The sequence below is a fragment of the Prunus mume genome, linkage group LG1, assembly GCF_029339155.1.
Source record: "Prunus mume cultivar Tortuosa linkage group LG1, ASM2933915v1, whole genome shotgun sequence".
Lineage (NCBI taxonomy): Eukaryota > Viridiplantae > Streptophyta > Magnoliopsida > Rosales > Rosaceae > Prunus > Prunus mume.
This window is the reverse complement of record NC_142698.1, coordinates 29,576,543-29,640,970: the sequence shown is the minus strand read 5'-3', so window position 1 is coordinate 29,640,970 and position 64,428 is coordinate 29,576,543. Positions and strand designations below refer to the sequence as shown.

The 64,428-nt window shown below is 36.2% G+C and overlaps 6 protein-coding genes and 1 pseudogene across 9 annotated transcripts; 6 read left to right on the top strand and 1 right to left on the bottom strand.

The window, feature by feature from the left end:
- Nucleotides 1-7,417: 7,417 nt before the first annotated feature.
- On the top strand, nucleotides 7,418-8,387 carry LOC103327666 (chitinase 2 pseudogene; annotated as a pseudogene).
- A 444-nt stretch (nucleotides 8,388-8,831) lies between these two features.
- LOC103326717 (putative ribosome biogenesis protein RLP24) lies at nucleotides 8,832-11,097 on the bottom strand. Of its 2 annotated transcripts, none has more exons than XM_089043939.1 (4): nucleotides 10,923-11,097; nucleotides 10,531-10,633; nucleotides 9,577-9,690; nucleotides 8,832-9,473 (listed from the first exon to the last, which is right to left on the bottom strand). In XM_089043939.1, the coding sequence occupies exons 2-4, from the start codon at nucleotides 10,609-10,611 to the stop codon at nucleotides 9,309-9,311; spliced, it is 360 nt and encodes a 119-aa protein (XP_088900065.1). In that variant the 5' UTR covers nucleotides 10,612-10,633; nucleotides 10,923-11,097; the 3' UTR covers nucleotides 8,832-9,308. The 2 variants fall into 2 exon arrangements, with proteins under 2 accessions (XP_088900065.1, XP_088900064.1); XM_089043938.1 differs by having other exon boundaries at nucleotides 10,531-10,639; nucleotides 10,923-11,094.
- Nucleotides 11,098-20,082: 8,985 nt separating this feature from the next.
- On the top strand, nucleotides 20,083-29,336 carry NAT12 (nucleobase-ascorbate transporter 12). Of its 2 annotated transcripts, XM_008228942.3 has the most exons (10): nucleotides 20,083-20,905; nucleotides 21,208-21,305; nucleotides 21,414-21,584; nucleotides 23,468-23,568; nucleotides 24,400-24,535; nucleotides 24,676-24,726; nucleotides 25,016-25,303; nucleotides 25,990-26,224; nucleotides 27,851-28,137; nucleotides 28,580-29,336. In XM_008228942.3, the coding sequence occupies exons 1-10, from the start codon at nucleotides 20,380-20,382 to the stop codon at nucleotides 28,799-28,801; spliced, it is 2,115 nt and encodes a 704-aa protein (XP_008227164.1). In that variant the 5' UTR covers nucleotides 20,083-20,379; the 3' UTR covers nucleotides 28,802-29,336. The 2 variants fall into 2 exon arrangements, with proteins under 2 accessions (XP_008227164.1, XP_088902554.1); XM_089046428.1 differs by lacking the exon at nucleotides 24,676-24,726 and having other exon boundaries at nucleotides 20,085-20,905.
- Nucleotides 29,337-30,222: 886 nt separating this feature from the next.
- Nucleotides 30,223-31,137, top strand: LOC103327658 (agamous-like MADS-box protein AGL62). The gene has a single exon (XM_008230016.2). The coding sequence runs from the start codon at nucleotides 30,343-30,345 to the stop codon at nucleotides 30,991-30,993; it is 651 nt and encodes a 216-aa protein (XP_008228238.2). The 5' UTR covers nucleotides 30,223-30,342; the 3' UTR covers nucleotides 30,994-31,137.
- A 965-nt stretch (nucleotides 31,138-32,102) lies between these two features.
- On the top strand, nucleotides 32,103-32,842 carry LOC103327653 (agamous-like MADS-box protein AGL62). Its single transcript, XM_008230001.2, has one exon. The coding sequence runs from the start codon at nucleotides 32,324-32,326 to the stop codon at nucleotides 32,840-32,842; it is 519 nt and encodes a 172-aa protein (XP_008228223.2). The 5' UTR covers nucleotides 32,103-32,323.
- Nucleotides 32,843-53,553: 20,711 nt separating this feature from the next.
- On the top strand, nucleotides 53,554-55,375 carry LOC103326692 (arogenate dehydratase 3-like). The gene has a single exon (XM_008228931.3). The coding sequence runs from the start codon at nucleotides 53,804-53,806 to the stop codon at nucleotides 55,103-55,105; it is 1,302 nt and encodes a 433-aa protein (XP_008227153.2). The 5' UTR covers nucleotides 53,554-53,803; the 3' UTR covers nucleotides 55,106-55,375.
- A 6,468-nt stretch (nucleotides 55,376-61,843) lies between these two features.
- PSK3 (PHYTOSULFOKINE 3 PRECURSOR) lies at nucleotides 61,844-62,890 on the top strand. 2 transcript variants are annotated; one of them, XM_089046280.1, is made up of 3 exons: nucleotides 61,844-62,254; nucleotides 62,435-62,514; nucleotides 62,624-62,890. In XM_089046280.1, the coding sequence occupies exons 1-3, from the start codon at nucleotides 62,155-62,157 to the stop codon at nucleotides 62,729-62,731; spliced, it is 288 nt and encodes a 95-aa protein (XP_088902406.1). In that variant the 5' UTR covers nucleotides 61,844-62,154; the 3' UTR covers nucleotides 62,732-62,890. The 2 variants fall into 2 exon arrangements, with proteins under 2 accessions (XP_088902406.1, XP_008227142.2); XM_008228920.2 differs by having other exon boundaries at nucleotides 61,861-62,254; nucleotides 62,621-62,890.
- Nucleotides 62,891-64,428: the final 1,538 nt, after the last annotated feature.

Genomic DNA, 64,428 nt, shown 5'->3' with positions numbered 1-64,428 from the left:
AAAATATATCGGTTATGGGACAATACGCCGTGATCAGCCGTTTGGATGCAAGGGGCAAACGTGCATGCCTTCACGATCCCACTCTTATAACAGAGGTTGTGAGAAGGAGAATGAGTGCAGAGGTGGTGGTCGTAAACTAAAATGAGCCTTCCGAAGCACAACATATAACCAAGAAGGGGAGACACCAAGAAATGGCGCTTAAAACACTAAAGGGATGCCCATTCTTTTACATAAATATATTTATTATACTACTCCTCATCTAGCCATATTGTGAACATGATGTAATAAAGAACAACATTAATTAATCAATTTACTAAAGAGTTCAACGTGTTGGCAATCTTTTTAAATAATTGATTTAAGTTTTTGTTTTCGGTTTTGGTCACCATATATAAACATTAAATTACATTTACTTACTCATACTCAGACGTCTTAAGGTAAAAGAATAAATCTATTTGAGGAAGATGTGTGAGATTTTCAAATGACCAATTTTATGCAAGTAAATCTTACTTCTCTATGAGAAAAGTGGTTTGCGATTTTGTTGACGAATATGGTAAATTTATGAATCTTTTAAACTGATAAAATACCAAAGTTACAACCTTTTCGTAGGTCTAAATCTCGTTTAATCCCGACAACATGTATCATTTGAACATGTCCAATAACGCAGTTTTTTATTATTATTGTATATTATGTGGGTACAAATACGCATCTTTGAATTGTTTTCTCTTGATGGCATTGATAACACGATATTTTTATTTAATATTTTTTTGTCCAACCCATTGGGGAAAAGGGGTTTGCGCAAATATTCCTTAGATGTCTGGGGTTCGAACATCTACCCACAAGGGTGGATGTGGAAGAGCTCAACGACCTGAGCTATACCCTACTAGAAAACATGAGATTTACATTTAGCATATATTAATTTATAGAGCTTGATATTTCCATCGGAAGGATCGATCAGTTGCTTTGAATATGTTGTAAGATTAAAGAAAAAGTCTCCTTGTGAACTCATAGTGCTACACTGTAATGAAATGAGTATTATTCCATGTCTTCTCTATCTGTCTATGATCATGTAAATTTTTGGTTTGTTCCCTAGTAGCTCAAATGAGAATCAAGATCATACCAAGGCTATAAATATCATTATTTCGCTTATCCAAGTCTCAACCAAATATTATGTGTGGTTTATGTTGAATTTCAGTCAAAGGTGCCGAGTCCAGTGCTTGTTAACTTTGGATCCTCAAATGAATACTATCATCACTAACTGCAAGTTCAAGTACGAAAGGCACCTACACATACTGCGTAGTATTATGTTACCCATATGTATATTTAGTCAAACTTTTGTTATTGTAAAATTTTGAAAACCTTGAAGGGGAACTTGATATTAAAACGTTTGTCAAAATTTTATTGTTTTTAATTTTTAATTCTTTTGACCAAATTCCTCTTTATTTATTGTGGGGTTATAATATCTTAATTTTCAGCTAGTATTTTTATATTCAATGCTATAATTTTCTGTTTAATGGGATTAGATGTCTGTAAAAGGCTATTCCTCCTTCACATTTGACACGCAATTTGAGTTTGATTCTCTGTACTTCTATTCTACTACTTGCATATATATTCTATAATTTTCTACTATTATTTTTGGATAAATTGAGTGTCTTAGAGGCATATATCTGACTTTGGACGTATGTGCTCATAACACACCTTGAGTGTTCACATTTAGGATAGTATCTTGGATTCTTGTGGTCCGTCAATACAGAACCCTTAGTATAGGCTAGCAAGGCAGCCATGTAGGGACTCTCCTGCACTTGCTCCTTCACTCGGACCCACGACAAAGAACATCTACCCGATGCACACCGCTGAGCCTCCTCGTGGTCCCATGGCTATAGCAACTCCGCAGCCGCATAGCTACGACGTCGGATCTAGCAACTGCCACCTACTCGGCCTCACGGCGTATTTGATGCTCTTCACCACGACTGTGGTTTCGCTCTCCGTCCCAAAGATCGACGTACTCTCCCATGTACAGTTCGACAAGCAAACGCAGTCTTAGAGTTGCCTAACTAGCTCAAAAAGTGGACGACCAAAACAACTTGGTTGGATAACTCCTCAACCAAATTGATATGGTCCGAGACCTTGGCCTTGGACCGCAAGATGAAGAGAGAATGATGGACGAACGCACCTGCAAGCAGTTCGAAAGGTCCCATGCAGGTCGAGCAAGAGCATGCTGACAAGGAGAAGGACAAAGCGTGCTCAGCCCATTTGGCATGTCGCAAGCATGCACGAGAGGTTGGTCCCACGATCCGATGTTCACGCTTGCATGGGCCTGCAAAGAAGCATTTACGTAAGACTAGGCCCCTGGGGAGATCAGCCTCATGATCATCCCCATGAAGTACGAGAAGAAAGACGTCCACATGCTCGATCTTAAGGAGCCAACTCATGACAACAAGCTATAGAGGGTCCCTCGCAAGCTCAGTCTACCAACACATCGCGCAAGCTGAACAATCAAAGAGATCTGCTCCGTAGAGACAACAAAGAGGTAAACGAACAACACCCGCATCATAGAGGACACCGACTTGAACCGCAAGCTATATGGGCAGAAGATGTCGAGAAGCTTTTGAATGACTAACTTTGAGACTTGAAGATTGAGGAGATTTCAAAAATGCTCTATGCAAGAAGGTGGACCAAGTGAACTCCTCACCATTCACCATTGAGATCGAGCATGAGGCTCCACCAATCCTTATTTCACACACTTCAAAGGGGATTATGATCCTGAAAGCCATCTAAAGCACTTCAAAAGTGTTATGATTCTGTACAAGGCCGAAAAGGTGTTGATGTGCAAGGTGTTTGCAATGACCTTATGAGGAGTAGCAGCCATACATTCACAACTTCCTACCAAGGACGACGATCAAAAAAAAAAAGCCGACCACTTGTTCAACTAGCACAATAAGCATGATGAGTCCCTCCGAGATTACATAAAAATATTCAAGGCGGAGAAAGCCAACATTGTGGGATACGATGACCGAATCGCATCCTTTGCCTTTAAAAGGGTTTACCGACTGAGCACGACCTACATCGGGAGCTGACTATCGCTCCCAACTAGACTCTGCAGAGGTATTCCCGATGTGGAACGCTACGCGCTCGGGACGACGATCAAATCGTCACAAAAAGTCTGCTAAGCAAGCCGAATAACCACCCAATGAGGTAGGTCAGAGAGGCAATAAGCCCAACAGTAGGAACTATTGAGGAAAGCACAAAGCACCATCCCAAGGTGGTGCACCAGCAGATGAAAGCTATATGAAGTTCACCATCCCGATACATCAAATTTTGGCCAAAGTGAAGGATAAGCCCTGGTTGAAGAGACCACCACCTTTGAGAGAGTTCCTGACAAGAGAAGTACCAACAAGTATTGTGCCTTCCATGGAACACATGGGCATGACACAGCTAATTGCCGATCTTGGAAGATGTACCTTGAAAAGATCGTAAGAGAAGGCCCCTGCACTGAGTTCGTGGCAAAGAAAGCCATCCAGCAAATTGAGGGTCGCGATGTCGTCAAGGAGCCCCTACAGAAGGTCATAAGATTATCACGATCTTGACTCACTCAGGAATCTAGGTGACCAACAAGGAAAAAGATGAAGATTATCTGTTATCTCCCAAGTCTTAACCAACTGCCCAGTAATTGAAGACGTTCCTGTGATTGACTTCTCGAAGAAAGATTTAAGTGGGCTTGATATGCCACACAATGACGCCCTCGTCATAAGCATCTAAATCATGCAAGCCATGAATGACCAAGTTCATGTAGACAAGGACACCGCAACTAATATCCTATAACTTTCGGTGGTCCAGTAGATATGAATAAAAGCCAAGATCAACAAGTTAACTACGTTGCTGACCGGCTTCAATGGAGCAACCACAATCACTATAGGAACGTTAGAGCTCGATGTCTACTCCCCACCAGTGATCACCGCTCAGATGTTCATAATCATTGACGAAGTCTCCCCATACAATGGCATTCTAGGCAAACCATAGTTTGGCAAGATCAACGTCATTACCTCTGCCACGCACCAAAAAATCCACTACTCGATCTCTAGGGGAGGTGTCAGCCAGATCAACAACAATCAAGCGATTGTGAGAAAATGCTCAGCTCAAGGGCTGAAGAAAGGCAAGCAAGCGTAGTTCATCCTTGTAAATCATGCAAATCTTAAGGGAGCAGAACAAGCGGGGAAGAAGCGATCTCGTTCATGACAATGAGTAGACCAAAGCGAAAGGGACTGGCTATTCCCCAATAGCAATTAAAGAATCATGACCTAGATAGGGGAATCCTCCTGGAGGTCTCCTCCGAAGAATGATGGAAGCTTGAAGAGGATGTCCAACAGCAATCAGCTCGCGCCTAAGCCTAGAATGGTGGAGCTTACAACCTTCCTCCAGAACAACAAAGACGTGTTTGCTTGGTCACCATCTAACATGCTAGGCATGGATCCACAGATCATCTGTCATCACTTTCATGTTAACCCAGCTATCAGACAGTAGCACGAAAAGACGAAACTTCGCTTCTAAGCGAGTTGCCATCATCAAAGCCAAGATTGACAAGCTCCTAACTACCGGCTTCATTGAAGAAGTCTCATACTCAAAATGGTTGGCCAATATTGTTTTAGTAGCAAAGATAGACCAAGGCAAATGGAGAGTGTGCGTGGACTACACCGACCTTAACAAGGCTTGTCCAAAAGACAACTTTCTTTTGCTAAGAATTGATCAGCTTGTAGATTCAACATTCGGTAATCAACTGCTAAGCTTCATGGACTTTTACTCCAGGTACAATCAAATCATAATGCATGAGGATGATAAAGCAAAGACTTTCTTTCATAATTGAAATAGACACGTATTGTTATAAAGGCATGCCTTTTAGGCTGAAGAACATCTAAGCAACACACCGAAGGCTCATGAACAAGATTTTCAAAGAGCAGATCAGCAAGACTATGAATGTCTACATAGACGACATGCTAGTCAAAGCTCTCCGACTAGCAGATCACATCAAGAATCTTACCGAGACATTCAGTTGCTCCAAAAGTATTACAACAAAGAAGATACAAAGTCTACCAAGTAGAGCAGCAGCTCTCCACCGATTCCTTTCGAGATCCACTGAGAAGTGCATGTCATTCTTTAAAGCCTTGAAGAAATGATAAAGAGACAAGTAGGATGAAGAGTGTGAAGTAACTTTCCAAAACTTGATAACCTACCTCACTTCACCTCTCATGCTCTCAAAACCCATACCAGGCAAATATTTGTTCATCTGCCTGGTGGTGTCCAACTCAGCAGTCAGCTCAACTCTCATCCGAGAAGAAGTTGAAGTCACAACATCTAGTATTCTACAAGTCAAAAGCCCTCCTCGATGCAGAGACTCGTTATCCAAAAATGGAGAGGCTCATGTTTTTCCTTGTAGTTTTCGCAAGAAATTTAAGAACCCTACTACCAAGCTCACCGAATTATCGTCATGACATAATTTCCTTTGAGATCGATCGTTCATAGTCCTGACGCTTCTTAACGACTCATGAAGTGGGCTATCGAATTAAGTCAATATAACCTCCTCTATCGATCAAAGACTGCCCAAAGACCTGTGGCAGTTGCACGTAGATGGAGCGTCATCACAAGGGAGCTAAAGCATGTCGTTATAATCACCCTAGACGGAATCCTTGTTAGGAGCAAGTCCATCACACTGGGTTTTCCAACCCCAAACAACGAAGCAGAGTATACTCAATGGCATGTAAAGGAGCTGTCATCAGGCTAGCCATCTACTTAGATTCCTAACTAATCACCAATCACGCATCAAATGAGTACATAGCGAAGCACCCAAGGATGATCCAGTACCTAGACAAAGTCCAAGAGATTTTGAAGGCATTCCCTACCTTCACTATCCAACAAATTCCCCGAGCATAACACACACATGTAGAGTCTGGAATAAGCGCTAGATACCGAGTTAAGATGTTCAATTCCAGTCGAGCACCTTGATTAACCAAGTATCGAAAGAAGCAGAGCTATCAAACCTGATGCAGATCGATGATGATCCCAACTGGTAAGACCCCATCATCGACTACTTCGTAAATGAAAATTTGCCAAGGGAGAAGTCCAAGGCTAAAAAAATCAAACAAAAACTGCAAGATACTACATGAATGACAACAAGCTTGTTTGAAGGTCATACTCCGATTCTCATCTCACTTGCATCAAGTACCCTCAAACTCTTGAAGTGCTCTACAAAATCAACGATAGTGAGTACGGCAACCATTCTGGGGGCATATCACTCGCTCATAAAGCTCTAAGCATAGGCTACTTTTGGCTTACTATGCGACACGACTCCACAGAGTATGTCAAAAGATGTGATCGATGCCAACGATACAAGCCAATTCCTAGCCTGCCTACCGAAGTGTACCATTCACAGAACAGCTCATGATCATTCATGCAATGAGCCATTGAATTTAGTGGGTCCCATGCCGCCAGCACCTGCCAAGAAAGACATGATGATTGTCGCCACATACTACTTTACTACGTGGATCGATGCCGAAGCTTTATCCTCTACTAAAGAAGCAGACGTGGAGCGATTTGTCTAAAAGAACATTATGTGTTGGTTCGGCGGCCACGATCGGTCACCAATAACGGATCACAGTTCATTGGCAAGTAAATTGCTGCATTCTTCGCAAAGTATGGCATCAAACAACACATGTCAAATCCTAGATATCCACAAGGCAATGGCCAAGTAGAGCATCTAACAAGATCGTGCTGGATTGTCTGAAGAAGAGACTAGAAGGAGCCAAAGGAAAATGGGTCAATGAATTGCCTTGAGTCCTATAGGCTTATCGCACCACCAAAAGAAGATCAACTGGTGAAACCTCATTTTCCCTCACCTACGAATCTTTGATTCCTAAGTCAATTAGATGATCTTTATGAAGATACGAAAATAACATAGAAGGTTAGAGTTTTCTCTACAATATACGGTAGGAGAGAACCGAGTGGCCGGAGCTGTGTAGTGGTGGTCGGAGTAGTGAGAGAGAGAGAGGGGGGGTTTCTTAGGTAAAAATCAGATTACCTCATATGTGTCAAGTAGCCATGTATTTATAGTGCTCCTTGTAAGCTAGGGTTTGAGAAATAATCCTTATTTAATTAGGATTATTCTTACCCAAAAATAAGATATTAGAATTAATCAAGGAGATTCAGTGCAAATCTCATCCCTAATTTTGGGATATATTCTCATCTTAAATCAATTATAATTTCCCTAAATAATTAGGGTAAATAATTGACCTAGGAAATTTATCTTTTCCACGTGTCACCCGCTCATTGATCGCCAAAATATATGCTCCCACAGAAACTACATCGTTGAAGTGGGTTTTGTTAAAAATAAAATTGGAGTCTAGTTGACTACCCCACTAGTTATATATTAGCAATGGCACTTCCAAAGCTTAAGCTCATCTTCACCCTTTTCTTCCTTCAAGCCCTCCTCACATCTACCACATCAATCCAAGCAGCCCCAGCACACTCAGATCTCTTTAGAGAATACATAGGAGCTGAATTCATCAATGTCAAGTTTTCTGGTGTCCCCATAAACCCAAATGTTGAATTCCACTTCATTCTCTCTTTTTCCATAGACTATGACACCTCAGGCTCTTTCCCCCACCAATAGAAAATTCAATGTCTTTTGGCACTCCGATAACATTAGCCCTTCCCAAGTTTCCTCCATCAAAAATCAGCATTCAAATGTCAAAGTGGCCTTGAGCCTAGGAGGGGACTGTGTGAATTGTGGCTCTGCTTACTTAAAGCCTTCCTCAATTGACCCGTGGGTTTCTAATGCTGTTTCTTCACTCACAAGCATCATCCAACAGTATAATTTGGATGGAATTGACATTGATTACGAGCATTTTAGAGCAGACCCGATACCTTTTTCTGTGTGCATTGGAAGGCTTATAACAACCCTCAAGAACACTGGAGTGATCTCATTTGCTTCCATTGCTCCATTTGATGATGACCAAGTTCCGAGCCACTACCTGGCTTTGTGGAAAAGCTATGGCCATTTGATAGACTACGTGAATTTCCAGTTTTACGCATATGATCAGGGCACCACCGTGGCTGAGTCCATCGATAATTTTCAAGACGCAAAGCTCCAACAAATTACAATGGTGGGAAGATCTTGGCAAGCTTTATCAGTGATGGGAGTGGTGGATTGTCCCCTGAGAATGGTTTTTTCACTGCCTGTCACCGGCTCAAGAGTGAGCAAAAACTTCGTGGAACCTTTGTTTGGTCTGCAGATGACTCCAAGAAAATCAGTTTCCGCTATGAAAAGCAATCACAAGCTCTCTTGACAAAATAACTCAGAATTTAGTAAAAATCGGGAATTTAAGAGAATAAATTGACAATTTCCCCTGCTTGGTTTTTAGGTTTTAGACAACTTAAAAAGCGCCGAATTTAATAAATGACGCTTCTTTTAGAAAAAAATTGTAAAAATTGGGACATCAAATTCCTAAGTTTAATTTCCACCAAAATAGACGTCATTTCACAATTTTTATAGTGTCATTTACAAAATTCAACATACATAAATCCGAACACTGAAATCTTCAATTGCTAAAAATTTAAATTATGAAAATTTAAATTCTGTCATTTTAGAATTCTATGTAATTTTCAATTCCTTCATCCAAATGGAGGGTTTGCGTTCCCTTAGTAGTATATATTTATCTTGTAAATGAATATGATTAAGAAGTAGGCTCTGGAATTGGATTCCTAAGTACTATAATGCACTAAGAACGAGTTGCTTCTTTATGCTCTTTATTTATGCCTTTAAGTAGATTTAAAATCTTTAAAGGTTTTACGGAATTCAAAAACTCCTCTATGAAATATTTTGTTAACAATGTTTACACCAGATTAGTGACCCAAAAAGCAAAAATAAAATCAGCAGCTACGAGTAGATGAAAAGGAAAACAGGATAAACACTTCAATCTACTTGTTGGAACTGTGGGCACAGGAAGACACACAAAACCACAAGTGCAACCATCTAAAACCCCCAAATAGTAAAATGGAGAAAACCGACATCTTGAACAATATAATTACTCCATCATGGCAACAGTTTTCTCGGGTTGCTGTTGTGAAACCTTGACTTTGATCGGTAAGGTGAGTGATGGATCATGTTGAAGTGCAGTTGGCGCTTTGACCAAGCTGATGCTCTGTTCCAACTCTTTTACTGCCTCTCTGTTCTCCTTGGCTTTCTTGTCCCTTCATCCTGCTCAAGTTTTTCACAAATTTGTTAAAATGAAGAAAACCAAAAACATGTTGTACTATTTCTACTATAGGTTAAAATTAAGAGGAAAGTACCTCTTCTCATGGTGTCTTTCCTCTCTGACAATTCTGACTTTGTCGATCTTCTTAATGGCCTTGAGGGTGTTTTCTGTGAGATTTCTGTCATATCTCTCAGGCCTATTTCTCTTTCTCTCAAACTCAAAAGTTGAGTCCTACAAAAAAATGCAAAGAGTAAATAAGACTTGCAGGATATTAACCCAGCTTTTCAACAGTCCCAATATAAAGTGTGAATAATAAAATCACCAGGTTGTTTACCTGTGTCATATCCTTTCCACGCAAACGCCTATAGGCCTTAGTCCATTTTACTTTGCGAGGATTCCTCTTCATTTTAAAGTTCTTGTGGCATTTGGATCTACAGAATCGAAAAATCTACAAGAGGAATGGCTTTCAGGTAATTATGCCAAACATAAAAGGAAATGTGAAGGTGAGCTAAGTCCATAGTGGCACTTAGACATTGCTCACTCACTATAGAATCCCAAACAAAAATGAATAGCCATCATCCATTTCACAGTCAAACCATAGGGAGTAAAAACATGCAAGCTATATGTGGATGAATTTGGATTAAATGATCAAGAAATTAGCTCAAACTGAGTACCTCAATCAAAAACATAAAAACAAAAACAAGAGGCCCAAGCTGATGCCAAACAAATCGACTCATCCTGGCATCAATTTCATATATATGCACATAAATAGCATCCCTATCAACCCAACCAACGTAAATCAGGCAGCGATTGATTGTAGGACTGGAAAACCCAGGTTCAGCTGCAATCAATAAAATTTTCAAACTTCTTAAATTTGGTTGTCAAAGGTAAAGTTTGAAAATGCATCACCACATAGCAATGACATGGTCCACGTGTTTTGTTCTTTTTATCAGAAACAAAGAATTCTATTAAAGAACCAGAAAGCATATAGGTGAACAAGAGATCCACCAAATATACAACCAACAAAATCATACAACTAAGACACCCCTTACCACAATTCACTTGAACATCTAAAACTCTACGATACTACTGCCTTCCGATCAAAATATATTAAATAAAAGGTAAACTCCCTAAAGTCTGAAGACGTAGATGTCCAAAACCGAATACAATCCCCATAACTCAACTATCTCATCAACCTTAACATTACATGGTTTATGTTTGAAAATTCTATTACACAAGAGTACAACAACTTTTGTTTTCCTCAGTAGAGAGTATATAAAAACTTTACCTTTGCATCATTACGAACAAACTGAATCCCATGTCCAGGATATACTGTAGAGGAGCAAAACCAGCATTTTTCCAACCTCATTGTGTCCTTTGACTATATATAACTATTTCTGAGAGAAAAAAAGAAATAAGTACACTACCATTAAAAATTAGCAGAGGAATGAAATTCATTACTAAACCCTAAATGGACTTCTTTAGATTTTTATCCGAATCCATACATCAATTATGTCCTAAATGATTATAAGGATTCTGCTAAGTAGTATCACGAATCAAAGTTGCCTAATTCGCTCACCCCCTACGAATTTCGATCTGGATCGAGCGTACCCAATCGCGGTACGGTATCGATCTTGAACGAAAAATTTAACGTCTCAGTTCCAGAGGAGAGAACAGTACCTGATAGACGACGTCGCTGCTACAGAACAGTACCTGACCGCCGACAGCAGACAAGCAATCGAGGGCACCCGAGGGAGAGTGCTAGAGCTGATGAGCACCCGTTTGATTCTTGGTCATTACTAAAACCCTAGGGGAAGGAAAATATTTGATTTTTAGTCTCCCAAAATCAACTCCAGCGGTGACACCCAGCCGGGCAAGGCCCAAGGCAAGCTAGCCCAAGTTGCTGCCTAATGAAGAAATTTTTTTATAAAATTTTTATAAAAAAATTCTGAAAAATTATCAAAAAAATTCAAAAAAAATATTATATATACCCAGCACATTTTTATTTATTAATCTCATTATATATAAATAAAATTAATTCTATGTGAATAGTAATTGTTATTGAGTTGCCATGACAATGGATGGAAAAACACAAAAATAATTGATATAGGGACACTATTCAAGTGAACAGTAACCGCCCTTACTTGCTATTATCCTTTGTCATGGCAAATAGGCAGAAGTGCGGGAATGTACTAGAGGTTGGGTGGGTGGGTGAGTGTCAATATAATAAAAATACTACTTCTGGTTTCAAGAATTCAATTTCGTTATCATGGACCTTATGGCCCAAGGAAATTGTGGTTACCAACACTTGGATATAATTAAAGGTTGAGGAACTAGTTTAAATATCAATATGTCATTTTTTATTTTTATTTTTTTTACTATAGTAAAATACTATTTTGGTTATTAAAACATTTTTTTTTTAAGAAGAGTTTAATATCATAGATGAAAAATATGAACAAAAAACTCATCTGCATCTAAGACCGTCGTCTCCGACGCCAGTCATCTTTCTCATTCATGCCTAGTGAATAAGAAAACATGAACCTTTCATTAAAATACAATATAGTTGTAGAAATCCAAGTCTAGGTTCATGAACTGGAAAAAAAAAATACCCAAAATTTATTTGTAAAAAATTGAAGTTTTCCCAAACTGGGTTCATGAATCATTCAAATCTAACATTTATAAACATAAATTTGGTCACAAAGGCAAAGAACAACAGAAAAATGTGGGTCCTTGAAATTCAATCACATTAAAGTGTGAAGGGATGGCTTGATGGCTCAGAATTTGGTTCCTTCTGCTACGCCGAAGTTGAAGGTAGTTGTGAACGACAATGGAGGAAGAACATGTTCTTGGTTTTCTGAGAGAAAGGGTGTTTTGGTTGGCGTGGTTTTTTTCTTTTTTAAAATTTTTGTTTTTGTTTACGTTAAATTAATATTGTTTACAGTAAAAATAATAAAATAATGACATATTGATTTATAAATCAATTTTTTCTTAACCCTTAGTTAGATCCAAGGGTGAGTGACCAAAACTTCCTTGGACCCTAGGGTCTAGGAGAATGGGACTGTTCAATAATTGGTATAATGAAAGTCATGGTTCTTTCAATACATTTAACGATAAAATACATAACTTATTGAATAAATAAAAAATCATTTATTCATAAAATAAATAAGTTCATAATTAAAATTTCCATCCAGAAACATAAATTAAAGTTTATTGTTGAAACTTCAAACCAAACAAAACAGGAAATTGAAAATACTTAAAATAAAAATAACAACTTTAGCCAACTGGTTGTTTCCCCTTCGCTTTTGCACTAGTCCTTGTGGTTGAGATCTCTCCAAGAGGAAAGTGACTGGGCATAGAGGACGGTGAGGATGATGCTTGGTTGTGAACACCTACATAATCGCCCTCCAACCCTTATCATCTCATTTCCTCCAATTTTTGAGCAGAGTCATCTAAAAAAGAGGATTTTAGATTAATATCTCATTTCTTGATAGGCCCATCTTTGTAGCTCTCACTGAAACTTGATTGGAGACGGATATTAGAATGGATATAAACGAATTGATCATCTATTGCAAAATTCAACTAGTTTCTCTTCACATTATGGATGTAAGAATATGTATTCCAAATTCTTTCTACCGATGAACTTGATGTCAGTTGAGCCAACACCTTTATCATTTGTATAAAATATATATATAAATAAATTATTTTAGATTAAAAAATAATAATTAAAAATATTAAAATTAAATTTATACCTTTTTAGTGACCTTTGCTAATTATGATGTTTCTGCATCATATGTTGACCACCAATCAATGAGATCCATAACCACAACATCTGTTTGAGCCTCTAGTGAACCATAAAAACCTTATCATTGATGGAAGCTAGCAAATTGTCCTCGTAGCAAACGAGCCACCGCTTGAGTTTCTGATATCCTATCAAAGGCTTTCACAACATTTATCATCACTTCTATGTCTCCATTAGGGCTTTTTTCTAGCCACACCCAATGGTGCTATTCGACTTAAATAAACTCTATCATGAAACCTCAGTGTTAAGGCAAATGCAAGACAATGCATGGGAATATTCATCTTTTCCCACATATGAAGCACAATTTCTTCAACCTTAGGAAAATATATGTCATATATTCCACTTGCCATAATATCTTTTATTTTGCCAAGTATATTATTCATTCTTTCATAAATTTCATCCATCTTTTGATCATCACCATCATCAAATTTTACCACCAGATAAATTGGCCTTATGAAATCTAATATTGCCTCAACATGTTCCCAAAAATTATCATCTTGCATGGTATTTTGAACTATAGTAGCTAAATTCATTTTGCCTTTCATCTAAATTTTTCAACAAATCTTTCCATGCTCTTTGAATAACAGTAGTTTGTAAAGGTTCTCTACAACCAACCAGCCTCTTTAACAAGATAAAATGTGACGCAAATATTGTTATAGCTACTTTTAGTAACGCCAAATGTGACACTCTTAAAAATTGTCAAAGCATGTGTGTAGTTTACAAAACAGATTGACAATTGACTTTCCAGATTTATAAATATTTGTAAGCCACCCAAATTTTTATGCAAGATTTTTAAAATGAGATTTAAGGTATGAACAACATATGGAGACCAAAAAATAGTCAAACAAAGTAGGGTAAATTTTCAGATATACTCATATATGTATTCTTCCCCAATATGGAGGTATTTATAAGGAAGTACAAAGTTGTATACCCTAAATACAATAGGAAATAAATATAAATTATAATATAAAATAAATCTCAATTATAATACAACTAGACAAATAGGTAAGTAACCAAAATTCTAACATAGTAAGGAACCAAAATTCTAACTAAATAAGGACTCGCCAACATTATCCCCAAAGATGTTTCGCATGCTCAAATTGACAAGCGAGTCATAGAACACCATACTCAACATTAACCAACTATAGAGAATGTCACAATTATAGAGAAGGTCTTATTGTAAACCATGAGTGAAACAACTGACAAGCCAAATCAAAGTTCGCAGTAGAAACACAAGAGAAAACTTTAACAAATAAGGCACATAGCAGAACATATAAAAGTAGAACACAAAAACTTTTTGAGCACGACAATAGGTAAGGCAAAACACATAAACCCTATAAGCACAATAGTAGGTAAGATAGAACACATAAACCCTATAAGCACGACAGAAGGGTCCATTAAATTTGAATCCCAAGAATAGGTTGGTGGATGATTCAATATGAACCATCACAATAGGGGTATGAGAAGCAGTATGTGAAGTATAACTAGAAGCAGGTGAAGAAATAAAGGCATCAACTTTCGACATGGTGATGGATGGCGGGGTGGCGGCAGCGGTGACAATAGCAAGGTAGGTGGCATCGACGATGGTAAGGTAGACGGCGGCTGTAGGCTAGGATTATAGACTAGGTATATAGTGCATCAAAAATAGGTAGTGTTTAGGTTAGGGTTTTTTATGTTGTAGAGACGGATCGAAATACATCAACATCATCAACAATGACAAAGGAGAATTCCTCCTAATTCAGTGAAAAAAATTTTCTTCATTCCCCCTCTCCCCTGTAGAGAAATGGGTCGTTGGAGTGAAGAAATAGGCTATATTTTGATGGGAATACATCAAGGTAATGGGGGATACATCAATAAACATATCATTTTCACTCCCCCTCCCCCTTTGAAGAAGGAGGGAAGGAGAGCACCTTAAATTGCAAGGAGAACACAAGCACATGTCACAAGAGAACAAGGCTCTGATACAAAGTCAAACAAAGTAAGGCAAATTTTCAGTTATTTCATATATATCTCATATATTTATTCTTCTCCAATATAGAGGTATTTATAAGAAAGTACAAAGATGTATTAACTCTAAATAAAATAGAAAATAAATCTCAATTATAATACGACTAGACAAATGGGTAAGTAACCAAAATTCTAATATAGTAAAGAACCAAAATCCTAACTAAGTAAGGACTCGCCAACAAAAATATGCTCGTTTACCTTTCCAATCTCTCTTCTAGATGCGACATAATTACTTGCACTATCAGTTACTACTTGAAGAACATTATAGGGTCCTACTTCTTCAATCCCCAACATATCATATGTTGGGGTTCGATGGTCAAAATTTAGAGGGACAATTGGCTCCCTCCTGAAAATATTTTGCGCACCATCCCATTGTTTCATGTGGTGGGTCATATCCCCACAATGGTCCATGAAATGATCAACCTAGGATACTAGAAGCTTGTGTTTGGATAGGATATCTAGAATTTATGGATCTTTATGTTGTCGTCTTCATTCATTCCATCCCTCTCACGAATTCCAAGTCTGGGAGACCGTCTTATCTGGCCTTGGACTAAGGATGGATCTTTTTCTATGTGCAGTGGATACCATTAGAAATAATCATGAGGGCTACGCTTACTTCCCCTTCACTCCTCCCACCAAATTGACAAGTCTGTTTGGAAAGCTATACGAAATTTGAAAGTGGTGCCAAAATTAATATTTTCCTTTGGCGTCTTCCTCCTTTGTCTCTGTATGTGTTCTGCTCTAATTTGGAGGAAACTATGTAAACCATGTCCATCCTCCTTTGTCCATGAATGTACGTCACGGAGAAGTGTATGTGTATGGTTTGGATCCCCAGGGATCTAGAAGAGAGTCCCCGGCTCTAAGCTTTGAGACCCGGATCCTCTTCTAAGGGAGAGAAGAAGTCCCCTTTTCACATGATACTACTCCCTATTTATAAGGAGGTGAAAGTGGGAGGTTTGCATAGAATTTCGTGTGGGATTTTGCATCCTTGGTGGTGACACATTTGATAGCTGGTTTCTTGGTTGGTCCATGTGTTCATTATGTTTGGTTTGGATCCCCTCTCATTACAAGTCGATGTGAACCGTATATCCTTCTTTGTCTGGTTTCTTGGTTGGTTCACATGTCCACGAAAAACTAGGCGTATGGAGATTTGAAGCACATTGAGTTCATTTGTTTGGAGATTTGGAAAGAAAGATGCTCTGCCATTTTTTATGGAAGAAGCCCTTGCCCTATTGATGTGCTCAGGCGATCCGCCTCTCCTTGTTTTGAGCTCTTTTCATGGGTCCATTGGACCTTCTTGCCCCTCAAATACTACTAAGTTGTCTCGCACTTGGCATGCCCCTATGGATGATGCTTGGCATCGGTCTTCCTTGGAAGGAGATGTGGGATGTATCATCTGTAATTCTGAAAATGTATTTGTTTGCGGTTCTAGCACGTTCATTTCCTGGTCCACATCCATTGAATTTGAAGCCGAAGCTATCCTGGGAGGCTTGCTTCTTGCCCATAAGGGTGGCCATAGGAATGTGATAGTTGAAAGTGATTCTCAAGTGGTTATCAACTAGATTAAGCAATGTGACTATTATGCGGATTGGAGAATTTTCCTATTATCCCAGAGATTAGGAAGCTTGCTACTTCCTTTCTCTTGATTAGATGAGAGTGGGTTTCTTGTCTCCAAAATCAAGTTGCTTATGTTTTTGCAGCCTTTACCAACTTAAGGGTGCGATCTTATCAATGGGCAAACTATAGCCTCCTCCCTCTTTGGTGCAGATTCTGGCACGTGACGGCCTTTCCTTGACCCCCAAACTTCGGTCCTAGAATTCAATAGTGTAGATATTTTATTTCAGATGTAGTGTTGGTGCTAGTCCTTTGCTTTCTCTTATCTTTCTCCTAGGTGGTGTCTATGGCCACCATGTGAAGCTTGCTTATGTTTTTAAGTTTTTTCTCATGTTTTATGTCTTTGCTTGGTTGTTTTCCCCTTAATAAAGTATCTTTCAAACAAAAATAAAAACTAGTTCCACCAAGAAAAAATATTGAGACCAATATTCCTTATTTTGATTTGGAGAGAGAAAAAAAAAAGGATGATGGCAATCAACACGAGGCTAAGGAGCAAATGATTGCAAATAATCAATGTATGTTTTTCATTTTAGAAATTAATAATCTTTTAAGATATTATTTTCCTAGTAAGATTTATGCCTTCCATACGAAATTTAAAGCTTCAATATATTGTTATTAGTTCAGGTTTAGGAATATCAGAATTTCCTACATTTAATAAGACTTTAGGTTTACTATTTAACAACCTTATGGAGTTGTATTTTCAACTTATTCTATTATCAAAAATGTGTTATAGGACATACTTTTTGTCCTCTCTTCCCCTCTTTTTCCTTTCCTCTCCACCTCCTCCGTTCCTATCCTCTTTGGTTCCCCCTCTCACATTGTCTTCATCTCTGTTCCGTTGGCTCGTTTTTGGCATAATTCTACAATAGATCTCACGAGAATCTATTATTTTTCGATGTATCCACACTATTTGCATAAGAGGAAAGTTGATTGGTGTGCATCTTTCTACACTATTAACATTGTACCATCTTTTTTAGCTTTGTGACAACGAAGGTTACAATTCGGCATCGTTTAGTTTCTTTATTTTTGGAATAAGTTGCAATAACTATCTTTGAGTTTTCTTATGTAGTTTTCACCTCTTCTTTGTGAGAGTTTTTCACCTCTCTTTTGTGAGAGTTTTATTTGTATTATTTTGATTTGGTTATTTCAAGCTTTGTCTCTTTTTTATTCTTCTAACTGTGCAATCTTTAGTTGGGATGTCTATGCCAGAGTTTCTTCGGTCTTGCGAGAACGTTAGTAGAGGCACACCATATTATCTTAATTTTGATGTTAGTTTTCTCCGTTATTGTAATGAACCTTTATAAGCGGCTTTTTTGGTTGAATTAGGAATGCAAACTCCAAAATTTCTATAAAAGTAAACTGTAGTGATAAATTGCATCAACTAGGATGAAAACATGAATTGGTCTTGTTTAGTGATGAATGATGATGAAAGAGTATCATGGATGAGTTCCGAGAAATTGTTGCGGGATTGTTTTTCAATGGTAAAGGACGAGGATTTATGGCCAATTTGGAATTGTTGTCATTTAAAAAAAAGAACTTATTCTATTGTGCTTTGAAAATAATAAGATGTAATGTTAAAGCTATAAGCAGTATTTTTAAAGTGATGTTAGTATAAAAAGCAGTGTCAAAACCGTTTGGTAAATTTTAATATAAAACTGTTGTAATTGTGAGTAATGACTAAAATGAATATGATGTTGTTGGTAAATTTTAATATAAAATTATTGTAACTATTAATAATGACTAAAACATACATGATGTTGAAAGTGTTATGTGCTAAGCATGTGGTGGTGGTTGTGGTGGTGGTAAAAGTGGAGGTGAAGGTGATGTTAGTGACGGAGATGGAGGTAAGGTGGTGGTGGTGATGAAAGGTGGAGGTGACGGTGGTCATGGTAGACGATGTCATTTTTAAAAATTAATAATGGTATCATATGGAATTAAAAAAATTCATTAAAGGCTATTCTATATTTCTTGTGAAACAGCTTTCAAAAGTCAATAAAAGTTGTTGTGGGGAGATCATTGTTTTTAAAATAATTAACATATTTTATTTTTACCAAACATCTTAAAATGTTGAACTTTAAAGTGAAGCTGATTTTTCGTATATATATATATACAGAGAGCGATTGAGGATCCTCAAATAAGCATTTGAGGACACCCCTTATAGGGCCCACCCATTGTATTTCACTAATCCAAACCGTCTATTTTGTAGATACACATTCAAAGATCATCTCTACAAAAAATCACTTGAATCCGATATCATTTGACCATTCAATTGAGTTATTGAAATTTTAGTACTTTCTTGAAGCACCGTGTTCATTGATTTTGTATGACACAATTGGATGTTGAAACGATTTCCGATTTGTCTAATTTTTTGTAAGGATGATCTATGAATGAAGACCTAAAAGATAAATGGTTTGGATCATTGGAAAAAATTATAGGGTACTGGGTGTCCCTCAAATAAAATTATTTGAGGATCTCAATAGAATATATATATATATATATATATATATAAAATCAATCCCAAACGGGGAGCCTTAGATTGCTTTTATCTAGATGTTTGTGCTTAAAGGGATTTTCTTGAAGCTGATCTCATCAATCGTATACAAACCAAATAATCAATCTTTTTGTAACCAAAATTATCAACTTTACCATCTTAAAAGTTTCAAATACTTATAAAGCCAACATTGTAACCACCATGCTCACTTTTAAATCTCTAACATTCAACATTCCATGAAAGTGACAAATTAATAATTTAATTGTACCCAAAAAAAAAAAAAAACCTAACAATTTAAGAGTCCTTGTATTAACTTTTTTTTTTTAAAACAAACTTTAGTACTTAGTTTTCGAAAAAAATGAAAAGTGAAAATTAAATAGTTATCAAACATACTTAAAGGTTGACATCAATATGTAAGGTGGAATATCATAGTAAATGATGATAGCAAGTAACAATTTAAGCAGTTTACATCTAAAATCAAACTATAGTTATTTTGATTTGACTCGGTCCGAAATTATACAATATTATTATTACTAGCCTTTTGCTTTATATATATAGATAGATTATTATTTTCTATTGAAAGTGGTAATAATATATTAAACTCACACACACTACACGGATCTAGGATTGAACTCAGGACTTTGCTTGAGGAAATAAATACTATAAACCACTATACTAGTAAGTCTTTTGCTATATATAGATTATTATTATTTATTGAACAATTACACAATATTAAAACTGAACAAAACTGCTTGAAAATGGTTCAATTTGGCCCGTCTGAAGGATTGAACGGTTTTTTGGGCAACCATAATTTAATTAGAATAATGTTGTTCTTAAAAAAGACAAAAGAAAATCCAAAATATTTGTCAAATCACATCCTTCAAATTCAGGAAACAAAATTATTAAGACAGAAAAGAAATAATAAAAACGCGGTTTTAGCTTCTCCACCACTCTCTTAGTTCTCTCTCTCTCTCTCTCTCTCTCTCTCTCTCTCACTTCACTCTCTTCGCCCCTTTGCACACACTTTAACACTTAAGCGTCAAACCCTTCATCTCTCTCTCTCTCTCTCTCTCTCTCTCTGGGTTTTATTGGCGTTGTACTTTGTGCTTTGCTCCAAAAGCCCTAAACTTGGAGTACATTTTCAGATCTGCGCTGACATTTCATTCAATTCAAGCTATGCGCCACTAGTTTTACTTCCCTTGACTGAACAAACCCATTTCCCTAAAATGTCAAACTCCGACCCGAAAACCCGACCTCGTCCGGGTCCATGGCCTCCCGCTCCGGACACCTCCGCAATGCCCCCTTCTTCTTGGGCTAAGAAAACCGGCTTCCGCCCCAAGTTCTCTGGCGAGACCAATGCCAGTGATTCCGGTCAGATATCGCTGCCGCCGCCCAGGCCCCGAGAGCCTGAAGCCCAGCCTGATCTCGAAGCTGGACGGGCCCGGCCTCAACCGGCTCCGAATGGCGTGCCCGAGGGCGAGGTGGCTGCACCGGCTCCAGCGGCACCTTCGGATAAGGACCAGACGGTGAAGAGGAGGAAGGACTCTAATGAAGGGTCGAAGGTTGCGGCCAATGGGCCCAGTGGGCCCAATGGGCAGGCCGCTGCTGGGCCCACGGAGCCCAATTCACAGCCGCGGAGGCCTGCGAGGAATGAAGAAGTGGTTGATGTTTTGCCACACGGTGTTGATGATGATGGGAATGTGGCTAGGCACTCGCATATGAAGTATGAGCTCAGAGATACACCTGGTCTTGGTGAGTGTCTTTTCTCCCGATTGTTTATTGCCAGTTTTTACATGTGGTATAGTACATATGTGTGTTGTGTTTTTATTGAACTCAATTGATAATTTTTAAGCTGGGGGTGTTTGTACTCTTGTAAGTTGTAGAATTCGATTGGTTTTGTGGATAATTCAAAATGGGTTATGTTTTTTGTGATTGTTTGGAGGTTTAGTTGTGTATTTGTCATGAAGTATTGTGAAAGTACAATTTTTGCTTTTTAAAAGTTATGTTTTTTCATGTGATTGATATGGTTTGTGTTTGTTGGTACAATGTTTCAGTTCCCATTGGTCTCTACGGGTTCCAGCATTATCTTTCCATGTTGGGTTCGATAATTCTAATTCCACTCGTCATAGTTCCGGCAATGGGTGGGACTTATGTGAGTAGTTATAAACATATACTTTTTTTTTTTTTTTAATGTTATACATTTGTTTACTGGATGGTACAATGTTGGATCGTTTGATTTGACTGGATTTAGTTTATGTAGGAGGATACTGGAAATGTTGTATCTACAGTGCTTTTTGTTTCGGGAGTGACCACTCTCTTGCAGACATCGTTTGGATCAAGATTGCCCTTGGTACAGGGTCCTTCATTTGTTTACCTAGCTCCCGCTTTGGCGATAATCAACTCCCCAGAATTTCGAGGACTCAATGGAAATGTATGCTTCTGTTCTTGATTTTGTTTAGTTTGATGGAAAGCTTAGTGCCTGTCCTTTTTTGCATTTATCACCCTAATAGTTGAGCTTTCAGTCAAAGAGAAAGTGGATAGTTATAGTGTTGTCTTTTCATGGATGTAATTTAGTAGAATCCTTTCAGTAGAGTACACCTTAATGATGCAAGGGATAAATTTTATTTTGTTGTTTGTTTTCAAATATACAGTGAAACTATTTCTTTATCCTACTTGCGAAGATGAAAGACATTCAGTGATTAGAAATCTATCTTTCAGTGGATCATATCAGTTATAACTTATATCTTCCTAATTTTTTCCTCTATTTCTTTTTAAATTCCTTTTGCCCATAAACTGTACATTAAGATGCACACACATTTGTGTATGCTTGGATGAGTTATTACTCTCTTTCTTTCTCTCTCTACAAGGTGTCCTCTTAGCCTATAAGACTTGACTAGCAATCTCTAAGAAATAAAATTAGCCACAACAAAATTACATAAAAATAACAGACAACAATGATAAAACTCTAAGACACTATAACTTTACAATCAGATAGTAAACAGAGAAAATAGTCCTATGCCCAAATCGGTCTCTTTTCCACAAATTATCAACGTCCTGCCCCCTCATCAACTATCCTTCTATTTCTTTCCACCCAAACTACCCCAAAACCAGCCATCACGCCACACCTCCCCAATACATTCCCTTCTTCTTTCCACCAAAAAAACAGAAACCTCTCCTGTAAAAACCAGCGCATGAGACTGGAATCACCCAACTTATGCCATCCTCCCTAAACAACATCGGCCACAAAGAGAATGCAATTGGATAGTGAAGAAGCAAATGGTCCAAGCCTTCAAAATCTGTTTCACACATAGCACACCAATGAGGAGATAGACAAGAAAAAAAATCGTCTCCTCTGAACCATGTCAAAAAGCATGGAAGCTACCATGAGCGATTATCCAAGCTAGCACCCTACAGTACCTTAGGCGGTACTTGAGCCTTCTGAGTTACATGAGAGGGAATAAGCAAAGAAAGAGAAGAGTTGTCCATTAGCGCTTTTGCAGGAGAATTACACCTGACCACTCCAATCTGAAGATTCTCCTTTTCCCCCTACAAGGGACCAACTGAACAATTTCTAGGTAAGACAGTATCAAAGTTAACTCCCCCTCATTCTTATCATTTAGGTCTCTCTCTCTCTCTCTCTCTCTCTCTCTCTATATATATATATATATATATATATATATATATATAACACAAACAAGAAAAGAACCTCTTAAGATTTCTTAGTTAGCCAGTGCCAAAGAGTGGGTTGTCTATGCATTTAACCATAATTGTGTACTTAAAGAAAGGTATTTTCAGATACACATCAGGTTTTGGGTTTAACTGAATCAACTCAGAAACTCATGATGCATAATTGCTTTGAATAATCTCAATCCTGAAATATAGGTTCTGCTACATTTTGGAAGGAAATCTCAACATTACACAGCAAATGTTTGGAAATTAGTCAAGCCTCCTATCAATATATTTAAATTTTCATGTTATTCAATGCTTGCCCTCAAACTGCAATTTAGCACTAAACTAGAGGTTCTTTTGACATACAAGCATGATGCATTCTAGCTCTCAATAAATCTCTTTACCAAATTGGAGGTTCTGATTATTAATGAAATAACAACATTACAAAGTAATGTTTGGAAGTGAGTCATGCTTCCAATGTATATATTTCACTTCTCATGATATTTAATCCCTGCTCTTATTTATTTTTTCATGTATTTGTTTTACTAGTTTCATTCATCTTTTACATGTTGTCTGAAATAGATTTGTCATTTCACTACTGTTGAATTCTTAGTAATATCTGCTGGTAATCCTTTGTCATGGCAGAATTTTAAGCATATCATGAAGGAGCTACAGGGGGCTATAATAATAGGTTCAGCTTTTCAAGCAATACTTGGATATAGTGGACTAATGTCAATATTTTTGAGGTATGATTCCAGCATTTTTAAGCCCCAATCACCCATATATATTATAAATATAATAGTTTAAGTTTTTTGCTACTTGGAAACAATCAAAATGCGTAATATTTAATAGTTTACTTTGAAATACTTGCCATGTACTGGGGTTGCCTAATCAGAGCTTGAGTGGAAAAGTATGTTTAAGTTTCTTCATTTGGTATAGAGGGAATTGATTAATGGTTTCAGTTGTTTGTTGGTGTTTATGCTGATAGTTGGCATCCTTACCATGTCTTAACAAAAAAATTATATATCACTCATGTAGCGATCTTCAGTAGATAGGAGCTGCTCCTATTTAAGTGATGTCTGAGGCTTGTAATAGCTACCTCTCGATTCTGGCCCGATAGGTATGGATTCCTCCATGAGTTTGAAAAAATTGTTGAAGTATACATTTTTGAAGTTTGAAGAAAAAAGCAGCATAAGATGCTTCCTTGAAACCACCGGTTAGATTTATAAGTCTCAAGTTTTTTTAGACTATGGGCATTTGGGATTTGACCCATTTGACATGGCTTAGTTGGTAGATGAGTCAGTTTCCTTTCATTTTCTGGGTAGTCTCGAAGAGTCAGTTTTCGTTCTTGTGTGTTTGAGGGCTTTTTTTATTTATAACTTTAATGATATATGGCCATTGAAGAAAGAAATCTCAGTAGAACATGTTTGAGTTCGTTATTATGCATGCTATACCACACAATTCATAGGGCCTTCGCATATTGGTTTTTTAGATTTTTGTGCAACACTCACAATAATTGGGTCTTGTATGGCAAAATCATTAACTCAACCTCAGTTCATTTGCCTTTTACTTTTCAGGTTGATCAATCCAGTGGTTGTGTCACCCACAATTGCTGCTGTTGGACTTTCTTTCTACAGCTATGGTTTCCCGTTAGTTGGTACTTGTCTTGAGATTGGTGCGGTGCAGATATTGTTGGTCGTTATCTTTTCTCTTGTAAGTTTAGTTATGCTACCTTTTATTTGTATTTGGTCATATAGGTTCAATATGATTTTATTGCTGCTGAACAAGTGAACAGTTTTTTTTTCCTCTGTTGTGTCAAAACACTTAATTCATTATTGTTGTACTTTCTGCAGTACCTACGGAAGGTATCTATTTTTGGTCATCGTGTATTTCTAATATATGCGGTGAGTTAGAAAGATTCAGATTTATATTGTATTAATACTTTTTACCACTATTGATCTCAGCATATATTTTATAAGGGCAGTGGTTTTCACACTCCCCTTTTCTCCCTGTGTACCCCTCCCTTTTCCTTTGTAGCCTTAGGATTGAATAAACCAAAGGAGAATCATGGGACACAAACAAGGGGAGGAGGAGTACAGAAGAGGAAAATGGGATTGTGAAATTCAATACTCTTTTATAATTGTATGCATGCCTTCTGTAAACTAATGTGGTAGAATCTATCTAAATTATCAGGTTCCTTTGGGTCTGGCAATCTCATGGTCGGCTGCTTTCCTACTAACTGAAGCCGGAGCATATAGCTACAAAGGTTGTGATATAAATGTACCTGCATCAAACATAATTTCTGAACATTGCAGAAAGCATGTTTCGAGGATGAAGCACTGTCGAGTTGATACCTCTCATGCTCTAAGATCTTCCCCGTGGTTTAGGTTTCCCTATCCATTACAATGGGGTACTCCTGTATTCCACTGGAAAATGGCCTTTATCATGTGTGTGGTTTCCATTATCTCATCAGTGGATTCGGTTAGTTTTCTGTCATTTGTTATGCATTATACTTTTTTTTGGATATAAACTTTTCTTGGAGTTCATACTTTTCTTAAAGCTTTAACTTTATATTCTCTTTTCTTTTCTAGCCCACTGTTAAGTACATGTTGGACTCGTAAGTTTAATGAACGTGGCAATAATATTTATATGTGAGGTCCTAAAAAATTTATATTTGGTGTGAGATGAATGCTTGATTGCCTGAATGGAAGGTTTGGACATACATCCTAATTCTAGACTAATTCTTGATCATTTTTCATCTTCATTAGTCTAGCGTTCTAACATTGGTCCCATAGAACTTTTGAGATTGAAGAGATTGCAAATTGTAACAATGTAGTTGGTAGGAATGTAAGCTAACAGCAACTCCGTAATAGTCGCTTTTTTTTAGGTGAATAACTATTGTTCCATGTTCTGAATTTTCCTCTTAGAAAAGCATGAATCTGATTACATATATTACTCTTTAAAGATCCCAATTACATCACTGTATGAAAATTCCTCCTTGGGAGTGCCCTCTACACTTGTGTAGCGGAAATATTGAACTAATACTAAATTATTAGATACAACATTAGGCATTATTCTTTGTTCCATCATGCTGCTTATTTGATTTGTCATGCAATGCTGTTTGATTCCTTTGGTTGCTGAATTTGCTTTGTGTATGAACATGTCAGGTTGGCTCCTATCATGCATCTTCATTATTGGTGGCTTCCAGACCTCCAACCCCTGGTGTTCTTAGTCGAGGGATTGGTCTGGAAGGTCTTTCTAGTGTCTTGGCTGGTCTATGGGGTACTGGAACAGGCTCCACAAGTTTAACTGAAAATGTGCACACACTAGCTGTCACTAAGATGGGAAGCCGTAGAGCTGTTGAATTGGGAGCATGTGTTTTGATTGTCTTATCCCTTGTCGGTAAGTGTTTGTTAAGCTTCTGTTTTCAATTGCAACAATGAGCCTGTAACAACATAAATATGGAATCTTCTGTCATTTTTAGTGCATGCTTAGATCATTTTGTTATAGCATGCTACTACGAGTACTGATACAAGTATCTGTACGATTACTATTTCGACATTAGTTTCTTTTCTGGTTGGGCATACTAGCATTTCAATATCAAGTGCATAGTTTGAATATCTAAAATGGCAAGTTTATCCATTTGGTTCTGGTTGTTTGAAGATTGCAATTGCTCAGATTATTTCTTTGTGGCTTGGGTAATATATCCTCCGCAATCTTCTTTATTCAATTTTTGGGATTACCATTTGCTTATTCTGCTGTTATTTGGCCTTCACTGGTTCTTGTGAAATTTAATTGTTAACATCTGTTGTTTCTCTACTGCTGAAAAATATGCATAAGGTTTGCCTGCTCATTTTAAGAACAGTTGGAGGCATATGATGGTTGGGGATTGTGATTTCCATGAAATACTACTCTCCGAGCATTTTTTTTATGAACTCTTTCTCTTGTTGTTTGTTTTATTTTTCTTCCTGAAGTACACAATAATGCACATGGGGTGGGAAAAGAATGAGGATCCTCAGTGGTTAGTTTAAGCCAATCTTGTGATTTACTTTCAGACATTTGAATATGCTAAATATTAGTCTTCAGATATAGTTTTTATAAGAAATCAGTTAGGGTACAAAGAGAAAGGGTAGTAGATTACAAAAGGCAAAAGACCCGGAATATATTGAATTGCAGACTTGAAGTCTTTGACACAAGTTCGTCCCTATTGAACAAAACAAAAAAGACCCAGAGAGAGAACCCTTGCAACCCTGCTAAAATGGCATGAATTTTCAAGGAAGTGCACAATCTTTGGGAACCAGAAGTTATTCTTTGACTGTTGTCAACCAAAAAGCTTCTCTAAGAATGTAGGCTTTGTCTTTGCCTTAGCCTAATTCTTCTCTAAAATGTTTTATAGGTGAAAGAGGGTGTTCAAAATTGTGGTCACTTTTCAGTTTCTAGTTGCATTTCTTTAGATAAGGTTGATTCAGCATGAAATGATTTGACAAGACCTCCATCCTTATTACTTGTGTCTGCCGAACACAAATATCAGTTTGACTTTTTTGGGTCATAGTACATCAAATTAAGTTAATGAAACTTGATGAACATGCAAGTAAACTTTCTAAGTCCTCTTTCTACTCGATTTAGAATATGCAAATAAAATTTTGTGATTCTGGTCGTTTTGGTTTCTGGGCTGATTGATCTATCCAAGGGTTTGAGGTTGGTCTCAAAATAACTTGATCGTATTCTGTACACATTACGTTATTCAATTTGCCAAGATGATAGTAGAATATCTGTGTATTGTATGATCTTGGACCCAGCCAACCTTTCAGCTGTTGAAATTGGCTATTAGATCCTGACCATCTTTATCTTTATTAGCAACTTAGAATCAACATTTGTTTTCAATGTTTCCTCTCTCTTTATATGATATCACCACATCAAGGTGATTTGGTATCCATTACCACTTGAACAACTTAAAAGACAATGTTGAATGTAGAATCAAGGGCATGCTTCTCACTGAAACTAATTACTGTTATGTTATACTTGCAGGTAAAGTTGGAGGCTTTCTAGCATCCATTCCCCAAGTCATGGTTGCCGCACTGCTGTGCTTCATGTGGGCGATGCTTGCTGCATTGGGCCTGTCCAATCTACGTTATAGTGAAGCTGGAAGCTCTCGGAATATTATCATAGTTGGCTTATCTTTGTTTTTCTCGCTTTCAATACCGGCCTACTTTCAGCAATATGGCATCTCTCCAAACTCCAACTTATCTGTTCCAAGTTATTTTCAACCATACATTGTAGCTTCTCATGGGCCGTTCCGCAGCAAATATGGAGGGGTACGCTTCCACTTGACCTTCTGCGATAAGAAACATTTGTTCTGCATGTATTTGCTTTTCCCTGTTGAATGGTAGAAACGAATATTGGTCAACTGCCACTCTTTATTTTACGTTTTTTAACTACTAGAGGAAACAAAGGAAAACTAGATAAAATGACTGGCATAGTTTAAGAGATTGCGAACAATAGTATAGAAATCAGCTGCCTTTCTTTATTTGTTCTACTGTATTTTTGGTCTGATATTTGTTCTACTGTTCAAATTGTGTTCATACTAAGGGAAGACCCTACAAAAATAGGAAAAATCAAACAATTTAAACTACTAATATCCCAAAACAATTTGAAGACATGCTTATATATCATTGTCACGTATCATTTCACAAGCTGGACCTTTCTTCATAATTGATTTTGCAAACCAATAAACTCTAATTAAGATTCTCTTTGTAGGTGAACTATGTGCTGAACACATTGCTATCGTTACACATGGTGGTTGCATTCCTTGTGGCTGTCATCCTGGACAACACTGTACCTGGCAGTCGTCAAGAACGTGGAGTGTATGTGTGGTCTGAACCTGAGGTTGCAAAGAGGGAGCCCGCTGTAGCCAAGGATTATGGGCTGCCCTTCAGAATTGGCCGGGTTTTCAGATGGGTGAAATGGGTTGGACTTTGATAGAATTTTTGGTTGGTGTGAGCATTAATCAGATATTCAAGCTTTTCAGAAACCATTTTCAGGGGGATGATTGTGGTGTTACCGTGATTCTAAAGGTAAGTTCGGGGCATAAATTCTTAATTATTGGTCTGGAAACTGTTTTTTCCTACACGAAGGGACTTTCTACTTCTTAGGTTTATAGGTCCTACAGAGATATTTTGTGTACATTTGAGGAACCAGAAGATCTGGTTGTGTTGTAATCTTAGATTAATGTATCTAGTGTTGAGTCATTGGGACCTTTTTCATGCGGTCAAGTGATCTTCATGTATATGCTTTTTTCTTTTGTTTTCTTTCCATGATCAGCTTAGACCTCTACTTTCACGAATGTTGGACTCTCAATGGTAAAAGAAAAAGAAGGGTATTCACACCGAGTGAGTGAGATCTGCAATGTGGAATGTTGTATTTTCTTTTATTTAGTATTTAGACGATCCCTAAATATCATGATTGTGAGATTTATTTTTTATCCTCTTCTTTTTAGTAGTGAACTATTTGTGCATATTCGGATCTATTTGTCTTGAATTTATATGCAACATTTGAACTTTGTATGCATACATGCCTATAGATGATGAGATGAGTTGTATATCTAGCGTTTTTGAATACACGCGATAGTCTAAACTACAAGGGGTAGGGGTGTTACTAAAAGATGTCACAAGGGTTCAAACTTGAAACCACTTATCAGCAAGTCAAGGTCCTTTTTCACTAGATTAGACCCCATTGGCATTGCATATCTAGCTTTTGGTTGAAAGATTGGAAGTTCTTATGTAGCATAGATCAGCTAAAGTGTCTCAGAGCCTAGAAAGGTCAATTGACTTTATGAAAACTCTTAGCAGAATAATATTTTAAATGTAGAAGACTATGAAGAATGGGTTCTTATAAACCTGGAAATTAGTTGAAAAATAGGAATACAAGAGTGATTCCCTAGATGGTTTTTGAATAAAAGAGTTATTTAAAGGGGCAAACCCCAAAATTTACATTAAGAGAATGAAAGTATGGTAAGGATACAATCGAAACAATTAACCAAACAAAGAAATAAAAGTCAGATAAATAATAAAGACTCGATGAGTGGTGACTGAGATAATTGACAGGAATTAAACAAAGAGCCTTCAACTCAAATTTGAAACTCAAACTCAAATTCAAATTCTGCAATTCGAGTAGGAAAAAAAAAAACTACTTGCAACGACTTCTCAGTATTTTCATATGAAGGAACACGAAACCAATTCCCAACGTTACATAAAGATTTTGAATTTGAGAAAAACTCAAAAATATCAGAAGTTTTTTAGGAAACCAAACTCGAATAGTTAGTTACCTAACGTATAAATCCATTCTCATAAAATTGTTTCCAATTATGAATTAATATTATATAGATAATTGTTTCCAATTGAATATTAATGTAGGAAAGCGTGTTGACTTGGGAGACAATCCAAAGAAAAGGAAACCAGCATTGACAGGGCACTTAAGAATTTGTATGTATATATAAGCAATCACACGCTTTTTTTTTTGGTATGCTCACAACCTCTCTGTCTATAATGGGGAAAAAGAAGATAGACATCAAGAAAATAAACAACAAGAACTACCTAAAGGCCACTTTCTCAAAGCGGCGTAAGGGACTCTTTCGCAAAGCCACTGACCTTTGCTGCTTGTCTGGTGCCCAGATTGCGATTATCACCTTTTCGCCTGGTAACAAGCCCTTCATCTTTGGACACCCTTCTGCGGAAACTGTCATCGATCGATTTCTTGGCGAACAAGCTTCATGTACAATGTATGATGATGATGATGAGGGCATTGGACCCGTTGATGGTGAGGATGGTCATGAAGATTTAGAAGTCAGTCATGATGAAGAGGATATAAGATCCGTTGATGCTGAGGATAGCCATGAAGATTCAGAAGCCCATCAAGAAGAAGAGAAAGAAGATGAGGCTGGTGGGGATGGCGAAAAGGTCAGTGTATGGTGGGATGAGCCTATTGATGAAAATTTAGGACTACATGAACTTAAAAAGTACAAGGGTTTGCTAGAATGTTTGAAAGAGAATGTGGCTAGTAAGTTAGATGAGATGAATAAAAGAGAATTTTACACCAAAGATTATTTGGCAATGCTTAATTCAGAGATCGGTTCTACTTCTACTACTTGCCAAGAAAGAGATCTATGCCATTAGTTTTGTTGGTTTTTGTTTTTGTAAGAAAACTCTAATTCATCAACCCTTTGTTGTTGAACAGAGAATTTTGTATTTACTCTCGAATTGAAGCCTTTGATTTCATTTAATTTTGTAATGTTTTTGTTTCATCCTTCTAGTTCTAAGTTAATTTAAATTGTTAGGATTCTGATACTCCCAGTCCTTTTGTTGTTGAAGAAATTACAAGTAACCAATTCCGAAACAAATTAATGAAGTTGTAGATCTCTCTTAAGTACTGTTGAATCCATATCGATCGGGATGTTACATGCTTGATTTGGTTGAGAAAGGAGAGAATTTTATAAGGCAGAAGTTAAAGAAACTCTCTGAATGTAGGCATGCGGCGACAGACACTTTGTTGGATTGCAACGTTTGTAGGTCATACTTCCATCTTTCCACAAGATCTGAATCGCTCAAAACGGATAATAAGTTAAGACTCTTTGAGTTATGCCAATTCAGATTTCGAAAAGTTTCAAATTGTTGAGCCAATTTTCTGAAATTTTTCAAAGAAATTTTGAAATTATTGGTCTCAACTAAGTTCCGAAATTTTCCGAAAATTCCAAGTTGAATGTTTGAAATTCCGAAATTTTTTGGAACGGAATTGGAAGGTAACTTTCATTCCAAAATTATTTGAATTGGAATTGGAAACCCCTAATTCAGATTCAATTCGTTCGAAGATCAAGCCTAGACCCTAACCCAGGAACACATGGTGTTTGAGAAGTCTCAAGAATAATTTTTTGAGACGTCTCAAGAAAAGTGAAATTGATAACCTAGGGTTGAGTTTATTTTATATAGTTAGAAGATACCTAGTCCTTGTAGGAGTAGGATTCTTTTATTAGACTTTGGAGTCAAAATTATTAATCTATGTTTTTTTAACACCCCAACCATTATGCGCCCAAACGAGGGAGGTTTCTAGCGTATCGCTACCGGCGGTCCTGGGCTGTAAACATAAAAAAGAGTCAAGGATCAAGTACTGTATAGCGTTGAATATATTTCCGTAATGTAACAAGACCTTCTCTCATAATTTAAAAGGAAAAGAAATTTCAAAAATAAAGTGTTTCCAATTATTACACAAAGGGAACCCAGCATTGATAGGAAAAGGGAACCCAGCATTGATAGGAAGCCTAGTCATCTTTACATATATATATATAGCATGCAGTTTTTTCTTTGGTGCACTCACAAACTTTCTACTCATCAATCCTATAAATAAACAAGGCACTATTTACTACGGATCAAGAACAAGAAATCGACATCCGTACACACACACACACACATATATATATATATATATATATATATCCACACACAAAAAATCATGGGAACACGTAAGATCAACATTAAGAAAATAAACAACAAGAACTACCTCAAGGCCACCTTCTCAAAGCGGCGCAGGGGTCTCTTCAGCAAAGCCACTGATCTATGCTGCTTGTCGGGTGCACAGATTGCGATTATCACCTTTTCACCCGGTAACAAGACCTTCCTCTTTGGAAACCCCTCCGCCAAAGCTGTCCTAGATCGATTTCTTGGTGAACAAGATTCATGTACATCTGATGATCATCATGAGGAGAGCCTTGGATCCACTCCTGAAGACAGTGATCATGAAGATTTAGAAGCATCGCGAAAAGAGAGTAGTGAAATTGAGGATGTTATGGATGAGGACAGAGTCAATTTTTGGTGGGATGACCCTATTGATGATGAATTGGGGATATATGAACTTCAAAGTTATAAGGGTTTGCTAGAAGCTTTGAAAGAGAATGTGGCTAGTAAGTTAGATGATATGAATAGGAGAGAATTTTCCACCAAGGATTTTTTGAGTATGTTTCGTAATTCATAGATTGGTTCTATGCCATACTCTTTCTTTGCTTCTTCTTGAAGCCATAGGTTTCACTTTTGCCTTTCAGCCAATAATATTTTTTCTTTCATAATCAAATTAGAAGACTTTCTCTCATTTAAATTGTTAGAATTTTGAACATACCCAACACCTCGTGGACGTAATCCAATTGTGGGTCAAACGTTAATCTCAAGTGTCGTTTGATTGCATGTTTTTGCTAAATCTTTATTTAAAAGTTGCAATCCCTAAGCACTAGAACTCCTTCTAAGGGACGACCTACTTGGTAACATTGGCAGAGCTAATTAAGGCCCACAAGGGTCAATTGACCCTTCTCAACATTTTGAAATTATTATATTTATCTATGTTGTCCAAGTTGTTTTATAGCTATACTTATCATTGACCGTTCTCACAAATGTAAATTGTCTACAATGAACATGAATATGATCTATATTTGTTTTCGTGTCTTCATATGTCATTTATATGTGTGTCATGGATTTTATTTGATTTTCTCATTCTATCTAAAATCAACTTTTGATACTCTTTCATTATTTTTAGGTTGCTAGAATTTGGGTTATACTTACTAAGATATTAAATTTGTGATATTGAAATTTAATCATTATAATGAATTCTTATATATATTTTCCTATAAAAACTAAGTTCATTGTAATTTAAAGTTAACCCTCCTTGATAGAATTCCTAACTCCGCCACTGCTTGGGCATGCCAAGTTGGTTTGGAATGAATGTCAACCTCGATTTCGAAGTGGTAATTTTGTTGTTGAACCAAATTTAGGCATCAACACATGACATTTTGGATGGAGGAGAGATAACAAGTTGAGATAACGACCATAAATAATATAATTAATAATTTAAATTTAAAAAGTACAACAATAAAGTTGGCCCAACCCGTCTAGGCCCGACCCACCCAAACCAAAAAAAGAAAAAGAAATGTGATCTTGATAAAAGATGACATATGTTATAGACCGGAGGAGAGAGAATAAGTTGAGGGACTGATTCTAGTACAACTGTTTGACTTAAACTGCTTATCTATGAGCAATTAGTTCTTAGCAATAAGTTCATTTTAGCATAATATTATTATACAATTATCCATATAGAGCCTATTTAGAGGGGGGCAAATCAAGAACTAGCCACTTGTCATTTTCTAATTGATTTTAGAAACTTTTTAACACACTAAGAATCAATTAGAAAATGACAAGTGGCTAGTTTTTGAGTTTTCGCTCCAAATAGGTTCTATATGGGTAATTGTATAATATGTCATGCTAAAATAGGCCTACTAATGATAAGCTCTTTTATTAAATCCAACGGTGTCCTCATATAAGGTTCGCAAATTGAGGTTCTCACTTAACTTCCCCTCTTGGAAGGGGTCTGAAGTACCAAAAGAGCTAAGTGGGCCTCTGGGCATTGAAGGTCACTCACTAATTACATACCCAAAGAAGGCCTTGAACAAGTCAAAAGAAATATACAAGAATTCTATAGTGAGGGCCTAATCTAAGGTCTTTAGACGAGGCCATATCTCTTAACCTTTGATCTAATGATTAAGAAATAAGATCTCATTTAAGGGCCTTAGATAAGACCCTCACTATAGAATGACTCAAGAAATATAAGCCAAATAAATATAGCGGGCTTTGTTACTATGCCCTAACTCTTTTTACTTTTTATTTGGAAAAATATGCTCTAGGACCTTTCTTTCTTTTTGTTCTAATTATTTCATTACCCTTTTACACTAACACAAATGTTTAACAAGTTGTTTCTTTTGTCTAGGTACTATCATTGAACTTTTTTTTTTTTTTTTAGGGTCTAAACTCCATTTTTTCTTGATCATGCGGGCAAGGATTTTATCTAAAATTTGACCCCCAAAAAAAAAAGATTATATCTAAAATGACTTCGATGCAATTAATGGTAGGCTATGTACTTTTAAGTTTTAAATTATTGTGTGTGTTTTTTAATCATTAGCTAGTGAGGGGGAAATGGGAGTATTTATGTTGGGTTGCTTCAAGATTGTCTCCTATATGAATCGAATCCCGATGCACATGAAGGGAGGGGAAGAATTTGGCCCATTTTTCGGCTGTGGTGACATTTCATGGGCAAATTATTGTGTTCATGCCTTGTATCAGCCACACAAACTCAACAATAAATGGTCAACTTAATTATAACTAACAAATTAATGTATGCAGCTTAATTTTGTTGTTGACCATTAAATCCTAAACCATAGGACATGCAAACGATCCTTCAGTAGGCTAGTTTGAAAGTGCACTCTCTCTCTCTCTCTCTCTGGAGTTAACATGAATGTATTATAATACATAGATTTGGTAGCTAGTTGATGAGGTTACGGTTATGGAGGTTGTTTCTCGTACATATGAGACTGCGTTACATTTGCTAACACCGTTGATCAAGTTGACTAAACTTTCATCTATAACGTTAAAAAGTTCAAGTTGGCTAAATTTAATCTATAACGCTCATTGCGTCTCACAATTGAAAATACAGAAAATGTTTGTCATGAATCAACTCTTGATTATTATTATTCTTCTTCTTCTGATCCACTGACACTGTTTAAGCATCATATAGCTTGCGTCTCACTTTGTTTCCTCCCAAGACCTACGCAGCACTGGCTCCTCTTCTGCCTCTCTCTTGCCTTTTACTGATTTGATTTTGGGCCTCATGATTTAGAATTGACTTGTTAGAGACCCAAATGCTTATGGGCCTACTTGGATGATGATCCAAATCAATCTGTTATCAATGAATTTTTTATTTTTTTTTCCACTGTTTTATTTTTGAAATATATATCCTTTGCGGACACCCAACATCATTATCATGCGGACGTCATGTATTTTGTACTATCCTCTATGCTTTCATGCCTGTTTACAATTATATTTGTACGATAATAACGTGCAAACATTCGAATAAGAGAATAACTATATATATATATATATATATATATATTTCAACAATTAATTTGTCACCCGTAGTCTTTAGTTTTCCTCAGCTAACTTTGCCTAAGTAATTAAATACTGTGTATTGTATATTTATTTATTTGGTCGGTTACAGTGTATATTTATATGTGCATCACAATCTGCACTCTTTATTTTAAAACTTTCATCAATTTTTTTTTATTATAAAAATAATAAGAAATTAATTCGATATGAATTAACCTGCAACATGCTGCACATGGTGCTCCTGCAGGCTGCACTTAACAATCAAACTTTAAAGGAAACGATATTTCTCAACAAGCATGCATGTTATACAATATCTCTACTCAGATTTCCACCATGTGGAGTTCTTATTCTGTGATATGATCCGATTAAACTTTTCACACGTCTTCTTACGAAAACAAAACTTTCCTAAACCTCTGAAGCATATCTTGTCCGATTCTCTTCCTTCAAAACCAGCACACATTCACATTCTCTTCTTCTTCAAGTGTTTTAGTTATTCCAGAAGCTTAGGAAGGGCACATGTAATCACTTGATGATCGGGTGCATATGTGAAGAATTTGACCCAGATCAGCCCTGATACTAAAGGCGACCCCCCTCGGATCCTGCATTATGAGAACTCAATTCTTTTTTAAGAGGAACTTAGATTGACGAAAATGATTTCAAAGAACATCCATGTACTTTAGAACTGCCCCGATAGATGAGAGGGTACTTGGGCTTTCTAAAAGGAAATAGTGGGGAATGAGGCCCAAGGTTCCACACTGAGGGCCAGTGATCGACGAGGTACTTAGAGCCGAAGGTATATTGACTGGCCAAATGAGTAAGGAGTTATCGATCATTCACAATAAAAGGTTACCTTTTCCAACGCCCAAACTATCAGAACTTGAACGAAGGATATCTTAGTCACCACCCAGATCAACCAATCACAAGCAATAGCATATAAGGAAAATGCTAGTAACATTCTTCTCTAACTTTCTTCTTTTGAATCTTCTCATTTATCCTCATGACATGTATCATTTTCTCTATACTTAAAAATAATGACATTAATGCATTGGACAATATATCTTTTGTTCCCAAATTTACCCTTATTAAATGTATCAACTTTATATTTCCTTCAATTTACAACTTAACTTAAACAATTAAATTTAAAAAATAAACATTAAAAGTTCAATTAAATAAATATTTGAAAATAAAAACGAAGTATACTTCCCTAAAAAAAACTTTTTGGTTCCAAAAATAAGTTTTACAATAAAACCATTAAAATTTATGGAATTTTTAAAAAAAATACAGATAAATATTTGTTTAAATTAATGAACATTCTAATTGATTAAAAAAGTTAAAAGATAAAAAAAACAGAAGAAAAGAAAAGATGAAACCCACCCAAACCCCAATATTTAAATCAGCATCTCATCCAACTCTCTCTCTCTCTCTCTCAAATCAAACTCTTCTACATCCTATGCAGACCATATCTCCAAATGTTCTTCAATATCCACAAATGTGATTAAGCATCAAATCTACATGATTTACCTAGTACTTCCTGCAATTCATCACTCCTTTTGAATTTCAATTTCGGGATCTCAAGCAAAGGTGGTGGGTTTGGGGAGAAGCATACCACAACTACTAGGTTGTCATGTCCTCAGTCCTTGAGCCATCCCTACCATTAATTCTTTCCTTGCAATTGTAACTGCGCATTGGCTGCTCATCACATCCCACAGCCCATCTCCTAGGATCAAGAATTCATCTTCCTTACTCAGAGTTGTCTCCTCAAGCTCCGGCTCTGCGCTTAAGGGACAAGAGGAACCTTTGGAGCCTTTCATGTGCCAATCTCCAAGAGCTCGTGACACCGATAATTGACCGTTAAGGTAGCCATTAAACCACGCCTCCCAGTTTCTCTCCTCTTTCTGAGGCACAATTGGGTTTATGCACTTGAAACCAGATAATGAATAAGACCTGATACATCCCGAAAGGTATTTTCTCCTCTAAAGGTAGCTTGTGGGGTTTAAATAGAAAATCTCCTTATTTTTTCAGCTTCCTTAGAACATGGGGTGAACAAGAGAAGTGTGGGGTTTAAATAGAAAATCTAAAAAAAATGAAAACTAAACCCATTACAGCATAATTCCTCACACCCAATCATCACCACTCTCCATTACAGCATGTCTCATCCCCATTTTTTTCCTCTCCATTGCACTTACTACAAAAACCCCACTTCTCCCTTCCCTCACTAAAAAAAAGAGTAAACAGTTTTTTTTTTTTTTTTTTAAACTAACGTTTGTGGAAGATTTTAAAATTCTCTTTTAATTTTTTAACAAGGTAGAAATAAAAGTTAGTTTGTCCAATGCATTTAACAAAGATAAATTTGGAAAACAAAACATACATTGTTTTAAGATGTAGAGATAAAGTGACACATGTCATGAAGAGAAGGGAGAAGGTTCAAAAGAGAATGTTAAAGAGAATTGCACTAGCATTCCTCTTGGAGGATTTGAAAGTGATTAGACACCTGTCAAAGTCACGGTCCCCAAACAACATTCATAGGGTCCAGCACCAAATCAAAAAACCTCGTCAAGCTTATCCTTTATCCTTTATCATGTATCTTTAAAATGCTTTATTAGGTGTAGCAGTAACTATCGATAACTATCGTAAAGAATCCCAGAATCTGTTCTGGGATTCGTGGGCAATCTCCACTTAATTTCATCCATCAATATATCAACAAGAAAGTTCTTTTGATTCCTGCATTTCTCAAGCATTTTTCTTGAGCACTACCCTTTACATCCAGATTCTTCTAGATACCCACATTTCTTGAGTAGTATGAACTCACTGAGTTTCCAAACTCAGTGCCACCATCGCCAAGCTACCAAGTTCGGCTACCCATTCACCATACCAACCGTCTTCAACACTCCAACGGCCCTGTAACAAAAATGTAAATAAAATTATAAATCAAACAAAGTCACATTACAAGCAAATATAACACAAAGAAATACAAAATATAAATAAAATTCACTTTTTTTGAAGAATGAATAAATAGTTTTTCCTCTCTTTACCGATATATTATCATCATATGACATGATATCCTAACAAGAAATACTAGACACCAAAAATCATATATGCTAATTAATAATTCAAGTTGCAAAAATAAAACATATATCAACAATCTCCAAAAGTTTTCACCCAAACCTTAAATCATAAAAACTTAACAACAACAATTAAAATTGGAAATTTAATATATGTAAAAAGAGAAAAACTTACTAAGATTGAAGAACCCACTGAAGATAGGTTGGTACAATTTTTTAGAAGAGGAGAGATATTTCCTCTAGGCTCTCAAGGTTCAAATATGGCATTTTGGGTGGCTAGAAGAGATTTTTTGATGTTTACTCTTTGTGGGTGTAGCTCAATATCAATACGATTAGAATAGCTCAAGTTGGTAAACCCTTAGCGTGAGTTCTGTTTCTAATCAAATTTATATTGGTTTGGATTGATGTTTATTATTTCCTATATGCTTCAAGAGGAGTGGGCTTATTTTAAATAAAGGACTAAGCTATTATTTACTTTACTTAGATTGAGCTATTATTAGTTTATTATATTAGCGATAAAAAATGAAAAACAAAGCATGTGTGAGCTATATTTATTTGATGCAGTGGGCTAATATTTATTTATTGGAATAGGAATAAGCTTATAAAATTTAAACTATATTTAATATTTTAGAAATCTTCCCCTATGCTGGAGTATTGAATATAAATCTTCCCTTAGGCTGAGTCCTTGGTTTTGTGGCACAACTAGTGCATTAATGGGAGCGGAAATAAAAATTCGAGTTATGTGTCATCCTCTCCATAGCTCTTGAAATTTTTGCTGTTAGGTGAGGTTATGCATATACTCTTGGAAAAAAAACAAAGTCAACTTATTGTCAACGTTGACAAATTTATTGACTATCTTACTATTTCCTTATTGAAGAAAACAATATGTTCTTTTTGGCCTGGTCCTGATGATACGCTATAGCTGATTCAATGCGTGTTAGTCATCGAATTTAGAACTTGCTAACCTTTAGTTGTATCACAGAGCCAACAAATTAAAAGGACGAGATGAATAATAAAATTAGAGACACAATTTATAGAGCGTCGTCTTGTTTCAAGTGAAGGACATTAAATTCTGGTGTCTCTCTATTTGTTGTGATATAGTTAATTTCAAGCTTCAGATCTAGCTAATTATATGCAGTACTAGTGGCAGTATGCCATGGATTTGTTTCATTTTGCTTCAGATCTTGCTACAATTATATAATGCGCAAGTAACCTGCAACACATGCTGCACAATGTTTTTTATATATTGTATATTGGATGTGCATCTGAGCTCCCACTAACTTAAAGCATCCCATGCCACTTGAAACCGAAGGAAAAACAAATCATATCTCTCTAAATTCCGTACAGCTTGCAATATTTAATTTCTCAGTTGGCCAATGGCTAAATAAAACAGGTTGAAGAATTTTAAAGTCAATGATTCCATGACCAACAAAAAGTTCCTATGTATTAAAGTTTAGTCTATAGACATGTGCCTCTTTTCAGTAGATATATTATCTAATGTTATTTTAAAATGAATATGAGTTTCAGTAAAAAAGGACATTAATTTTCAGATTAATGATCTTATGGTTCGAACCATTATAGTGTGTGTGAGAAAGCTCCTCTATCCCTTATAATTTAAACTATCGCTTGAGATCAATCATATTGAAACTGGACTTTGCTTGGGCGGCTTTGGTGAATATTTCTTGACGCGTTACCAAAGACTTAGATTAATTTAGAGTTAAATTGAGACTTCAAAGTATAGTGTTCTTACTTTTTAAGTTGACGTCTCTATTTTAAATCGTTTTAACTTTTTTTGTCATAACATAAACAAATTACTCATGCATGAATATGCCTTGAGCCTTTGGGCAAGTTGCATGTGATCTAGGCAGAATTCAAGCATGTAAACATATATAGCACGTTTACATTTCATTTAAAATTTAATTCAAATACCCCACCACAACATACAAAATATTATCCATTTACTGTCCTCTAATAATTGGGGACACAACAAAATTCAAATAACCAAGAACACTGAAAAAAGTGCCACCATATGTATTATATATATATATATATATATATATCAATCTTGTAGATGTAGCTTTTGTAGTTATAAGACCTTGTCTTCTTGCTGTGGCATCTAGTAACTGGCAATTAAGATGCCAAGCAGTATGCAGCAATTGATTGATATATATATATATATATATATATATATATATATATTGAGGATTCCTCAAATAAGCTTATTTGAGGACACTCCCCGTATTTCACTAATCCAAACAGTCTATTTTATAAATGCTCATTCAAAGATCATCTCTACAAAAAAAATCACTTGAATCCGATATGATATGACCACTCAATTGAGTTATTGAAATTTTAGTACTATCTTGAAGCACCGTGTTCGTTGATTTTGCAAGATATAATTGGATGTCGAAAAGGTTTCCAATTTGTCTAACTTTTTGTAAGGATGATCTATGAATGAAGACCTAAAAAATAAATGGTTTGGATTATTGGGAAAAAAATTGTAGGTTACCCTAAAGGGTGTCCCTCAAATAAAATTATTTGAGGATTCCTCAATAGAAGACTATATATATATAGGGCGGATCTGTGACACCATATTTTTGACACAATTTTTGACACAATTTTTGGGTCATTAGATTACTCGATTTTTAATGGTTGAGATTAAACCTGACATGGCAAAACAATTTTTTTTTCTTTAATTAATATTTACACATTGGGATTAAATTTCTAATATCATATTAATTAAGAATTCATTCTCTCTCATCTCATTAATTATCTTTAACTAATTCATTCTCTCTCTTTCTTCTAAAGAGAATTGACTCCTCCTCATGTGCCGCTTCTCTCTCTCTATCTTGTCCCATTCTCATCCCCAAGGCCACCCTCACCACCACCACCACCACTCCAACACCTACACTACCTAACGAAACCACAAATCACAGGGACTCTCTCTCTCTCTCTCTCTCTCTCTCTCTCTCATTCGTATCCAGCTTGGTTAGCGAAAAAAATTGGTGCAAAGATGTGAGATCTCATTCTTTTATATGCTTCTTATGGTAGGGAGGGAAATTGCTGTTGGATCTTACCCTCCAAATTTATGGGATACAAATCCCCTTCAGTTCTTACTCCAACAAAATGGTAACAAAAAGGCCATGTGTTCTGCAGGAACAGAGGGCAATTCTGATGAACCCAAATTTTGATATTATAGCTAGTGACCATATCTAAACACCCGTATATATCCACAAACACTTGTGCACATGGCTCTTGAAATGAAAGATATACAAGAACCCAAAATTCAGACGGCATTGCTAGTCCGAGCTACTCTCTAAGCTTCTTCCAAATCTTTCAAGAACCTGTTTTTCCCAAACAATAATTGGAGCAGAGCATCTCATATTAGACAATTTCAATAAGCTACAGCAATTCACTAGAATAGCCTCAAACAATTACAACATATAATTGAAAAATCTCCAGCAGTCGATGCATAAATACTTGTACCAAAATCTCTTAAGCAACTATCTACCAAGCACAACCTCCCATTTTCTAGGATTGATTAGGCAAGTGGATGCTTAATTATCATGTTCTCAAAACTTTCTAGGAACTAATATGCTAGATGAATTGTACCTATATGAAGAGAGAGAGAGAGAGAGAGAGAGAGAGAGAGAGAGAGAGAGAGAGAGAGAGAGAGAGATTAGATTACCAAGGAAAAAAGGATATTACCAAGAAGAGAGATTACGTTTCCAAGAAAAAATGGAGGAGAGAGAAAATAATTTTATTTATTTTTATAAGAGAGAAAATAAAATTAATGATTGTTTATTTAAAACATGAAAACTATTTCTCATGTTAGATTTAATCTCAACCATTAAAAGTGGAGTAATCTAATGGCCCAAAAATTGTGTCAAAAATTGTGTCAAAAATATGGTGCCACGGATCTGTTAGGATTTTGGCTCGTCAAATATGTCCTATTTGGTTTAGGATTGTTTTAGGAAAATTAGAGGTATACCAATTCTTGTCCTAGAGGGATTAGGAAAGAATTTCAGTTTTCCTTATTCAATTCAGGTTTGGATTTCTAGAAGTCTATTAGGATTTGGATAAGTGTAATTCCCTAATCCACTTAGGAATAGGAATCCAATCAGCCTTGGGACATGTAAGCCCACTCTATATCTATAAATAGGGTGTGGCAAGGCTTATTTTAAGGAGAGGAAAAACAGCCAAGAGTTTTGAGATTTGTTCTAGGGTTGCAAAAGTTGTAATCTCTATTATTAATCAAGGAGCGGTGATTTCTCTACCTATAAGTGTTTTAATATTTGCTAATTTAGTCTATTGCCGTCGGTTACATCAAAGAACAAGATCTAGAAGGCGAGTTATTTAACAGGATCCGCATATATATATATATATATATATTCAAGTAATTTTTTGTAGAGATGATCTTTGAATGAGTATTTACAAAATAGATGGTTTGGATTACTGAAATACAATCCAGAGTGGGACCTATAAGGGGTGTCCATCAAATAAGGTTATTTGAGAGATCCCTCAATGGAAGCTTTCTGTATATATATATATATATATATATATATATATATTCTCCCTCTATTGAAAGATTTTTTTAAATAATTTTATTTGAGGAATACTCTTTAGATTTCCCTATAAATATTTTTTCAACGATCAAAATCATCATTCTTGCAAAAAATTAGACAAATCAGAAACCGTTTCGAAATCCAATTGTATCCTACAAAATCAATGAACATGATACTTCAAGAAAGTACTGCAATTTCAATAACACAATTGAGTGGTAAACGATATCGAATTCAAGTGATTTGTAGAGATGATCTTTGAATGATTATCTAAAACATAGACAGTTTGGATTAATGAAATACAATGCGGAATGGGCCCTACAAGAGTGTCCATCAAATAAGCTAATTTGAGGGATCCTTCAATGGAAGCTATATATATATATATATATATATATATATATATATCCCTGAAATAATTTTATTTGAGGGACACCCTTTAGAGTCCCCTACCTATAAAAATAAAAAATAAAATAAAAAATAAAATAACTATCCAAAACTATCTATTTTTCACATATTCATTCAGAGATCATCCTTGTAAAAAAAAAAACCATGTAAATTGAAAATCATTAAGACATCTAATTGAGACCAACAAAATCAATAAACACATTGTTTTACTTGAATTTCAATAATTTAATTGAGTGGTCAAATGATAATCAGATTTAAGTGATTTTTTTGCAAAGATAATATTTGAATGAATATCTACGATGCAGCGTGGGCCCTAAAAGAGTTGTCCCTCAAATATAATCTCTGTAATGTTCTGGAAATGAAAGGTGCGGTCTGTGGTCCTTAGAAGAGTATGTTGGCCCTAGAAATTATGGCAAGTGGCCTCCCTATATATATACATACATCCATATTGTGATATATACATGGATCATGCGGTTATATTCATAAGTTCTCCAAATTTCTCCTTCACAACAAGAAGTGGATCCTTATCAACCAGCATACACTTGATTTGGCTAATAATAATCAAGACAATAATGTGTGTCACTGACCATTAATATAGAATATTCAGTTTCTCTCTTCAATGACTGTAATTTGAGAAACGATACTTTCTCTAGGTTTGGGGCGGCGTGACAAAAGCATCACACCAATCTACTACAACTATGTTCAGGCCGAAGGTGAAAAAGTTACCATTGTGGATATGGTACAAGAATAGGTCTATAACAAGAACATCACGACGAACCTTTTTGTTTTTGTTTTTTTCATCAGAGATAATATTTAAATGGTAATTTAGAAAATAAATAACTTCGAATATGACATGTGTACGATAAATATCTGCTAATAAGAACACGTTAAATGCGAACTTAAATATTGTTTCTTATGTGGGACCAACTAGTTCACACTTGTATCTCAAGTGTTAATGTTATAGTGCATAAATTGAATCGCTTATATTAACAGTCATTTTCAGTGTCACCCTCCACTCCACAACTTTCTCTGCAACTTGCAAACATCAATGTTTTGTTTCATCATATTGGTGTTTTATTTGGAAATTAAAAAAAGTGCGCGCGCACAAACACACATATATATATATATATATTTATAAAAATCGATGTGGTGAAACATCATGTCCCTGCATACTTGATCTTATGATTTTCTTCGATAAAGGGTTTACGAATATGGAAGACATTGCTCAAAGTCTAAAAATATTTTCGAGAATACCAATGCTTATTGATAAAACAAGAAGCATACTAGTATTAGTGATTAATGTGTGTATGGCACACTTTAGATTTTCACCCTGGGCCTTTGAAAACTCAAGACCGGCCCTGTATATCATATATGGATGTGTATATATAGGGAGGCCACTTACCATAATTTCTAGGGCCATCGTACTTTTCTAAGGACCACGGATCACACCTTAATTTTCAGAACATTATAAAAAATGAAATAATGTTTCTCTTCTAGCAATGAAAATAAATACTAAAATGAAAAAAATTTAAATGCATATAGGTTAGGTTAGTTGACTAGAACAGTATTTTGCCTCTCGGGTTTGAATCCCCCTCTCTGTAAATGAGAGTAGTTTAGTTCAATAAATTTTCTATATCATTTGCTAATTACTTTTTATTTATTTCTCTTTATTTAGGTTTGTTCCTCTGTGTCGCTACACACAACTACTTGCATTAGCTGTTAGGTAAGGTGATCGACTTAGAGTTAGAGCTAACCTTTAAGAATGTTTCTTCACCTAAAATTAACACACAAACCTTTAAGAATGTTTCTTTACCTAAAATTAACACACAAACGATTGACTTTCATTTCCTATTCTACTTTTTTCTCTGCAAGGAAAATTGCAGGATATGTTGCCAAATTCAATATCTCACAGTCCAAATTGTGGGATGTGCCAAGGGGGATGTTACCTAGAAGGCAAATTTGACATGATGACTTGGTCCTCCTTATGAATCCTTCACGTCTGTTAACTATATTTATTCAAGTTTACATTTTCTGGTACCTATAAGGAGGAAAATTCTTTGATCGATCGAGTTTATAGCTTATTTCTTCTATTAGAAAAATGGTTCTGATCATGTGTTTTCTTAAAATATCTTTTATATGTTGTTTTCAATTTTAATTTTCTAAATAATTTTGTTTAGTACTAGTACAAGCGATAGTCTAATTTATAGGAGAAGGGGATTCTCACACACACATCACAGTGCGATTATAATACAAATCTGAGACAACTAGAATGCAAATTAAGACACTTTTTTACTGGACTAGACTAGACTAGACTTTCATATAGGAGCTTCAATATCCATTAGTAACCAAAAGTCAATTGAGATTATGCATGTTATTACTATTAAAATAACCAATTGGGATTGTCCTTTGCAACATCTGTACAGGTTGACAGAATTATTAACTATTTTGATAATTTTTTTGTATAAATTATGCATGCATATGGCTTTTATTTAGATTTGGTTCTAAATTTAAGAAACGAGAACAAGCCTTGAGCGTTTTGGCAAGTTTCATGTGATCTGAAACATGGGAACGCAGGCTTCAAACATGTTAAACATATATAGCACGTTTTAGTTTTATTTATATTTTATTCCAACAGCGACCGCCACGACGTAGCAAAGAATACCCATCACTATCCTTTTTTCTTTTTTTGCTTTTTTCTTTTTGTCTGATGATGAAAATCCATCACCATCCTTTTAGGGATTGAGGACAATAAAAGAAAACAGCCAAGAAGACTCAATTGTGATCTGCATATCATATGTATATTGCCACAGCACGTTTCGAAATGCAATATAAATGTGGTACATAGTTTTTCTAGAACTAGTCAGAACACGTCTTGTAATGTGGCAATTAAGGTGCCAAGCAACCAAGGTTAGGTGGTTGTATGTACCGAGGATTTGATGTGTACGGTTGTCCATATGTGATCGAAAATGTGTCCAAAGTATTGTCGCAAATAAAATGTATCGACGTGTTATCAATACATTTTTGCCAATATAAATACAATACCAAATACAATACTGAAGTCATATATGAGTTTTGACGGGAAGAACTCTATAAGATTAACACCAGTGTATGTAGTATAAATATAGTATTATCGCAAATAAAATGTATCGACGTGTTATCGATACATTTTTGCCAATATAAATATAATACCAAATACAATACCGAAGTCATATATGAGTTTTGATGGGAAGAACTCTATAAGACTAACACCAGTGTATGTAGTATAAATACAAACTCTCGCAATACATACTTGCAAAATCATATTGCATAAGAAATTGGAGAGAGTGGAAGATCCGTTTGATTGCTATATATGTCTTCATTCTTAAGTTAAATTGCATCCCAATCCTACAAAATCGAATATATGTTGCTTGAGTCATCACCAACACATGTTGCATTACAATATTATTAATGTTTTGGATTTACATCTGATCTCCCACTACTTTAAAGCATCCCATGCCACGTGAAACAGAAATAAAAACATGTGTGTGTGCAATTTTAATTTGTTAGTTGTCCAAAATAAAGATTCAAGAGGTTAAAGACAAATAAAATTTTTGTCTATAAACATAAACATGTGTGTGCCTCTCTTTTCATATTCTAAAACTAGTTCGAATTCCCAAATTAACTAGAGCAGATGTGCTTCCCACTCTGCACTCGAGTTCGAATCCCTCTTCCCATACTTTAAATGAAATTAAAATAGAATATCACTTAAAAAAATATTAAAAATTAAAAACCAGTACGAATACGCTAATCAAGAGCTAAGGTGAAGCCTCTCTACTTAATTAAAGCACTTAGTTGGACCAGATGCTTTGATAAAATAGAAACACTCTAAGAAAGTACAAAATATAGCTAAACTATTCAAAACTTGAGAGACATGAATAAGAGCGTAATCTTCACCTAAATTTGATACTTAGTTTATCAAGGCATATATGTCACGTTTAAATTTTATACGAATAAAAAAGAAGGGAAACAAAATAATAATACTGTGAAGTGTGTGCCTGCATGTGTATATTGCTGCCGCACGTTTGAGTAATGCAATAAGAATATGATACGCAGCATTTCATATTGGAACACCTGCCAAGGCTGTCTTTGTGATGTTTTCGACACCAAAAAGAGCAACAAAGTTGTCTTTGTAATGTGGCAGCTCGAAGCTGCCAAGCAGGCAAAGTTATGATGTCATGTACCGGGGAAGTGACGTGTGCGGGGTTGAGTTGCTGATCATATATATATATATGAAGAATTATTTTATTATTATTTTGCTCACCAACTTCAATCGTTGCCGTGTGGTTTTATCATGGTAAGAAAATCTATGCATAAAAGTTGAATAATGAACACATATTATACACACAACTAGAAAATTGTAAGTTAATTAAGTATATCTATGGGCTTGATTTTTCGGGTTTGACCAAAATAACAAGGATGCTTTGCTCTCAAAACAATTAAGTATTCATCATCTACTTCTTCTAGAATATTGAATTTCAGTATTGATTAACGATTTTAATTTGAGAAGTGATACTTTCTTTAAGTTAGGGTGTGAAAAAATATAGCATCACAATCAATTTAGAATAAGTATATATATTTTCATGCTAATAAAAAACTTATCGCTACAAAGGGCTTGTAGCTCGAGTGGTTAACAACATTTATCACTGCACCCGAGGTTCTAGGTTTGATTCCCCTTTCCATCACTATCGATTCTATAAAAAAATAAAAAAATGAAGCTTACCACTAGCCCATAAATATCCTCCTTTTACATTTATTACACAAGGACATAATTTACTGCCATTTTTAGTAATATTTCATCAATTTTAGGTGGCGGGTTCGATTAAGGTAAACCAGTGGTTTGGAAGAAGTCAAAGTTTGAGCCGGATTGGGTCGACTAGTGTGGTCCAAATCAACATCAAAATTATATATATATATATATATATATATATATATATATATATATATACCAGACCAATTGGGCTGGTTTCATCGGTTTACATTTTGAAATGCCAATCCAAATTACCATTATTCATACGGGTTCAACACAAGTTCAGACCGAACAAAGTAGGTTTTCTATTACGATTTGATCATTATCAATAAAACATTGTTACCGTGTATTTTAACTTGATATAACAGTAGGTTTTTGTTTGTTGCAATAAAACAGTTGTTTTATCATATACAAAGTTGCTCAATCGAGCAAATTACATAAGCATATATATTCAACTAAGTTCTTTCAGTGATTCAATCACTTGAAAAAGAATGTTTAGGCTTTCTAAGACTAATGGTCCTTGAACTTAACCACAACCTATGTTTTGGTCCTCCAACTCAATTATTGGTTTCGTTAGTCTCTCAACTCAGCTTCCATTTGTACCGTTGGTTCTTCCGTCATAAGCTAAGCTGTAACATTTCCCATCAAATTTAGAGGTAAAATAGTCATTTTAGGTAGTTTTTACTTTCTACTAACTTCCGTTCTAAAATCATTATTCCTTGTCTAATTTAACCCTAACTCATCTTCCCAAGTCGAATTGTGATTCTGATAAGAAACAACAACTAGTGGACCACTCCTTCCACCAAATACGACGGCAAGCCACCGTCCCCTTCTTATTTTCCACGAAGTCTATTTTTCATAAGAAAAAGGGGATCTATGGATGAAGTTTGAGGATGGGGGAGAAATGGAAAATGGTTAAAACCTTGGGGATTAGACCTTCACTGGTGACTGGGTTATTTCTTTGTTGTCCTTCGATGGTGGTGGTCGAAATGGTGGGGTTGTGTACATAGTGATGGTAGGAGAAGGCATAGGTTTTTTTTTTTCTTTTTTTTCAAACAAAGATAAACTTCAACTGTACAATTGAAGACATTAACATGACATCTAAAGTACCAATCCTAAAAGGGCAACAAACTAACATAATAAAAACAAAACTAAAGAGGACAAAAGCCGCATTAAAACTACTAGTTCACATCACCACAATTAACCATAAGTCCAAAGAAAGCCTACATACACAACATAATTGAAACCATAAAGCAACCTATGAGCCTAAACAAACCCTACCACCACCACCTAAGGAAGCGTCGTCACGGCTATACCCACCATCGCATCCGTAATAGATTTGGGAAAAACATGGTTTTTAGCGATCTACCTGTACATAGGAGTGAACAAATAAACGTCAACAACTACCTTAACAAAAAATAATTGGGTGATTTGTAGCAATCTTCATCAAAGATGATGTAGAGCAAAATTTAGAGAACATGAGCAATGTTAGAGAGCGGGTTTTAGGAGAATGATTTTTTTGAGATCACTTAAAAGGGGTGGTGGGGAATTTCAAACTGAGCATAGCTCATAAGAAATCACCATAAAGGATTTCTTATTCAAAACTTTCCAGTGAACTTACACAACGATAAATAACTTACATAATAAAAGACATTGGTTTTGAGTATTGGAGGATGAATCAATTGATATGGCTGGATTTTTTTTTTTTTCCTTTATGTTGATTGTGTAAGTGGGCGTACAAACATTTACTATATAATTGTCAATGAAGTTATTATTATTATTATGAATGATTATAGGGTTTGCACAAAAACAACTTGTAGTAAATGCATTGTACATTGGGGGCCACTAAAATGGTTGTATGGTTACGCCATTTCTAAAAAGAAAGGAGCTGCAGCCTTTAGACAAAAGGTTTTGTGTGTGTGGTTGTTGGGTATTCCCGGTCAATCACGGTATGCCACGTATGATAACTTTTTCACGTGACAGTTTGTGATTGGTTAGGGATAGCAAAACAATGTTATTCCCATTTCATACAAGATTTTGTGATGTGAGTGATGTAGACTAAACCAGCCATATACTGTACGACGTGCTCCAGGGTGGCTTCGCCTCTAATGGTAACAAATATGATGCCAAGGCAAATTATACGAGACAAAGCAAAATTGAGGAACAATATGAAATCAATAATCAAGTTGGATGACCAAAATATAAATCGTACTTAAGTTCAAAAACCAATACTCCTAAAAAACCAAAGATTTAATATATATTTGCTAAGCAAAAAAACTATTCAAAATAGGGGGAAAAACCTTGTTGTAAATGAAACTTCCCTTTGTTTCGTTTTCATGAATTTCAAAATCTTTTATCATGCATAGATACATACATATGTATTGGGAATGGTAAAGTGCAAGGACAGGAGGTGGTGATTGCATTTGTCATTCCAAAAGACTCATGTCTCATTAGACATGATTGCTTGAAGTAGGTCCCTACTGGCGGCTCAAGCCCGTGACCAAAGTCAGAAAAATGTCGCCATTCATTACTCTCATCCATGATTAATAGGGGCCTTGCTAGTTTCTGTATCCAATACTGTTGAATTATTGGAGGTCCAGATGTGATGATTTAATTGACCCATGATCTAACTACACCAAACAGTGAAGATGATATGATCTTACGACTAAAGTAAGACCTAGTTGTGAGAAGTTACGATCCACTAACCTCGTAAGGTTAATTAGCAAAATGGTGGCTAGTTAGTTGTTGTTGGTGCTTGAACTCTTCATAATTAATGGATTTAGTTAATTATATCTCTTGATCTAATGGTAGTCCTTTTGTTCACAATATCGGAATAGATTTTACGTTCGAATTTCTCATTCCCTCATTAATCAAAGAAAAGTAATGAGTATAGCCAATGTGTAATGTTTCTCATCTCAATAAATTTTAATCCATTGTTATCATCATTAATGTGGCTTCATGCAATCATTTTTCTAAATAATTCCTATTAATTTGGTATAATTCAAACATTGCCAAATAAGATAGCATTGGCTGAAACATGATACAACACGCAAAATTAGCATGTCAAATTATCGTATCGAGTTTGAGTTTTAAAAAATTTGATTCGACATGAAACACAAAATATTATGACACGTTGTCAAATCTCCCTAATAACATTAAAAGATTCGTAATGAGTTTATTATTTTGGCTGGCATAATCTCATGTAGGAGTGAGAGCACTTGTATTCCAGTCACGTGAAAATCGTGGTGTGGAAGAAAGAAAGATGAAATGACAAGACTAACCAAATGCATGAGTACATAATGTCCTCTTGGTTTTGGGGTTTAGACCAAAAAAAAAAGTCCTCTTGGTGGACCTACTTCACCATGCACCCTTTAAAATTGTGGCCCTCAAAACTGAAAACAGCCCTCTTTGGGCACCCTAGCTTCCAACATTAGCAATCCTTCTCATGTGCTCTCGGTTGGGACAATATATATTGAAGGAAAAAATGGAAAGAAAATGATTGATGGGTGAGTAATGTCTCACATGTTTAAGTTGCTAGCTATGATTAATCTCTACTCTCTTTTTTCAAACACACTCATTTTTACTTGTAAATGTATAGGAAATGTTTAGATATGACATGTGTCGAGTGTGTTGTATTGATCGGAATAGGGTTTTGATGTGTTATCGTTGTCATCCTCCAATAAATGTTGAGAAGCACTTGGTCTAAGTGTGTTGTATTGCTCGGAATACGGTATTGATAAACTATTACTGTCATTATCCATGTAACATATCAATAACAAAACGTAACAGCACAGTATGTTAAACGTACCAATATGTTATCGATTGTCGACAATATCAACAAAACTCATACTTCAACAAAGCAGGAACGTACCACACAGAAAAATATCGTGTGTTTAGGTTCACGATGTGAACTTTAGCGACTATGGAGATTTGAGTCCTGATATTTTTGTTTGGTGGCCATCCATTAATTTTTCTGTGGCAGTCGTGAGGACTTGCTAGCAAATTGGGGGCATGATATTAAGAGGACAACAGTTTGGCTGTCTTCATTCCACGACACTTCTGATCCACGTTATAAAATAAATTGTCAAGAGTTGTTTGTACTATTGGCAGTTTTCCTTTCTTCGGCAATGGAAAAATATATATAAAAAAATAAAAAAGTTACTTTAGCTAGTTAACTTCAAATCTGGTTTTTTTTTTTCCAATAGAATTGGAACCATACCCTACATATTATTGATTTTTGCTTCTCTCCATAATGGTGCAGACTGTAATCCTGGCTGGTACAGACTTATTACAGTATTGCAATTGGATTTTCTTTTACTGTTTTTTTCCTTTAATTTATCCTACTATTAAGGTATGGGTAAGAGGTTGCCCCTACAGCATTCCCTTTTCCACTTTCAGTTCTTTTCCAGATTGGCTCTTACCATAATTATATATGCCCTTTCCCCATTCACCACAAATTCTACCATCTCTGTTTACTCAAAAATAAAATAAAATAAAAACCACGCATTATATGGTGAATTAGACTAGTTGATCGAGCTCCTTTTACACTCAAGTTCGAATCTCCCTCCTCAAATTTGGAGAGGCCTTCTCACTCTAGGCAGTAAATCATCAAGTTCACATTCATCCTAGCTTGCTTATTACAAAAGTAGAGCGCCCCACATTTAAAATGTGGTAAGTGTAACATTACTCTATTTAAAATGCACCTTCAAACAACAAATTTAGAAATATTTTTATTTTATATATTTAGAAATACTGCTTTTCGTGGAAACGGTGTGGACCCATAATTTTTTTGTTTTGGCTATTTAACTTTGATGTTTTCTTTTTTTCTTCTCCCAATAATAAAGAAATACATATAATAATAAAAAATACTCACAGAAATATGAGGGTGAGGTGAGCGAGGGTAGGTGTGAGATTTGACCAAACCACCTCCTCTTCACAACAACAAACTCTTCCACTCTCTCTCTCTCTCTCTCTCCTCATCATCATTTCTCCATTTCCCATTTGCCTTCCTCTCTCTCTCTCTCAATATAAAAACCCATCTCCATCCTCCCTTTCTTCTCAGCTTGACGTTCCCTTTTCCAGAGAGAACACCAAGCTTTCTTCCACCTACCAAAACATTTTCCAATTTCTCATTCTTTTTCTCTTAATTCCATCTAACTTCCCAACACTCCCGCACGACACAACACAACACAAACACAATGCAGGCTCTTCTTCCCCCCTCCTCTAATAATCTCAAAATTAGCCACGTCCCCACCCGACTCACCAGGGTCGTCCCGACCCGTTTCGCCGTCGTCAAATGCGCCTACCGTTCCGATGCCGTCCACTTTCACAACGGCATCGGCTCCAGCCGCGCCGACTGGCAGAGCTCCTGCGCCATTCTCGCCAGCAACGTCGTCTCCCAGCAGCCCCAGCCGCCTCCCGACAAACCCGGAACCGCTGACCACGTCGCATCGGTCAACGGCCACAAGACCAACGTTGACCTCGACCTAGTCCCCATCGAGAAGCTCTCTTCCTCCTCCTCCGCGGATGACAAGTCCTGTTCTCCCCCTCCACCTCCCCGGGCCCTCACCATCACCGACCTCTCTCCGGCTCCGATGCACGGCTCGCAGCTGCGCGTGGCCTACCAGGGCGTCCCCGGGGCGTACTCCGAAGCCGCCGCAGGCAAAGCCTACCCGAAATGCGAGGCCATCCCCTGCGACCAGTTCGAAGTCGCCTTCCAAGCCGTCGAGCTCTGGATCGCCGATCGAGCCGTCTTGCCGGTCGAGAACTCCCTCGGCGGCTCAATTCACCGAAATTACGATCTTCTCCTCCGCCACCGTCTCCACATAGTCGGCGAGGTCCAGCTCCCAGTCCACCACTGCCTCCTGGCCCTCCCAGGGGTCAGAAAAGAGTACTTGAACCGAGTCATCTCGCATCCTCAAGCTCTGGCTCAGTGTGAGTTGACTCTGACCAAACTCGGCCTCAACGTCGCGCGCGAAGCCGTCGACGACACTGCCGGCGCCGCCGAATTCGTCGCCGCCAACAACCTCCGCGACACCGGAGCGATTGCCTCGGCTCGCGCCGCCGAGCTGTACGGCTTGGAGATCCTGGAGACTGGGATCCAGGACGACTCGAGCAACGTGACTCGGTTCGTGATGCTGGCTCGGGAGCCGATCATTCCCCGCACGGATCGGCCGTTCAAGACGAGCATCGTCTTCGCTCACGACAAAGGGACCTCCGTGCTGTTCAAGGTCCTATCGGCCTTCGCCTTCAGGAACATCAGCTTGACGAAGATAGAGTCGAGGCCGCACCGGAACCGTCCGATCAGGCTGGTGAGCGATTCGAACGAAGGGACGGCGAAGCATTTCGAGTACCTGTTCTATGTGGACTTCGAAGCGTCCATGGCGGAGGTTAGGGCACAGAACGCGTTGGCGGAGGTTCAGGAGTTCACGTCTTTCTTGAGAGTTCTGGGAAGCTACCCGATGGATATGACCCCTTGGTCTCCTTCGAGGGGCGATTAGTGGAATTACTTGATTCATTAGGCCCCTCGATAGTAAATTATTACCGCAAAAAACAAGGACCCGGGAGAAAATTTGAATAATTTCGAGTTTTCTCCCTCATTCACTTTGTTACCTTTTCTTTTTTTAATTTTTAATTTTTAATTTTGGTGGATCTAAATCTACATCCATGCCCATGGTTTGGTCCGTTCCATCCATCCCAAACAAGTAAAAAGAATTTGGAATTTGCTGTTGCGTAAATATATTTGAAAAATTTGTGGGTGTTACGTGTAAGCTTGTAAAATCTCCATCTGTCATTCAATGACTCAATGCTTTTCTGTATTTTTAGATAATGGGTTTCTTAGATTTTGATCAACTTTGTTTACCAAGTTACTAATGGAATATTTTAGTGGCTGATGCCTATCAAGTGACTAAAGTGTTGTGCTTTATTAGTCATTAATGGAATCAAAAGTTCCTTGATTTTTAGGTTTAATAACCTGGTTGAAATATGTCATTGTCCAAGTCGGCACAAATACACCGATTTTTCTTCTTCTAAAATGTTTTTTGCTTCTTATGTTCACTCGAAAATCATTAATTTGCTCGTCATATCACATTTATATACAAATGTATCTGCCTTGACACTTGACAGGAACAACTCTTGCCAGGAAATTTGTGGTTGGGATGACTTTTTCTTGCCCCTTGGGTCAAAATAGTTCATCAAATATTTCTCTTTTATTTTTATTTTTTTCGGTTTAATAGGACAAACCATTTGCAAGGGCTTGAAAGATTCCCCATCTTATTGTCTCATGCGTGTGCAAACTAGATAAAAGGTGAACTGACTTGGACGACATCTGCTAAATTCAAAATCTTCCCATACCAAATATCTGCATCTACGTAATGTAATAATACATGTGTCTATTTGTTTCAAAAGAAACTCTCGACGCTACAAATGAAGTTTTTTATACTCATTTAATTTTAAATTTTATATCGTAATCCAAACACTAAAATCTAAATCTTAAAACAATACACTTATAAAAATAAGTGGGAGAGATCTTGTCTTATTGCAACAAGAACATACAATAATTTACACTAACAATTTTTTTATTTTATTTTATGTAGCTTTTTGTTTTTCCCAATATTTTTATAATCTAATCATGGTTCTCCCTTAGTGGCTAGGTGAACATGGATTGAAGCAAGGAGGTAGTCTGCGAATGGATGAGAATGTTTGGAGAGGCTCGTGCTTGGGTTGTTCGAAAGCTTATTCAGGCTTTGTTTTCACCAACCAAAACCGAGTGAGGTACGTAAGTCTTAAGTTTTGATTTCAAGCTATTGAGAATAAGTCAAGCCCAAACCACATAAATATACAATTAACTTGGCATTCTTGCACTTATCTTTCTTCTTGCTTCCACACCCACCAACCGAACGAGTTTGAACGCCATCAATCTAAGGTTTCAAACTTTCATTACTCTTTCAAATACCAAGTTACTTTACTTGAAGCAACTCTTTTATTTTAAGGAACAATGATGTGTGCGACAACGCACGTGGAAATTGATTGTCATTGATTGATATGTAAATCTCTCATGATATGATTTATTTCAATCAATACAATTCAATCGTTCGTACAAGTTCATGCACTTATGATTACTTAGGTACTAAAGTCGTATCTTAAAAACTTGAAAAGAAAGCTTTGTAGACCCTAAATGATCTGTTTATGACCAAAACTATACAAGTGTCATTATTCGTTCAAGTAAATGGAATAATAATCAAATGTTAAAAACGGTAATTTGGAATAAAATTAGATGAGGTGGGGATGATAATTAGGATAAAATAATGAGCGAGCGTTTAGAAAAAGAAATATAAGAGGGGTTGAAAAAGAGGGTTTGGTGGGGAAAGGAGGGGCATGATGGGGTGTGTGGTAGGTGGAGCATTGTGCAATTTGTGCCTTGGCAGCTTTGCTTGCTAACAAGTGGTTGATAGCAACTTCACTTCACTATGACGCCCTCCCCACCTCTCCCTGACGTTCGTCGACATTTCCTTCCTTCATTTAGTGCCATGTTGTTGTTGGGGCCATATTAGAATCAACAATTGTTTTCAAACTTAAATTCCCTGTTTCAAACAAAATTTCTTCCCTACAACCGGTTGTATGCAGAGTTGTATGTTCTGAATTGGTATGTTTAGTGAAATGTCTCACTACTATCAAATAATTGTATATAATCTACACAGTTCTCGTCCTATAATTTTTTCGATCAACTGAAAATCATTAAGTAGAACATGATTAGAGGAGTTCGAGTACTGCTCGAGGAGGGCTTTGAACACTACGCAATGCTATATTCTTAAGACTAAGAGAATGCTAAACCTAAATGTGTTTAAAAGGCCAAATTTGAGTTATTTTTCTTAGTTGATTGGTAATGCTTGGTCTAAATTGAAAATTGTGTGCCCTTTACCAACCACAAGCACATTGCAATTACGCATTTTATGCAAAGTCATGCATTTTTGGTAGGTCTAAAAATTGAGTTGGTGTTGAAGCATCACACATGGTGATGGTGGTGGCTGCACATATGGACACTATTCACATACGCCACCAACCTAAAGCTAGATTGAGTCGTGATTGGGTTTATTGCACAAATAATAAACCAAGAAATCCTTGTTTTCTTTTCTTCTAGGTGTTTGCATTGTTTTCTACTAGTATACTGACACGTGTAATTCAGAAAATTCAAAATGTGTATGATTATTAAACATTTTTTTAAATATAAAAGTAAAAAATATTTTAAACCTATGGTATTATTTATTAATTAGGAAATGTTTAACCATGATGGATTTGTTTATTATAAGAATCTTTTAAAATTATACAATTTTTTTTAAAATTAAGGGAAATCTAATTAGTTTTAATTTTTTTTAGATTAGTCATTATGTGTGTAAACATGTGCTTAAGTAAATTGTAAATGGAGGTGTCATTTGTAAACGGTATATTGTATCAATGATATGAGAGAGACTGTACCAATCCGGGGACATGCCTGCTATTTTGGAAGGATATTCCAAATTCACGACCCATCATTTCAGCTACTCAAATTCATGTAGGTGTCAGAAACAATTTGCTAAAAGACAATTTTGTCCAAAAAAAAATGTGCCTTGATGCCCATTTTTGGAATCAAGCTCAAAGTATCTTATTTTTATATGCTAGATACTTGCTTCTATATATAGAATATTATCACTAAGGAAGGGAATCGACCTTGAAACGGCTTTTAACACTGCAAAGAGAGAGGTAATTATATCAATAGTGAATTAGTATGCCAACGGAATCTAACCCAATCAAAATGGCTTCGATTTGTAGATCAGTGATCTTATGTTCAAATTTTCATGATATCTTGATTGTGTTTGTGTGAGAAAATACCTCATTTCCTTCGTAACTTTGGCCACACAAAAAATAAAAATAAAATAAACAAAACAAAAGAGAAAAGGAAAGAGAAAAAGCTAATTAATATTACTAAAAAGTTCAACAAAAAAAAAGGTTCCGGCGAAAAATATAAAATATGTTCATACTAAAAAAGAGAGAAAAAGAAAAGGTTTTGGCTACCTTGGCAATGGGCTGTAACTTGTAAGCCCAATTGGCACTGCCGATAGGCTGTCTTATGCTCAGCCCAGCCCAAATTAGATGACGTAGAAACGAAGCTTAAGCCTCTTTCTGTTTCCAACTTCCCAGCACTCGAATTGGGCTAAAACCCTTAAAAGCCTAAAACAATAGTTTTTTTTTTTGGGGGCCAAAGTGATGAAAGGTAGATGGTTTCTCACACACACTGCTAAGATGAGGGGTTCAACCTGAGACCAATAATTTACAAATCAATGACATTTTCCATTAGACTAGACCTCACTTATTTTACAAGAGCCAAACAAATTACCTTAGCAACATAACGGAAGAACCAAAAAAAAAAAAAAGGCTTGCCAACATAAAAACCGGCCATAATTTTATTTATTTATTTATTCACATTCACATACCTTGAGATTAACTACTAAGCTATAAGGTTATAAATTAATTAAAATTAATGAGACAAATTAATCAATATGGAAGTAGTATGCATATGTAACTTTTCCCACAACAGAATACTGGTCTGATAATCCCTCACCTTTTTTTTCTTTTGTTTTTATACAAACTATATTGGGGGGAGGAGGGGGAATTGAACATAGGACCTCGAGTGCAAGAGTAACTGCAGATATGTTGGAATAGGCCAAGGAAAAATAAAATAAAATTCCCCAATGAGAGAAAGTTGAAGATAAGCCATTGCATGACATGTTATTCTGTCTTGCAAGAAAAATGTTAAATAAATCAAAGCAGAGTTATAGTTTACAGTTTACAGTTTTCCCTGCCAAAGCTCTCCAAGAATGCATTTGATTTCACAATTCCATGCATTTCCTCCATGTTTGTGAATATAATTAAAATAAAAAATTAATGAAGAAACAGATATCAGACATTGGAGTTCCTGACTTTGATGAACATAGACAACTCTACTCAGTGCATATGCCTTATGCTCGAGCTAGTCAATGTCAACAGCAGAAAGCAGAACAACAAAGACCAACTTAAGCTGGTGGCCTGGGGGCTACTTCCACACGTACTTTCCACTACTTACACCTTTTATTGTAGATACTCTCACAGGAGAAAGGTTTTCTTTTTTCTTTTTTCCTTTTTTTCTGACTTGAAAATTGAAAATTTTGAAAGTTGAAAGGCACTGGTAATCGACAAAACATGACTCTCCTTCACAAAGTAACATGGTACAGCAATGGAATCTTACTGAAGATGTCTAACTTATAAGAAAGTGAAAGCTGCTGGCCTCGAGAAAGTTCTTGCAAAAAAAGAAGAAGCAATGATTCGTATATATAATTGAGCATATGTAGGCTTTTATACTTTCGGTTCAATTATCTTCAAGGCCAAAAAAATTGAAAAGGAAGTTAAATTTAAGTGGGATGAGTACTTAAAAATGAATTTCGAGCACATAATGTTATGTTAGGTCGACATACATGTCGTATTATTTTCTATGATTTTCTAATATGATATCAGAACTCTAGTATCGAATATTCCTTAATTATTTGTTACTTTATGTTTGTCTCTTAATTTGCAGATTGAGAGGCTGCTAAGAGGGAGATATCAATTTTATTATATTGTTTGGTCAATTTTCTAACAACTAGATGCTTTTTAGGTTGTATGCTTGTATGGCAAGCTGATCCTATCTTGTAAAAAGGTTAAAGCAAATAACTTGGCAGGTCATATCATGCCTATGGGCCTATGAGTTCCAACTTTCTTTTTCTTCTATGACCAACTCAATTAACAACTTCAACTGTGAAGCTTTGCAATTGATTGTCATACTCTGTTTTTAGAGTTTTATAGGAACACATTGCTAGTACATATACGCAAGATATTATGGCGGACAACCCATTGATGGCACTTCAACAAAATAGTTATTTGCGACAATCTTTTTTTTAGGGGCCCCAAATGCTCTCACAAAAACACTATTTCCAACAACAAAACTCTATTATGAAAGCATTTATAATGGAGTCCAACAGTCTATTGTATTTGGAAAAATCGCTTTTTCGACTATAAAATGGCTTTTCCGACTATGTTTTACTTTAAGAAATGGGGTTTTTTTTTTCCTGGTGTGGGTTGTATGATATCATGAAGAACAGAATGATCAGTTTCCAATGCCATTGTCACATAAACATGGTCAAAAGCATTTCCATCAGTTCATGAGTTAGATCATGATAATGTTTTCCAATCACACGTGTCTGGGACTAGCGGACATAATCTTTCAGAACTCCATCTCAATATCCTTGAGAATTAGTTAGTACGATAAATATGTCTTCACAGAATCCAAACCCAATAATGGCCTTCCCTTGGCTAATTGTTTAATGCTTCAGCAAGAAATGATAGATTCAAATCTTCCAAAAAGAGAGAAGCATAATCTCCTCTTCAATTTATAATAACCATTTTTTAAAAGAAGGGACAGACACATCTGCAAACCCTAAACATGGTGTGCCCTCCACTATTGCCAAAAGACATTACCCCTGTAATGACCAAATGCTTAAAAATATCCACATGCATGTATCTTAGCCATATTTGTTTAATAGAGTAAGATTTCCTCATCATACTTATATTACTAGACAGATTATAATGTTCGACTATTAATTTAATCTATACGTTCAAGCAAGAATCAATTTTATCAATGACGTAAATCCACGTTGGTTAAACGAATTGATGACTAATAGTCTTACCATATACCTGAAAAACATTTCAAAATATATGCTCTGCCTGTGTGACATAGAATCGTGCGCTGGTACGCATTTCAAAATACATGCCTAGTCTGTGTGACACAGAGGGCTCGGATTAAACAGCACAAAAACTAAGTAGATAGGAATATGGTCTGAGTGATGAGGCCACTCAATTGAATATACATGTGATGTGGAGCAATTTGAAGCATGATGTCATTTCATAGATTAAGCAGAGGACAACAACAAGATTGATGCCACGTATCACCATTATAGCAGAGAAAATGATGGGCAGCAGCTGTCAACCTGTCCGAAAGGTTGACTTGTTGACACTGTCAACCACCATATAACAATTTGGACTCTTTTGGACCACTATGGCAGACAAGTGACCAAAGCTCTCTCTTTCTCTCATATCAAGTAGTGGTGTTGTCACAACAGGCATGGAGTGTATAGTATATAATAAGAGGATGGTGGTGACTGGCCCTACCCTGTGATATGAGGTATTGAGACTGCCTCACTTAGAGAGACCTTCATGTGAAATGGGGATAACATAGTTTTCTATTTTCGATTAATTATAGCATATTAAATGAAAAAGTTATTATGCGTGACATACTTTAATTGGCCGAGAATAACAAAACAATGCTATTCCAGGTTCCACACCAGGGTTTCTCATTCATGTGACTTACAGGGGCTGATCAGTGGCTTTTTGTTTTCTTTTTGCATGTATTTATGTCCCTTATCTGCTTCCTTCTCGCATCTCAAGTTCCAACTCTCTCTCTCTCTCTCTCTCTCTCTCTCTCTCTCATTTTGAAGCTGAAACCATGAAGCAAAGCTTTAGCTCAGGGGCTATTGTCCTATGCATTTTCTTCATCATTTCTTCGTCAACAATAATATCAGCTCGTCTCCTAGGCAACAAAGAAGGTAAATCCTAAACGATTGTGCATTGACAATCAACTAGCTGTTGCCTTGTTTGATGTAGATGAGGTCTCATGAGTTAAAATTTTCCCTCCCCAAACCAGAAGTTAAAAGAAAAACAAATTAGCCTTAGCTTCTTCTTTCTCATAGCTATAATTATGAACTAAAACCTTGGTGTCTTTGCAGGACAAGAGGATCAGGTAGAGCTCAATGCAATCACTGATGGGGGTTCACTTGTAGAGTTGGAAGGCAGTGAACAAATGAATGTATATTTTAAATTTCTTTTTTTTTTTTCTTGTTAATTAACCCCAACTAGTCATCAAGTTATATATCTTATACTCTTTGTTTTTTGTTGCTTTTGGGATATTATAGCAGTTAATTGGGGTGGAAGATTGCACTGATGGAGATGAGGACTGTTTAAACAGAAGGATAATGGCTGAAGCTCACTTGGACTACATCTACACCCAGCACCATAAGCCTTGATACTCTTCATAATGTAACTGTTACATCTAATTAGTAGATAATATGAATGTTTATATATGTATGTTCTCTTAATTATGATGACTTTGTTTACAAGTTAAACCTAAATTAGTTTTAGTTTATCATCATTTGATGTTCTTAATAAAATTACTACCAGAAGCAGCTTACAACTTGTAAAACTTTTTTTTTATTTTTATTTTTTATACAAACAATATTCTACTTTAACTTAATCTAAACTACGAGAAGAGGGATTTAAACTCGAGTGTAGGGTTGGGAGCACATCAACGTTAGCCAACTTAGATAAACGGAATCTGTTAAAAGCCAAGCAAAACAATCTAGGGTATGTGATTTTGGGGTAGGCCATTGATTAAAGCTTTCCAATTAATTAAAAACAGGGTAGGAAGTTGGACTTAGTAAATTTATACACGGATAACATAACAGATATCCATTTACTGGTTTCCACCAGCAGCATGGATCTTTCAAAACAGTTGGGAAGTCAACCAAATTTTGACTTGTAGTCCAAAAGCTCACGTGCAGGCAGGCACTATGAAGACAAAGCTTTTACTTCTGAACTGTGCTCCTTTTTAGTAGCTACTTTGGTGGCACTTAATGTTTTGCTCACAGAAGGAAACTGCTCATTTTAATATATCTGGTGTAAAGTTTTCCACTAATGAGAAACTACAGAATATTATAAGGAAAGTGTACATCTTCCCTGTTCTTTTACTTCAACAGTAATAATATTATAAGTTGTTTGAAATCCAATACTGATATATGTCTCTGTTCTTCTTCTTGAAGAGAAATGGGAAGTGATAGGTAACTTAAGATAGCTCTCTTCACAGCCTGAATTGTTGGACTCAGAGAAATTATTGGACTCTAAATTCTTAAGTGGTCAAAGAAGCCAACAATCTATGTCAAGTTTCAAGCTAACACTCTTTCTCGCGTGCGTTCTTATTTTATCGGATTCAAACGACAAAAAAAAGTGGAATGGAGATTTGAGGGTTTTGAACCTAGGTGCCCTTCCTACATCGAAGGCTCGGATTATGTTAGACAATTATTAGACTCTTAAAAACTTAAGCTATTACAAAATAAACTAACAATGTATATCGAGCTAAATAGATCGCATCCTAACAATCACAAATCAAGATTAGTAATGTAGCCATTAAGCCTCCAATATCAACATTGTTAGCGAGTTTGCCATTCATCAGTAGCATATTCCATTAAACAATCATGAATTCACCATTTATGATTTTTTTCTCGTAGGAAGAACAGCTTTTGCATGTAGTCATATGAAAATTGCATCAATACTAAATAGGGGCTGTTGAAGAATATAAGTCTCACATCAGAAATTTGACTAAATAAAATACAAGATATAATGAATGGTTCCACTACTAATATCATCGAGGTTTTATGATAAAACCTCACACCAATTGGGCTTTGTAGGTGGTTAAATTAGAGACGATATCAGTATTGCTAGTAATGAGGCTTTTGACCCGTCTCTTTAAATTTAACATGGTATCAGAGCAGGTTGATTTACTGGGCCTAAATTGGGCATTTATCCTTACCCAGTATGTGGTGTTCACATATTGAGCTTAAATGTTTACTTCTATCCCTTACCCAAAATGCGATGTTCACATATTAGGCTTGAAAGTTCGCCACATGTATGCGGAGGCGTGTTGAGAGTATTTATTCCACATTGAAAA

Excerpts from the sequence above, each read along its gene's own strand:
- PSK3 (XM_008228920.2), top strand. The coding sequence starts at position 62,155 with ATGAAGCAAAGCTTTAGCTCAGGGGCTATTGTCCTATGCATTTTCTTC. Across the intron at positions 62,255-62,434 it reads TCTCCTAGGCAACAAAGAAG|GACAAGAGGATCAGGTAGAG; the intron begins GTAAATCCTAAA and ends GTGTCTTTGCAG. Across the intron at positions 62,515-62,620 it reads AAGGCAGTGAACAAATGAAT|CAGTTAATTGGGGTGGAAGA; the intron begins GTATATTTTAAA and ends GGGATATTATAG.
- NAT12 (XM_008228942.3), top strand. The coding sequence starts at position 20,380 with ATGTCAAACTCCGACCCGAAAACCCGACCTCGTCCGGGTCCATGGCCT. Across the intron at positions 20,906-21,207 it reads CAGAGATACACCTGGTCTTG|TTCCCATTGGTCTCTACGGG; the intron begins GTGAGTGTCTTT and ends ACAATGTTTCAG. Across the intron at positions 25,304-25,989 it reads TTATCTCATCAGTGGATTCG|GTTGGCTCCTATCATGCATC; the intron begins GTTAGTTTTCTG and ends TGAACATGTCAG.
- LOC103327653 (XM_008230001.2), top strand. The coding sequence starts at position 32,324 with ATGGGAACACGTAAGATCAACATTAAGAAAATAAACAACAAGAACTAC.
- LOC103327658 (XM_008230016.2), top strand. The coding sequence starts at position 30,343 with ATGCTCACAACCTCTCTGTCTATAATGGGGAAAAAGAAGATAGACATC.
- LOC103326717 (XM_089043939.1), bottom strand. The coding sequence starts at position 10,611 with ATGAGGTTGGAAAAATGCTGGTTTTGCTCCTCTACAGTATATCCTGGA. Across the intron at positions 9,691-10,530 it reads TTGTTCGTAATGATGCAAAG|ATTTTTCGATTCTGTAGATC; the intron begins GTAAAGTTTTTA and ends TTCCTCTTGTAG. Across the intron at positions 9,474-9,576 it reads GTGGAAAGGATATGACACAG|GACTCAACTTTTGAGTTTGA; the intron begins GTAAACAACCTG and ends ATTTTTTTGTAG.
- LOC103326692 (XM_008228931.3), top strand. The coding sequence starts at position 53,804 with ATGCAGGCTCTTCTTCCCCCCTCCTCTAATAATCTCAAAATTAGCCAC.